This window comes from Copadichromis virginalis, linkage group LG4 (assembly GCF_057382275.1).
Source record: "Copadichromis virginalis isolate Kocher_CV1m ecotype Utaka linkage group LG4, C_Virginalis_male_GT1.1, whole genome shotgun sequence".
NCBI lineage: Eukaryota > Metazoa > Chordata > Actinopteri > Cichliformes > Cichlidae > Copadichromis > Copadichromis virginalis.
The window spans coordinates 1,311,544-1,380,620 of NC_140621.1; the positions used below are offsets into that span (position 1 = coordinate 1,311,544).

Below are 69,077 nucleotides of genomic sequence, written 5' to 3' on the forward strand. Positions count from 1 at the left end.
TGAAATAACGTGTTAAATGGGTGGAAATCCCTAGATCAATGTTTAAATTAACACTCACGCATTGACTCTGTCGGCTATGTTTTGCCATGCATGCTCTCTTTCTTTTGCAGCTGAGGCTGTGTTACTTTTTTTCCGCAAAATTTGCATGTTATCGGCATATGCTGCCATCAGAATTTCGGCCTCAAGCGCTGTAAGATACATTGACCGCGCCTTCTTTCCCTCCGTCTCCATGGTGACTCGCTTAATCTGTGCTCCACTAATCAGGGCTTTATGTATCCTCGTGCGCGCGCTTAATTTGGGGTTAAAGCAACTCCGCGTTGACTGAACTAATTGTTATCAGCCTTTCTGAAACCGAATATTCCGAGTTGGACAGTTCGGGGTTACTCAACCCCGTGTATCATTTTTAACTCTGAGTTTTCTAAACCGGCTTCCTGAAATAGGGCCCAGAAGGCAGGTTTAGCTAACAACGCCAAATTTGTTGACCGTGAGATGTGGGAGAGACCGGTGAGTACACAGCTGAACATAATCTGGCTAATGACACAAGACAAGCTGACACAGGTAAAGCAGGAAGTGAGAACATGGAAGTGGAAAAATAAACTGAACATGAACAAAACTGAAAACACTGGGTCACCGATCCAGGAACCCTGACACATGTATGTATGTATGCATGTATGTATGCATGTATGCACGTATGCACATATGTATGCATGTATGTATGTATGCATGTATGTATGTATGCACGTATGTATGTATGCATGCATGCATGTATGCATGTATGCACGTATGCACATATGTATGCATGTATGTATGTATGCATGCATGCATGCATGCATGTATGCACGTATGCACATATGTATGCATGTATGTATGTATGCATGTATGTATGTATGCATGTATGCATGTATGCATGCATGCGCCTCTTCACCCGATTCCAGCGCTGGGTGAGCCGTTTGAGAGAGTTCTGTTGGACTGTGTGGGCCCGTTGCCAAAAACAAAATCAGGCCACCAGTACATGTTAACGGTAATGTGCGCTTCCACTCGTTTTCCAGAGGCAATTCCATTACGTACATTAAAGGCAAAGAACGTTGTGAAAGCCCTCACAAAATTCTTTTCAACCTTTGGTTACCCAGAGTTGTTCAAACTGATCAGGGAACAAACTTTATGTCAAAGGTGTTTGCCCAGGTTTTGAAGGAGTTAAAAATTAAACATCAAACGTCCAGCCTTTATCACCCAGAGAGTCAAGGTGCACTGGAACGATTTCATCAAACCCTAAACACCATGTTGCGCAAATACTGCCTTGAATCCGGTAAAGAATGGGATGAGGGACTTCCACTTTTGCTTTTTGCTGTTAGAGAAACCACTCAGGAATCCCTTGGATTTAGTCCGGCTGACTTAGTTTTTGGACACACTGTGCGGGGTCCCCTGCGACTACTTAAAGAAAAGTGATTATCCGAGTCGCAGCAAGCCGAACATAACGTGTTAGATTATGTTTGCAGTTTTAGAGAGCGTCTTTTCCGTGCATGTCAGTTGGCCCATGACAATTTGGAACAAACTCAAGGCAACATGAAAGCCCAGTATGACAAAAAGATAAAAAGATGGTGGTCCGACATTTTGCTCCTGGTGAAAAAGTTCTGGTGTTTCTTCCTTTAGTTGGGTCTAACCTCCATGCTCAGTTTTCCGGTCCTTATGAGGTGGACAAAAAGACAAGTGACACTAGCTATGCAATAAAAACTCCTGATGAAAGAGAAAACTGAGGGTTTGCCACGTTAACATGCTTAAACGCTATGTTTCCAGAGAGGATGTGGCAGCTGAAAAAACCTCTCCCATTGCGCCTGTCTCTGTGTGTTCGGCACCACCATTGTATGTTTTGCAAGATGATGACTTGATTGACAAGAGCAGTTGTATGCCGTTGGCCCGTTTGCGAAACTCAGAAGTGTTAGAGAACTTAGAATCGTTTCTGTCGCATCTGTCAGATTCCGCCCGCAAAGATATCCTTGATCTGATTGAAGCTAATTTGCTGCTTTTCTCTGACCATCCTCAGCAGATCATCTGTGCTCTTTCATGATGTCGTTGTGGAAGTTGATAAGCCAATAAAGCAACATGCTTATTGAGTAAATCCAACCAAGCAGATTTTAATGCAACAGGAAGTCGAATACCTGGATAAACATGGGTTAGCTGAGCCCAGTAACAGTGTGTGGAGTTCACCCTGTATTTTGGTGCCTAAACCAGATGACACCCCACGTTTCTGTACCGATTTCAGAAAGGTTAATGCAGTCACAAAACCGGATTCTTTCCCTCTCCCCAGAATGGAGGACTGCATTGATCGTGTCGGCTCAGCTACATACGTCACTACATTAGACCTGTTAAAAGGGTATTGGCAAGTCCCGTTAACCCCCAGAGCTTCTGAAGTCTCCGCGTTTGTAACTCCAGATCATTTCCTCCAATACACTGTAATGCCCTTCGGGTTGTGAAACGCACCTGCAACATTTCAACGTCTGATGCAGAAGGTATTGTTTGGAGTGAAGAACTGTGAGGCATACTTGGATGACATTGTCATTTATTCTCCAACATGGTCAGAACATCTGGAAACGCTCTCTGAGGTGTTCAGATGTTTTTGTGAATCTTCTCTCACATTAAACCTCTCTAAGTGTGAGTTTGGTAAAGCCACCATTATTTATTTAGGGAAACAGGTCGGACAGGGGCAAGTGCGCCCTGTTGCTGCGAAAGTACAGGCCATTGTTGATTTTCCTGTCCCGCAGACAAAAAGAGCTCTGCGTCGTTTTTTAGGAATGGCCGGTTTTTATTGAGGGTTTTGCAGAAATTTTTCTGATGTGGTTAGTCCCCTAACTGATCTTGTTAGCCCCTTAAAGCCTTTTATTTGGTCTCCAGCGTGTCAGGTGGCATTCGAATCTGCCAAAGCATTGTTGTGCAGTGCACCAGTGCTAGCTGCGCCGAATTTTGAGCGCCCTTTTAAACTAGAAGTTGATGCCAGCTCGTGTGGTGCAGGCGCTGTTCTGTTACAGGAAGATGGTCACGGCGTAGATCATCCCGTCTGCTACTTTTCAAAAAAATTTAACAGACACCAGACCCATTATAACACCATTGAAAAAGAGGCTCTTGCCTTACTCCTTGCATTTTGAGGTCTATGTCGGGTCAAGTGTGCTGCCTGTGCAGGTGTTTATCGATCACAACCCACTAGTGTTTCTTTCCCAAATGTGCAACTCCAACCAAAGACTTATGCGCTGGTCCTTGTTATTGCAACATTTTAACTTGGAGATCAATTACAAGAAAGGGAAAGAGAATGTGTTGGCTGATACTCTGTCTAGAGGCTTTCTCCTTGAATGAAACATTTTGGGGGTAATGTTAATTCTTGGGAAAGGGCATGTTACGACTGTGATCATAATCATATGTAAATTTGAGTGTGCAGGTGCTCCTCCGTGGTTGGTGCATCCAGGGTGGATGGCTCGCACCGATTGGCTGAGGACCGGGAGGCAGCGGATAAGAAGAGAGCGCCGGGGACTGCCACTTCATTCATCCTCAGCCCAACCCAACCAGCAGACCCTTCACTGTGTCACTATGTTACCATGTTGGTTAATGTAAGAGCATGTAGGGGTGGGCCGCCTTTTTGTTTGATCAGTTTTCTCCTGTTTTTGTTAGGCAGGGAGGAAAGTGATTGTTGTTTGGTTTAGTTCTTTTGAGAAGGTAAGTTGTGTTTATTCCTGAGATAGGTTACTTTTGTTTGTTGTTTTGGCCTTGGGTTCACCCTGAAGTTATGATGCTCCCTTCTTTTGTTTAACTGCACTTATTGTAAATAAATCACTGTCACAAAATATTAAGTGTGTGACGTGCTGCTTGGGGCTGGACGGGGATGGATCACCCTTTATGTTGTGGTCTGGCCGCACCTAGACGGGCCATAACAGTATGTATGCATGTATGTATGTATGTATGTATGTATGTGTTAGTAATGTTTTAAATCCAGCCTGCAGACAGTCTGTGCTCTAAAGATTTCATCTTAAAATATGTTTGCAGATTGAGGACACATTTGGGATGGTGTCTGAAATTATGTCTTGACATACTTAATTCGACAGCACAAAGACTGAGAGGGGACAATAGAGAGTGAGAGAAATGGAGAGAGCTGTATGAAGACAGCAAACAGAGAGAGATTATAAAGAAACAGGTACCTTTATGGTCACAGTCAACAAACGAGGAAAGACAGTTATTCCAGACCATGAGTTTGCCACAGGGCCTGTTGTTAGTTTGGACGACTAGAAAAAGTTTTCTCCTGTGAGTTGTTGCCTCCTCTGAAAATGGCTGTGTGATCATGTAATGACTGACACTTGAGCTTGAAATGTTCTTTAGATGACAAGTCACGGACTTCAGACTTGCCTTAACTGTCATCTGATAGCAATAAAACTCACTTTGTCAGTTTTATTCTAGATAACAGCAGCAGTGTAATCCAAAGAGCATGCAATAATTATCCTTTTATGAAGAACACAATGAAAATATAGAATATAGAGTATAAAGTAGACCACAAAAACTGACTGGGTCAAATCAAAAACACATTTAAAAACATACCTCCTAAAGCATCAGCAGATAGGCTTATCTGACAGCTGGCTTATCCCACTAAGGTAAACTCATTAGCTCAGTGGAGCTACTCTGTGGAGAATTAACCAATGCCTGTTTGCTTTTTGGGAGCACATTTTTAGTGAAGGTGGACAGGTCTCGTTTAGAAAACTACCATGTGTATTCACATGTGTATTCACATGGTATTATGTGGATTAATTGGTGCCACGATGGGACTCATGGTTTTGAAGAAAGCTGAACATGAAAGCAAACAGAAAAAACAGATAAGCAAGACTTTGTACTACTGTGCATTTAAATCAAGGCCTTAGAGCAGGGGTGTCAAACTCAAATACACAGTGGGCCAAAATTCAAAACTGGAACAAGGTCGCGGGCTAACATTAATATTTATTAAATATATTTATTCCTCCAGATATAAGAATGAATCTTTTCTTATGGACACGTTTTGCTGAAAAACTGAATATGGAACAAGCAAAGCTTAATACTAAACAATAGTAGCTGTATAATACCAGTAGGCCAGCTCTAATAGTAATTTGGTATGGCTTCGTGGGCCAAATGTAATTAGGCCGCGGGCTAAATTTGGCCCGCGGGCCAGAGTTTGACACCTATGCCTTAGAGTCTGGACAAAGAGTGGAATCCAAGATCTTTGAAGTCCAGTGAGACGTTTCTGATGATTTGGAGTCCTATGTCATTTGCTTGTGTTGGTAGTGATTGGTCAGCACTTCCATCTGCTGACAGGATTTATGGAGATGCCAGCAGGATTAGCACCTGCCCATGGTGCCAAAAGTATTTATGAATGTTCTGCCAACTCACCTGGCCTCAATGCCATCAAAGACCTATGAGGTATTGTGAAGAGGAAGATGGGAAGCACAAATGCCAATATACAAAGCCGCGTCATATAACGTCATATAACGTGCGGAGGGCGGTGAAAGAGGCGAAGCAGCGCTACGGGAGGAAACTAGAGTCACAACTCCAACAGAGTGACTCTAGGAGCCTGTGGTGGGGACTAAGGACAATAACGGACTATAAAGCACCAACAACCGGTATGACGAACGCGGCCGTGACTTTGGCAGACGAGCTGAACACTTTCTATGCTCGCTTCGAGGCTGCAGCTAAGGTCTCCAACAATGCTAGTGTTAGCGGCGCTAACGGCTGCAGACAGGAAGATACTGCCAGCACCGGAAACGTGCTCGTCATCTCCGAGCATGAAGTAAGGAGAGCCTTCAAGAGAGTGAACACCAGGAAAGCAGCAGGACCAGACGGCATCCCAGGTCGTATCCTAAGAGACTGCGCATACCAGCTAGCTCCTGTGTTCACTGAGATATTCAACATCTCTTTATCTCAGTCGGTGATCCCCACATGCTTCAAAGAGTCCATCATTGTTCCTGTCCCGAAGAAACCCCACCCTGCTTCTCTCAATGACTATCGCCCTGTAGCCCTCACCTCAGTAGTGATGAAGTGCTTTGAACGCCTGGTCAGAGACTTCATCATTTCTTCACTACCAGACACACTGGACCCACTACAGTTCGCTTACCGTCCAAATCGTTCCACAGACGATGCCATCTCTCATCTCCTCCACACATCACTCACTCACTTGGACACTAGAAGGGGGAATTATGTTAAAATGCTCTTCATAGACTACAGCTCTGCATTTAACACCATAATTCCCTCCACACTCACCACCAAGCTGGAGCATCTGGGACTCAGCTCATCTATGTGTCAGTGGATCTCCAACTTCCTAACTGGCAGACCACAGGCAGTAAGGATGGGCGGACATGTCTCAGCCTCCACCACTCTCAGCACTGGAGCCCCCCAGGGGTGTGTTCTGAGCCCCCTGCTGTACTCTTTGTACACATATGACTGTGTGGCCACTACCAGCTCCACCACCATCATCAAGTTTGCTGACGACACCGTCGTGGTGGGCCTGATCTCTGATAACAACGAGACGGCCTACCTGAAGGAGATTAGGAATCTGGAGAACTGGTGCCAGAGGAACAACCTCCTTCTAAACGTCAGTAAGACAAAGGAGCTGATAGTGGACTTCAGCACTAAGCAGGAGAGGAACTACCAGACCCCCGTCATCAACGAGTGCCCAGTGGAGAGAGTGGACAGCTTCAAATACCTCGGAGTTCACATCACGCAGGACCTGTCATGGTCCTGTCACATCAACACCGTGGTGAAAAAGGCCCGTCAGCGTCTCTACCACCTCAGACGCTTGAGAGACTTCCAACTGCCCTCCAAGGTGCTCAGGAACTTTTACTCCTGCACCATAGAGAGCATCCTGGCGGGAAACATCTTAACCTGGTTCGGGAACAGCACCATGCAGGACAGACGAGCTCTACAGAGGGTTGTGCGGTCAGCTGAGCGCACCATCCGCTCCGAGCTCCCTGACCTGCACTCAATCTACAGCAGGCGGTGCTGGACCAAGGCCAGGAAGATCGTGAAGGACCTCAGCCATCCCAACAACAGACTGTTCTCTCTGCTGAGGTCAGGAAAGCGATTCCGCTCCCTGAAGACCAACACAGAGAGACTGAGGAGGAGCTTCTTCCCGCAGGCGATACGGTCTCTCAATCACACCACCACACAGTACTGACCCACACATATGGTTCTTACACACACACTGGACTTTCTGGACTTTGGTTTTGCACAACACTGGCCACTATATTCTTCATTTCCAGTTAATACTTGTACAGCTGCTGTTATTGTGTATATATTTATTTATATTTAGATTTCTTCATACATTCTTATACAGTTCTATATTGTGTATTTTGTTGTACAGTTATTTTATTTTCAACTTTAATTTATATATTTTATCTTATTCTTCCCAGTTAAATTTACCCTTCATTCTAATTTGTGTTGTACAGTTATTTCATTTTTAACTTTAATTTATATTTTATTCCTTCCTAGTTAAATTTACCCTTTTTAATTTTTCATATTTATTTCCTATCTTATTCATAGCCTTTCCTTTTTTTGTTTTCTTTAGGTCACGAGCAGTTGTCCAAGCATTTCACTACATATCGTACTGTGTATGACTGTGTACGTGACAAATAAAATTTGAATTTGATATACAGACAAGTCAAAGACTGTAATCAATATCAATAACACTCCCACAGTGCCACGAGTTCTTTGCCACACTGCATGGATAAATGAACTATGCCGTGATCCATGACAGTTTACCTTTTGGAGATCCATGCATGTATAAAACAAAACCTAACACACATTTGTGCTTATTTATTTAGCATATAGCAGCATGTTTGTCACGGTGTTCAAGGTGGACTCACACGCTGGACTCTGGGGATTGATGCACACAAGAGAATTTATTAATGAACAATGTCCCATGAGTGTATATACAAAGGTGAGAGGGGCAGGGCTCCGGGGGAAATCCAGGTGAACACTCTCGTCTCTCTTCAAACAATCCAAACACGAATCCACTCGAACACTCGTCACTCAGGGAACACCAGGGGAAACAGTCCAGAGGGTCTGCACACCAAGAAACGCTCGTTCGATTCCAAACACACAACTACATGGAAAAACACTTGCTGGACGCTCGACTTTCACTGACGTGATTCTCGCAACGATCCAGCGAAGAACAGCCGTTGCTTCCTGGCTTAAATGCCATCCACACTGATGAGGCACAGGTGTTTCCTCCTCCGAGGGCGCGAACCCATAATGAGTTCTGCCCTGGCAAGAGAGAGAGCGAGCGAACCAGAGAGAGAGAGAGAAACAGCTGATCAGCGACCAGCTGAACCTCCAGGCCGTGACAATGTTATAGTTTCTGGATTGATTACCGAGTGTTCTGAGTTTTGTGGGTTCATGATTTATTTAGTGTTTCATCCTTTGAGTATAGTATTGTTTCTTAGCACTTGGTGGTTATCCATGTTCTAGTTTTGTCTGAATTTTAATATCTGGATTTTTTTTATCATGTCCTGATAACATTAGAGGTGTACTGTCCTGTTCACATTTCTGTACGCAAAGGTCTGGACTGGGACAAAAAACTAAATCAGCCTCTGCATTTTTTGTACAGCACACTGTGATCAGTCATACACAGTGCAGACGGTCCAGTTCAAAAAACAGGAAGTAAAATAATCACATTATTTTCTCTTTAAAAAAGATGCTTTAGAAGGAATAATGCTCCTAATTTTACTACTTGGTGCTGGTGCAGCAGCCGACAGCTAACGTGTTGGTTAATTTGACACATTTTGCTGCATGTCTTTCTAGCGTCTAGTCAGCTTTTCGTTGTTTATCCATCTTTATCAACCACTTCTTCGACAGTAAACTGCATGAGCACACAGTGAAGGTAGGGGAAGGGCTGGTTGTGTTTGAGTGTCAGTAATGAAAATAAGGACTGCTGCCAGTGCTGCAGCGTCCAGTCAACCTGGCCCACAGCCCGTGCAATTATATTGAAAAAAAAGAGTTGTATTGCCCCATCGGCCCTCGCCAGCTGTGCCAGATGATTACCAGTCCATCCGTGTGGATTGTTCTACAGCAAGTCTACATATTTTCTCAGTACAGCCTTGAAGTTATTCAACCTTAAGCAACTCTAGCTTTAGGATAACCATTCGAACTACCCGTTACCAGTGGGCAAGTCCAAGTAATGTCCAGGCGACTGGACTTCTTCAAGCTTGTTGACATGAACTTAAAGTCCAGTTGCCTTCTTTCTAAGCTGCTTCATTTTGGTTTTAGCTGATGTTTTAGACCCAGTGTGTAGAAACTGTACAACCCAATTTACATTTTCTCAGGATGAATCAAGTTGACTTGAATCTTTAAAAAAGTCACACTTTGAAATATACTAATATAAAATGATCTCTAATCACTGACATCAGTGACGCATGAACAGTTATGCAACTTCTCTAATCAGAAACATAATCACGTTGGACTTCAGGCTTATGTTACGTGATTGCCCCGTTTGGAAGTGAAACGCACACCAGCACAATCCTTTCTGAATATAACGTCACAAATACAGAGGGCACTAAGAGCTTTCAGTTGTTTTCAGTATAGATGATCCTCAGTTTTGAATTAAAGATTATTCCCTGTTTGGTCTTGACAGTTCATGTGGAAGAAAGAAAAAGACATAAATGTAGAAAAATACCAAAGGAGGCAGAGCTAGTTCTGTATACCTGGAAGGATATTTAACATTTGACTGGTTTATTAAGCTAATTAGACGTTTTAACAGACCTACAGTGAACACCACACATAGGACTGCTGCATAGACATGAAAAGTAATTCCAACGTGACATTAGAATTACAGTAGTGACAAACTACACATTGCACACCACAGGTGATAGACCGCAAAATCAATGTTCAGTGTAAGGAGTGTGGGGAAAAAATGCCATAAGAGCAGCTTCAGTATGTCCTGGCATCAGTTTCCCAGGTCTTGAGTTTGACCACCATTCTTCTAAAAGATATCCCCATGTTTGCTGTTTTAATGATAGTAGTTGTCTAACCTGTAAGTGACTGAAGTCCATATCATTTCATTCACATGGCTCCTGATCAAAATATCCATTGAGTGCTTGTGCTTCATGTATGGAACATTGTCATCTTGCAATGAACTGCTTCCATGAAGATCCTTTTATTGTGGCGGGGTATTCATGAGGGACAAATTTTACAGTGGAGGGACAAAGAAACTCAGGAGCCAGTAAGTGATGTGGAAATCAAGAGAGGAAATAAGGCAACGACGGTGTTTTGGAGAAAAACAGACTAAATACACTGTGCCTTTGAGCACTTTCTGTCACTATCACACTACAGTAGGTGCATTTTGGGTTTCAGTATATTGTCCTAGGACATTTCTGTATTATTGTCAGGGCTTTACCTTACAGTATAAAGCGCCTTTAAGCAACTGTGTTAGGAATAGAACTGAATTTACTGAAAATCAATGATCAATCAAGCCACCAACGTTCTGTTTGGTGCTTTGTTGATGGTGAGCGGTAGTGGCCCTCGATAAATGTTTAATAAGGACAACACAACAATATGAGGTAAAACAAAAGGCAGTTAACTCCTGCTCATGTAGACATCTAGATACTCAACCAAGGCCTCATCAGGTAGGCTGTTTTGACAAATTCAACCAAACTGACATAGACAAAAACATTTCCTAATGATATTTGTTCTATTTAGTTTTGTAAGCGCATGTTGTTGGTTTCTTTAGCTGTCATTTCCCCATTTTTTAATTTTTTTTTTTCAGTTTTTTCCCCAGTAAAGATGATTATTTGTAACATTATCACTGTAACATACATTATCAGTGAAGACAAATATTATCTGCTTCTTTCCAAATGTCCTCTTTGTGGTAACAGAGTTTTGGGTGACAACACGTTTCCTTCAAATCCTTCTGTGGGAATCTATTTTTCTTGGAGCAGGGTTGGCTTTGTCTGGGGTGTCCTATCAGATTTTAGGGCTGGACCTTGTCTTTCCACACCTCTGTATCACACATAAAAGTATTTCAGGTCAGGGCACCTCTTTCAAATAAGTCAAAGGATTTGTCACAGCTAAAAGAAAGGTGAGTTGTTCATTATTTATAACAAAAAACCGGCAAAAATAATGCTGATACTCATCAACCATCCTGAAATGTGAGTGGTTAAATCATAACTAAAAATATCTAGTGTATCTTGGAACTGCTTGGCAGTTTTTTCACAGCAGTTTTACTTTTTCATTATTCAAGTTTTACTTGAGTAGTGGAAAAAACCGAATGATTAAAAATATCAGGATGTTCTCTTTGTCTTTTATGCTTCCACCAGTACCAACCACAGTTTGTGGGTCGGTCAGAGGCGTGCAACATTTATGCATTACTAACTAAATGAGGACTATTTATCAAATATCTGCTGAACTAGAAAGCTGCGTCCCTTCTACTGATTAAGAGTCGAACAGGTTTGTAGTTATTGTAGTAATCTATAAATGTTCTAAGCTCGTGGTGCTGAGTTAATGGTGAAGAAACAAACACGTGTGGGAAGAAGCCTTTCGGTCCTCTGATGCTCGTATTTCTTCTATTTGCCTCAGTTTGTTGACCATATACATTATAACACGACTGTCTTATTCGGAAAACCAACACACACACACACACACACACACACACACACACACACACACACACACACACACACACACACACACACACACACACGGACCTCCAGCCCGACTGGTACAAACCTCCTCCCAACTGGAATAAACCTGTTTGTGGCAGCCGCGCGCTTCGTGGGCTTGTAGCGCGCGCCATGATTCGCAGGGATGTGCGATAAAAAGCGTGTGTGTCACACGAGGGAAGCTTTATGTGAGAGTACGCGCCATTTAAAAGCCCTTCATGTGCAGCGCTGTTGATGACTTGCTAGATGTGGAGTGTTAAACCGATAAACACTGACCGTGGGCTCGTGTTTCGTGGTGATTTATTTATGGCTGTGAATCTCAAACGTACCCTCCAACGCACCTCATCCACTAGGAACAATTAGCTCAGTCTGCAGCGTTGTTTTTCACGCTACCGGGCGCGGCGCCGGTCTGCAGGCACTACGCGACGTTCTGTGTCGTCAGTTATGTTGCACGAGGAACCTTGCGCGTTCACGAAGTCCAGACCTGCGCGCCCGCGTTTGAATACCGGCTTGAGCCGGTAAAGAGCTGCCAAAGCAGGCAGGAAATCATCCGCTGAAGACAAAAAGTGCAGCTCCCTGAGCCTGGACGCCTTTGTGTCTAAGCCGGACCACTTTCATCCTTCACATATTGTTTGCAATACGTAGATATTACAGTCTGAGACAGGTTCCGCCCAGTGTTCGTCCAGACAGCCCCACTATAATGATCATGAGATAGGAGAACTTTGCTCCATCACACGGCTGTCCTCCCTCACTGCTCTGGAGGTAAGTCCGACCTACGTTGGTCCGTCCGGCGGTAGGATGCTGTCGAGCCTCGGGTGCTGAGAGGTGCGGTACAGCGGTAGCGCCTAATGTTAACATTTTCTAAGGTTTATTATCTGAACTATACTTTACTGACGTATTTATTATTCTATCAAAGGCGCACAGAAATCACTTCAAGACTCGAATGAAGCGACATTATTAGAAACCTTTCACAGTTAATAGCAGCAGGAGTCAAGAAATAACTTCTGCGCTGTGTTTTAGTGGGTAAGAAAGCCCACGGACGCGATATATTGACATCATCCTTCCTCTGCACTGCGGATATGTCGAACACAGGCAGCCCTAACGGATACCGCGTCAGTATTTAGGCCGTATCTTTTTCATACTGTGTAGCTTTTTACTTTTAAAGTTGGCAGAGGCAGCTTTCATTATTCTACTGTCCATATTTAGTGTGTGTCTAATAATCTGTACACTAATACTTGTTTAAGGTCGGAACCATCCTGTCATTCTCGGTGTTCTGATTATTTTATTAATGATTCAAAGATGGTGAGAAATTCTGATCACATGCTCCCACAGTACTACCATATCATCACAATACTTTATTAATCCCTAAGGAAATGATGTGGGTTACAGTTGCTCCAACACAGTAACAGGTTAAACTATTTAAACAAACAATATGTTACATTGTTGTCAGTTTCCAGCAGATCTGTGATGTGTATGCACCTCAGTGTTGTACTTAAGCATAGTAGTGTTGAACCAGAATGATTTTCTAAGCTGCCATTTCTGTTTTTAGGACATCAAGTGAGACTTTTTTCTTTTTAAATCTGACGTTACAGAAAAAATAATAATGCCTGAAAATCAATGTTGCTACCGATCATTGAAGAAAACTTTTTAGTTTTGTTCTCCATAAAAACCAGTGGTGTTACGTAGATATACTGGAAAGGGTTCAAATATAAAGAATCATAATTCATTTTAGCTATGTATATTTCAGGCTGTGGGAAAGAATATTAATAAATAATATCTTTACATCAGTTTTGGGAAAGGTGGATTTTCAGGCTCATCTAAGGGTTAATTTCATGACTGACACATTCGTTTGTTTGTTACATTGTTAATGGTATTACAGGTGTAGTTGTTCTCAAACCTGGAAAGCTTCGTGTTTTTAAGGAAAAGTTGACTTTACTTTAAATCAAAGTTTGTTGCTTGAAGATTTTCAGGTTAAAGAATAAATGCAGATAGTTTCTGCATCGAGTAGTGTAGACTTGAGTTGCAGTTTTCATGCTAGGACTTAATATATTCACACTGTTAAACAGACCAAACATTGTTAAATTGGCAGTTAATTAGAGATAACTATATTTTTAATACCCGTGAACCAAAACATCTGTAGTTGTATAAGAAAATGGTGTATTAAATTTGTGACATTAAAAATCAGTTTTATTAGTTAAAAATGTTTATTTTAACTTTTTAACTTGTGATTTCAGTGTGAGTTTGTTAGATGTGCATCAGAGTTGCACAAAGCAGATGAGGGAGTTAACTTTCAGGGTAAAAGACCTTGTGCAGACAAAATGCTGCCTGAAAACACTCCTGGTTTGATTTTTAAGTGTGCAAAGAATGGAATAAGAGTGTGTCAACATGAAAGACATGCATCGCACAGGCTGTTCTAAACTCAACCCACTCGAGTCTTACCCTGGCTTTTACAGTAAAGAGCCAATTTAAAAATAAGTGACCACCTTAGTTTGTCTTCTAAACAATGCAAAAGCAGAGATTCAGCATTTTTACAAAATTGTAGTTTAATATTTAAATTTCTTTATTCCAGTGAAATCAAGCGGGTAATTAAATTTGTTATCTCTTATTCTCTTTGTGTAGTACATCTGACAAAGGAAGTGGTTTCACTGAGGTATATGGAGTGGGCTTATGTTAAATGGACTAGTTACTTTACGGTCAAAGTATTGGTTCTTCTTTATTAACCAGTGCTATTTCTGTTAAATGTGCCCGACTTGGTGCTCAGCAGCAGCAAAGGGCTGTTTTTATTTAAAACATCTCTGCTTCTGCTGAAGTCCTGCTGCTGCCAAATGGCCCAAAATCAGCAAATTCACCTTTGACCTCCAATTATAACTGTTTTTTCCATCTCTTCCTGCAGGTGACTTGGTTTAGCAATGAAGATACCCAATGTCCAAAGTTGTCTGGGTCCAAACATTTACCCAGAGGTCCCCGATGGTGGTTGGGGCTGGGTTGTGGCTCTGGCTTTTTTCCTAGTGGAGGTCTGCACCTATGGGGTCATCAAGAGCCTGGGTGTCTTCCTCCAGGATCTGATGGAAGAGTTTGGGGAGAGCAACAGCCGTGTGTCGTGGGTCATTTCCATCTGTGTCTTCGTTTTCGCCTTCTCTGGTCAGTCTCTTCTCCTGCACTCTTTAAGTTTTTAAGAGACTTTGTGCATGCAGACAAATTGAATGTAAGACAAAGCCAGGAGGTAGTGTCAGGGCCCATTTCCTAACCTTCCTGTTTCTTAAACCTTTACAAAGCGTGTCCCAGCAAACACAGGGCAAGAGGCAGGGCACACCCTGGCCAGCCAGTTGCAGAACTAACGAATGCTTTAATACTATTATACAAATAATATCTAGATAGATCGGAAAAATGGCCCTTGTGTTGTTCAGATTATAGATGATGGAGATATGGACTCAGGGCTGGACTGGCCATCGGGCATACATTTGCCCGATGGGCCGCTCTTGATTTGTCGTTTTTATGGGCCGATGGGGTTTTATTTCTTTTTCTCATTTTTTACGGTATAAATGAACGGTGGTGGATTGGCCAGTTGGTCATGATCAACTCTGGGCTGGACCAATTACAGCCGAGGAGGTCGAACTAAAGTTGAGGTGAAAAGGAACGCGATTTGTCCCGTACTACTTCAGCTAGAAAGTTGCTAATTCAATCATGAAACTGATCAATGATCAGCTGATCGTCTCTCTCGTTTGTTTATCGCCCACTTTGTGCCAGAAAGAGGAAACCAGCGGATGTCGCGCTAAACAACAGCAGCACGTTTAAGCTTGATCAGCTGTTGTTAGAATTTATTTAATATTAATTTCTAGTATCAGCTGATGTTTGCTGGAGCCACAGCTGTAAAGCTGCTGGTCATGATGTCAGTTTGGATATGTGGTGAGAGGGAAACATGAAGATGAAACCAGGAGATGTCCTTACTGAATCATCAGAGCTGTGATGAAGAAACAGGTTTACCTTTTAGGTGACATGGATGAGTTGAAGTTATGAACTGTTTCTGAGAGACAAATAACACCAGGATCCTTTTCTAAGTAGCTGACAGCTGGTAACTGTGCAGGGGCGGGTCTAGCAAAGTGTTGCCAGAGCTCATGTATTGGTCCAACATGTCTTTCTCAGTAACAGACTTTCAGTAGATATAATTTCTGAGAAAGGCCCAGAGCTCTTTGGAAAGCTTTCTATGGGGCACTACGAGCAAAGATTAATATAAACTCTTTCCATTTCCATTTCACCACAATCCAGGTATATGTAATTATAAATTAGGTTGTTTTATATTTTTGCTAACTACTGTTTAGAATACCAGAATAAGGAGGATGGTGTAGGTTTAAGTTTATTATAAAGGCTTTATGGCTTTTCCTATAATACCATGGTGGGCCGGTCATTAGTCAAAATGCCCGGGCTGATTTTTTGTCCCAGTCCAGCCCTGTATGGACTCCATATCAGGAAGGATCAATTCTTGGCCCCCTCCTGGTATTAGACTTTGCCTATGATGCGTATCACAATACATAACAATACATTGCTGTTGTGATTTTCATCCTCAGCTCCGCTGTCGACAATGCTGAGCAACCGCTTTGGCTATCGACCTGTGGTCATGACGGGAGGCTTCCTTATTAGCCTGGGAACTATCACCTCTGCCTTTACCAGCTCCGTCACTGAGATGTACATTACCACTGGGATTGTAGCAGGTACTAAAAAGACACAAGCTTTTCCACACCTCTGTGTCTGTTTTTGTCACCACAGTGTGCCGTTTACTGAGCTTTACTTTTGCAGATGTGTTTGTCTTATTTAACACCCTGTGAATTCTTTGACTTGATCTAAAGGGACTCCTAGCAGTGTGAGCAACAAAATCTGCTACAATGTATTTCTTCCACAACTGTGCAATGAGTGAGAGGTGAACGGCCTCTCCCAAACACCATCCAGTCAGGTCTACTCTGATGTCTTAGCTGTCCAGGACTGACAGAACAGAGCAGAACAGGAAAGTAAAATAGTTCCCAAAACACAAATTGTACTTTGGGATCAGGTGTAATAAAACTGAAGCAAGTGAAGACAGAGCAGTAAATTGACTTAACCAAAGTGACAGATTGAATGACGAACCAGTTGGTGGAGTGAAATGTCATCAAGGCACATTAACTTGCTTTTTTCTTGGACAGAAAGCACTGCTAGCTCTCCCACCCTAATGACCATGTCGGCCTGTGAAGTGGACTCCAGCTAACTTGGCAACTCCTTCTCTCTCCCCCATCTCTCTTTTTTTTGTCTTTACATGCCTTTTGTCTTTCAGCAGCAGCTGTAGCAAACCCGAGTCATCACAAGCAGCCTACCATCTTTGACAAAGGAGTGGCCTGACACCCTGAATCTTTGACCCACCCCCCTAGCAGTGTTCTACCATGCGGACCAGTGGCTGTCATGTCCCCTTTTTCTCTTCTCCTTTCTTTACAGGCCTTGGCTACTGCCTCAGCTTCCTCCCCACTATCACCATCCTAGCCCAGTACTTTTCTGGACGGCGAGCGCTCGTCACCTCGATGGCTTCTTCAGGAGAATCTGTTGCTATGTTTGTATTTGCCCCAGGTAAGTGATAAAAGAGCCTTTACATCAGAAATGGCTTGTGACCTATATTCTGATTGTTCTTCTCCTCGTACCTCCCATTTTTCCACAGCTTTCACTACACTGAAGGAGCATATTGGCTGGCGCTTCTGTCTAGTGATTCTAGGTATAATTCAAGCATCTGTGATTGGCTGTGGGGTTCTCCTTCGTCCAATCGTCATCGAGGAAGAACCTTTAAAGAAACATGATGACGAGACGCTCTCCGTGAAAGAGATGCAGGCTGTTTACGAGCTGGAAAATGAACAAACCAGAACCTCCATCAGTTCGGACATCTCCCAAGGTTCACAGGACTCTGGTGTCACCTCCCTGTCTGCCTCAAATGTAGACCTGAGAAATGCAGAAGGAGAAACCAAAGCTCTGATGGAGTGGAAGGACAAAGTGCCGGACAAAGACGGTGAGGACATATCACTGTCCATTCCTTCTGCTCAAGTCAGTGAGGACAAGGGGGAACTGGCAGAGCTAGATAGGGGCCCTGTAAGTTCCACAGGTTCCAAACTTCTGGACTTCTCAGTCCTTAAAGACCCTGGCTTCATCTGTTACTCCCTTTTCGGTCTATTCGCCACTCTTGGCTTCTTTGCGCCACAGCTCTACATCATTGAACTGAGCAAAAGCAGGGGTGTGGAATCCACCATGGCCTCCTATATGCTGTCTGTGATGGCTGTGGCTGACATCTTCGGCCGCTTGCTCATCGGAGTGGTGCTAAACAAAGTCCGATTCAGAAAGACCTTGGTGTTGTTGGGGTGTGTGGTTCTGATGAGCTTGGTTCTGGTGGCCTTCACTATCGCGTGGGAGTTCTGGGGTTTGGCAATCTGCTCCGGCTTCTTTGGCTTCATCATGGGCACTGTGGGCTCCACGCACATTCCCATGCTGGCTGAAGAAGATGTCGTGGGCATCGAGAAGATGCCGTCATCTGTGGGAGTGTATGTTTTCATTCAGAGCTTTGCTGCACTTGCTGGACCACCGCTGGGAGGTATGAGCGCCTACTTCTTCGGTTTGATTTAACACATCTCTGGGTATAAAGTCTTAACAGCTGTCTAATTTTTCCCCAGGTATGCTGGTGGACATCACTGACAACTATGGTGCTGCTTTCTACTCCTGTGCAGCAGGCACAGGTCTTAGTGCCATCTGTCTGGCTCTGGTTGGCCCTGCCAAGTCTAGAACGTGCCAAAGAGGGAGCAGAGTCCAAGAGAATGCAGAAGAGGTGAAAATATCTCAGAATAGTGACCAAGCCGACTTTTTGGAGGTGGACTTGGCTCCAGAAGACAGTCCAGTTGGACAGGGTGGGGATCAGGACAGCTGCGTTATTTGAGCCCAACCACAGCGTGGCATCACAATGGACAGAAGTGTCAACCAAACAAGTGCAGATGTACTGCAGGAGGCGTCATTGCCACAAACACCAGTGACGGCTGGAAAATCTCAGGTGTCGCATTTCCACTTTTCAGCAAACTTGAAATTCACTTCTTCCAGTGAAGAAAACAATCTTACATGAGACCAATGAAACATCCGTGAGCACATGTCCACACTTTTCTGTCTGTTTAGGGTAAAACCTTTCTTTTGCAATGTGTGACTTGTATAGAGAACTGCTATCATGATGTAACTCCGGGTTTAGCCTCTGTTCTGTGAGCTTTAGCAATGCAACCATCCAGCAACGTTTCATGAAAAGAGAGCGCATCGACTCTTAACACTTCAAGAAACCTTCATGTTGATCACTTTGTGAATATAGTAAAAACTACAGGTTCCATTTGGTAAAACCGGCCTGGGTACATCTTTGTAGCTGTGTCCCAAAACCTATGTCGCATCCTTCGGAGGCCGCATTTGAAGGCTGAATATGTCCAAATGCAGCCGGAAATGGGTCCTTCATTTCCCCGGATTTGAAGGGCGTGTCCTTCATGCCCCAACCTATCCCAGAATTCATAGCCCAGCCAATTCCAGTTTTCAACAATGGCAGCCGCTACTAAGTTTTAATATTACTCTTATTATTCTTTTTGGGTCACAAAATAAACTTTGAGCATATTTTCAGGCGAGAAAGCAGCCTTTTAAACTTCAAATATCAGTTCGGTTTATCAAGACACCACATATTTGCAAATGCGCTCCGACGTTTTCAGAGATGTCTGTTACCCACCAGCTCGATAGCTGACCGGGAGGTCAAGGGTCACTAGAGCCGGTGAGAACACCGGACTCCCGGCACATTGTTTTCAAAAACGACTACTCAGGTTAAACATGATATATATGTCGCTTAGATAACTTAAAATGTTATTGTTTGGCTTTGTGTTTTATTTGTTCCTGAGTAAATCGGTTTGGCTGAGATTAAATTTGTAGTTGTCACACAGCTGAATAAACGTCAAACGTCAAAGTGTGAGACAGTCGAGAGTTTACTCCAGTGTCCTGTCATATTTTAGATAGCAAGGAGCAGATGGCCGAGTTTATTAAACTCCACCGAGACCGCGGCGACGTAAAACTAAAGGCTAGACCGTCCAATTTCACAGCCTCGCACTTACGGCCTTCTCGGTCTTTGGAGGACCCGGCCCACGTAGACTGCAAAGGACGGGTCCTTTGAAGGATGCAGCCTAGGAATTGGGACACAGCTCATATCATTGGTTTTGTCTGTGTTTCGAAACCTCACTAGATTAGCTTACATTTAATAATTACTACTTAAAATTTTTTCCAAGCCACATGACCAGTGGTTGTTCCAAAGCTTAGAACCAGACCAAACGTTCTCCTTCTTACTTGAGCTCTGTATTAAGGGCCAGTACATCCGCCGCAGTGGTCGCTTCACTCGCCGCCACAGCCTTGTCTCACAGTCAGTTGTATTTCAAAACCAGAAGCCAAGACTTCATCGAGTGTTTTATTGCAAAGTTTTTTTCCACACTTGTTTTTTTTCTACCTGATCCAACATCTCAGCTTCTGTACTGGAATATGATTCAAATGGCGGTTCAAAGCGACCCGATCCCAGCTGCAGCAGGCGCAGTGCACAAAGTTACAAAAAGCAAGAGGTGCACGGCTGGCCAAAGTGCCGCAAAGATTCTGTCACGTGACACGTGATGTCATAATTGGTGCGTGACACAGCGAGGATAACGGGGGCATTCGTTTCTGCTAACGTTGGCTCGATGTGCCTGTCTCGGGAAAGGAGCTGCGTTGTTAACTTTCCCATGTTCACACAAACTGTTCTCATGATCATTCCTGCTGAGCACAGGTTTTTGGACCCATTCTTGATGCCCACATGATAGGGTCACTTCAGAAAGTTGGAACTTGCTCCTCGTGGCTTTAAACATCACTGATGTGTCTGTATGAAGGACGATTTCCAGAAATGCAGTTCTGCAGTCTCAACACAACGCCCGGCTCCTCTCTGATGGTTTTATGCACATTCATTTAACTTATTTTTAATCGACTGCTTTCTCACATGATGTTATCCATAGCAACACTGCAAATACAGCAGCAGTGTTCCCTGATAGGTTGGCTGAACTGAAGCACCAGCTGGTCTGTGCATCTGGAGCCTTGAATGATGGAAAAGCTGCAGATTGTGGGATTAAGTTATGATGAGAATCAGCACCACTTCACATCCCTAATTGTGCTTTGTGTAAACGTGTTGTCCTTATATTATCATGTTATGATCCTATTGATGTACTGTAGAATTACACATGAGGCCAGTGGTGATACAGCAGAAGTGAAGGTTTACAGTGTTTTTTGTTTGTTTGTTTTTGGCCAGTGTCACGGTTGATGAAATGCAAAGTGCACAGTGTATGTATGCAAAGCTGTGACTGACAGATTTGATTGGAGACAGACGTTCGTTGAAGCGCCTCTCCCTTCGTTGTGCAGGCTCACATTGTCTCTACACCCATCGCAGCCTGACTTGAATACTTTAATCACTGTATCCTTTTTATTTAAAGTGTTTTGGATGTTGATTGAATCTATTTTTTACCTTTCTTCTGTTTAGGTCATTTTTTTAATCTGAGTACAAAGCAGGGTCCTGCCTATTCAGTGCTGTATCGCTCTCATGATATATTTTCCAAATAAAGCCTGAAACATCTGTGTGTAGGGTTTGCATTTTTTAAATAATTATATGTTAATCATCTTTTCATTGATCAAAAAGAACAATTAACAGAAACTGATAGTTGTGATCATAACACACACAAAAAACAGCAAAATCAATTACACGTCATATCCAGGTTAATATTTTCTTCCTCATTTCTCCAGCAGCATCTTCATCAGCTGCCTCGTTTTTGGCCACGTCCTCATCAGAGAAGTTCATACTCCTGATAAAGTCCATAAATATCTCCATGTACATTTAAGAGTGTGTTTGCTCACCCTTCTAAACAGAAGTAATGTTTCTAATGGTGAGTTGGAGATATGTTCAGATTTGCGTCTTAGCTCTGCTCACCTGTGGACCCTGGTGTGTATTTAAGCCTGTTTTATTCCATCACTTGTTGCGATCCCTCAGTGTTGTGTGTTTGATCAGTTCCTTACGCTCTAGTTCCTCCTTAGTTTACACACAAGCTCAGCAATAAGCCGTGAGTTTAATTCTGTTCTACATTTAGATTTCCTGAGGCGTCAGATTTCAGCTATGACTACAGTTGTGTCTCCCAAACACACTGAAGCTAAACTGCACACCAAAACCACTTACCAACAAACAACTTGCGTCATGGTTGGAAATGTGCTTCTACTGTTGCGCTGCACCATCCATCAGAAGGAGGAATGCTGGCTATAGGATCATCTACCCATGAAGATAAGTGTTGTTGTTCTTGCATGATTTGTGTTACTAACCCAGGAAACACAACCTGAAAACCCTTTGGCCATGTCATGATGGACTTCACTGAAATCAACGCTTCTGAGTTTCCCTGATGGTCAGAGATACCGTCGTCTCCCACCATATGTGTGATGTAAAACCCGGTGATTGGGGCTAAACTGCTCAGGAGGAAGCACTGGCAGCGACCCTCCTAAGGGCTACTCATCATGAATACCACGGTCAGAATTGGTGAGAGGGCCAACTGGATCCATGGCAGCTCCTGCAGGAGAATCCCATCAGCACCAGCTGTTCCCTACAGAACAGCACCTGATACCTTTGAGTGTGCACTTATGCTGCTCAGGTGCTGGTGTACCACAGGTCCCTGAGAATACACGTGCATGAGCCACATCCACACCAGAGATGACATGAGTGACAGGCTTGTCTGACATAGAATAGAATAGAATTCAACTTTATTGTCATTGCACATGCACAGGTACAGGGCAACGAAATGCAGTTTGCATCCATCCAGAAGTGCTTTAGTGATATAGATATATTACAATATATATTAGCAATAATATAGATATTAGGGGTGCAACGATACACAAAATTCACGGTTCGGTTCGGTTCGATACTTTGGTGTCACGGTTCGATATTTTTTCGATACAAAAAAAATGTTCATGCCTTTTTAATTTGTCATTTATTAAAATTATAAATATATATTTTAACTCAAAAATACAGTTTTTAAATTTAACCCTAACCCTTGTGCGTGTTTTTTATTTTGACAGCGAATGCGCACCTGCGGACCACTTATGTGCAGCCCTGGTTATTTAGCTCATCATTTAGCTTGCTGCGGGAGATTTCACTTGTCATGTTTGCATAGTAAGCTAACGATTAATAAGATGATGTCAGAGGAATTGGTGCGCAAATTATCATCACTCACAGATCAGTGCTGTCGCTCTCTATACACAGTTTGCACGATTGCAAAGTGAAAGCAAAAAAACAAGCGCAAATTCAAACGCGACTTCAATATGTCACATATTGACAGTGGCTCACCGATGCCAATGACATAATTGCCCAGCTACATTTCTGAAAGAATGCAAAAGCATTGACATATATTTTTCCTTCCTACAATAGCCCGACGGGCAGGGAAGAGATAGATTTTGGTAGCCCGACTGAAAAAAATCGCTAGCCCCAGGACGTCAGGCTAGCGATATTGCAAGCCCTGTATCTGATTGAGGAATCATGCATCTTTGGAAAAGAGAGTTTATTACAGAGAAATGTCTCTTTCCAAAATAAAAGCTATACTATCCGCTTCTTCTGGGCTATATTCTCAGCAGCATAAGGAGAATCATGTGCTAACAGCTGTCTAAATGACTCGGCTAAAGTTAGTAGCATGCTTGTTGTTTTTGTCTTTGCACTAGGATGATGTCGGTGTAAATGTGCAGTCATATTCGTTGTGTTCCCACTAGTGCTTTCAGGTTAATCTCGTTGAAATGACCTTAACGCCACAACACGGAAAATCTCCGTTAACGAGCTACCGCCGATCGCCCCGTGCATGGGGCTAGACGGCCAACACGTTAACGAGCTAACTGCGCTAACACACTAGTTCCCACCCATGTAATTGAGCATTGCATGGCACATCCAACATACTGTTTTACTTTAGTCCATGACTCGCTTACCTTCAGGGTCATACGTCACATGAAAACCAAAATAATTCCAAACGCCAGATCTGAATGAGGGTGGGGGAGGTGCCCTGCGCTCTTCCTTCTGACTATGCTGTCTGTGTTGAGCGCTCAGTGGATCTGCGCTCGACAGTGCAGCCTAGGCGGAGTAGTCGAACGCAGATTCACTGAGCGCTCAACACAGACAGCATCGTCAGAAGGAAAGTTGATAAAATAAATTACAAATGTTGTATTGTTCGATACATATGCGTACCGAACCGAAAGCACTGTATCGAACGGTTCAATATCGATACGAATATCGTTGCACCCCTAATAGATATGTGAGTATATTACAGAAATGGGTCTATTATGGTATGTTATAATGTACACGGTATGAAGTATATTGTGAATATTCTATAACTATAAGTATGTACAGGCTGTAGTGAGTACAAGCTATGTACAGGCTATGAACAGGATATAAATATGAAAAACTATACAGAATATGAAATAAATAACTTTACAGAATCTGAGATATACAGCTATACAGAAATGGGAACTATGCAAGTTGTAAACAGTTGTAGGATTAAAAATTATCGTATGTACAGAATGATTATTTACACAGAGCTATACAGCAGTGCAGTTAAGATAAGTGAGGGTGTGGATAATTCTACAGAGGCTATATAAAGTGCTGGTGGTTGTGAGTGGTGGTTCAGTCCATGTTATTATTGTGTGTTTGAGGGTACAGTTGTCCATTGTGGGTGTGTGTATGTTCAGTCCATGAGTTTAATGTGGGTCAGATGTCAGGAGGCAGAGTTCAGGAGTCTGACAGCTGTGGGGAAGAAGCTGTTCCGGTACCTGGAGGTCTTAGTCCGGAGGCTCCTGTAGCGCCTCCCAGAGGGCAGGAGGGTGAAGAGTCCATGTGATGGGTGACTGGGGTCTTTGATGACTTTCCCAGCTCTTTTCAGACACCGCTTCCTGTAGATGTCTTTTATGGCAGGAAGTGGTGCTCCGGCGATGCGCTGGGCAGTTTTCACGACCCTCTGCAACGCCTTCCGGTCCGAGGCAGAGCAGTTCCCGTACCAGACTGTTATACAGTTGGTCAGGATGCTCTCGATGGTGCAGCGATAGAAGTTCACCAGGATGTCTTAGGACAGGTGGTTCTTCCTCAGAGTCCTCAAGAAGAAGAGGCGCTGGTGAGCCTTCTTGACCAGCTTGGAGCAGTTGGTCGTCCAGGTGAGATCCTCGGAGATGTGGACTCCCAGGAACTTGAAGCTGCTCACACGCTCCACAGCCGTCCCCTTAATGTGGATGGGTGGATGTGGGTCAGCATTCCTCCTGTAGTCCACGATGAGCTCCTTGGTCTTCTCGGTGTTAAGCAGCAGGTTGTTTGTGTCGCACCACTCAGCCAGACGATCCACCTCCTCCCTGTAGGCGGCCTCATCGTTGTCACTGATGAGGCCATCAGTCCTCTGATGTGTTTTGTTATTGTTGTCATTCTTATGTGTGCTTGGTTCGACCTGTCTCCTGTGTCCATCCCTACATTGCTTTAAAAAACAAACAAAAACAAAACAAAACATGGCAAACTGTTTGGTTGTGCACACGTGTGTGACTGAATTCCTTCTTGCAAAAATAAAACTCTCAAAAGATAACTATCAGTTGACTTCTTTTATTTAATGCTCTAAATTTCCTCAACGATTCCTGTTACATGAATGAAGCTCAGCTTTACTTTTACAGCCTGCAGGTGTTTTTGGCTAAGATGAGTTTGTTCACGGCTTCAGGGTTTTTTTTTTTTTTTAGCAGGTAACAGTTTTACCTTCTGGGCTGCGGGGTAGCTGTAGCTCAGGAGGTCGAGGCATGATACTGACCCCATGTTGCATCGATTGGAATGTGAATACGTGTGAATGTTGACTAGTCATGATTACGTCAACTATCAAAATCGTCGACGACTGATTTAACAGTCGACGCATCGTTTGAAGCTTTGCAAGATCCCAAAAGACGCAGAAATAAGTAGTAGGATTTAAGAGTGTAATAACGGACAAACAGAAGATGGCAGCACTGCATGTACAAGGATGCCAGCTGGCGTTAAACCCCGAAGAAGAAGCAGCTGTGTCCGGTATCGTAGCTGTGTCCAAATTCAGGAACTGCATCCTCCTGTGCCCGCATTAGTAGGCCGATTACGTTACAGCGACACGACGAAGACTGTCCAAATTTGAAGACTCCAACAAATGCGCCCTTCATGTCCCCAGATTTGAAAGAGGGGTCCGGTGTATACTTCGTGGCCCAACCTATCCCAGAATTCATAGCGCGGCTCAGGCAATTCCAGTTTCCAACAATGGCGGCAGCTAGTTAGTTTTAATATTACTCTTATTATAGGGGTCGGGTGCATTGTGTGCCGGGTGGCGGCCAGGAGCGGAGGCCCTGGCGGACTGACCCCCGGCTGCCAAGACTGGCAATAGGGACATGGAATGTCACCTCTCTGGTGGGGAAGGAGCCTGAGTTAGTGCGTGAGGTTGAGAGGTACCGGCTAGATATAGTCGGGCTCACCTCTACACATGGCTTGGGCTCTGGAACCAGTCTCCTGGAGAGGGGCTGGACTCTGTCTCAGTCTGGAGTTGCCCTTGGTGAGAGGCGGCGGGCTGGGGTGGGTATCCTAATATCCCCTCGGCTTGCTGCCGGTACGTTGGGGTTTTTCCCGGTGGACGAGAGGGTTTGTTCCCTGCGCCTTAGGGTCGGGGAACGGGTCCTGACTGTCATCTGCGCTTATGCGCCGAGTGGCAGTTCAGAGTACCCAGCCTTCTTAGAGTCCCTGGGGGGGGGTGCTGGAAGGTGCTCCACCTGGAGACTCTGTTGTCCTGCTGGGAGACTTCAATGCTCACGTGGGTAACGACAGCGAGACCTGGAGGGGCGTGATTGGGAGGAACGGCCTCCCTGATCTGAACCCGAGCGGTGCTCTGTTATTGGACTTCTGTGCTAATCACAGTTTGGCCATAACGAACACCATGTTCGAACATAACAGTGTCCATAAGTGCACGTGGCACCAGGATGCTCTAGGCCGTAGGTCGATGATCGATTTTGTAATCGTATCAGCAGACCTGCGACCATATGTTCTGGACACTCGGGTAAAGAGAGGGGCTGAGCTGTCAACTGATCACCACCTGGTGGTGAGTTGGATCAGGTGGCGGGGGAGGACGCTGGACAGACCTGGTGCACCTAAACACGTAGTGAGGGTGTGCTGGGAACGTCTAGCAGAGGCCCCAGTCCGCGAGATCTTCAACGCACACCTCCGGCAGAGCTTCAACAGCATTCCGAGGGAGACTGGGGACATTGAGTCCGAATGGACCATGTTCAGCGTCTCCATTGCCGAAGCTGCTGCATTGAGCTGCGGCCGCAAGGTGGTTGGTGCCTGCCGTGGTGGTAATCCCCAAACCAAATGGTGGACACCAGAGGTGAAGGGAGCCACTAGGCTGAAGAAGGAGTCCTATCGGGCTTGGTTAGCCTGTGGGACTCCGGAGGCAGCCGACAGGTATCGACAGGCCAAGCGGAATGCGGCTCGGGCAGTGGCTGAAGCAAAAACTCGGGTGTGGGAGGAGTTCGGAGAGGCCATGGAAAAAGACTTTCGGACTGCCTCGAAGAGATTCTGGCAAACCGTCAGACGTCTCAGGAGGGGAAAGCGGTGCTCTACCTGCACTGTGTATAGTGCTGGCGGAGTGCTGCTGATGTCGACTGAGAAAATTGTCAGGCGGTGGAAGGAATACTTCGAGGACCTCCTTAATCCCACTGACACGTCTTCCGAGGAGGAAGCAGAGTCTGGGGATGAGGGGAATGACCCGCCAATTTCCGGGGGCGAGGTCACTGAGGCAGTTAAACAACTCCTTGGTGGCAGAGCCCCTGGTGTTGATGAGGTCTGCCCCGAGTTCCTGAAGGCTCTGGACGTTGTAGGGCTGTCCTGGTTGACACGCCTCTGCAATGTTGCGTGGAGATCAGGGGCAGTACCTGTGGACTGGCAGAGCGGGGTGGTGGTCCCCATCTTTAAGAAAGGGGACCGGAGGATGTGTTCCAACTACAGGGGGATCACACTCCTCAGCCTCCCTGGGAAAGTCTATGCCAGGGTGCTGGAAAGGAGAGTTCGTCCGTTAGTCGAACCTCGGATACAGGAGGAACAATGCAGTTTTCGTCCTGGTCGCGGAACACTGGACCAGCTCTTTATCCTCTCCAGGTACTTGAGGGTGCATGGGAGTTTGCCCAACCAGTCTACATGTGTTTTGTGGACTTGGAGAAGGCATTCGACCGTGTCCCTCGGGGTGTCCTGTGGGAGGTGTTGCGGGAATATGGGGTGTCTGGCCCATTGCTACGGGCCATTCGATCACTATACAACCATTGCAAGAGCTTGGTTCGCATTGCCGGCAATAAGTCGGACTCGTTCCCGGTGGGTGATGGGCTCCGCCAGGGCTGCCCTTTGTCTCCGGTTCTGTTCATAATTTTTATGGACAGGATTTCTAGGCGCAGCCAAGTGGCGGAGGGCTTTCGCTTTGGTGGCCTCAGAATCTCATCTCTGATTTTTGCAGATGATGTGGTTCTGTTGGCTTCATCGGGTGAGGGCCTCCAGCTCGCACTGGAACGGTTCGCAGCCGAGTGTGAAGCAGCGGGAATGAGGATCAGCACCTCCAAATCTGAGGCTATGGTTCTCAGCCGGAAAAGGGTGGAGTGCCCACTCCGGGTTGGGGATGAGTTCCTGCCCCAAGTGGAGGAGTTCAAGTATCTCGGGGTCTTGTTCGCGAGTGATGGGAGAAGGGAGCCGGAGATCGACAGACGGATTGGGGCTGCAGCTGCAGTAATGCGGACGCTGCACCGGTCCGTCGTGGTGAAGAGGGAGCTGAGTGTAAAAGCGAAGCTCTCAATTTACCGGTCGATCTACGTCCCAACCCTCACCTATGGCCACGAGCTGTGGGTAGTGACCGAAAGAACGACATCGCGGATACAAGTGGCAGAAATGAGCTTCCTCCGAAGGGTGGCTGGCCTCTCCCTTAGAGATAGGGTGAGAAGTTCGGCCATCCGGGAGGGGCTCAGAGTAGAGCAGCTGCTGCTCCACATCGAAAGGAGCCAGCTGAGGTGGTTCGGGCATCTGACAAGGATGCCCCCTGGGCGCCTCCTGGGTGAGGTGTTCCAGGCATGTCCCACCGGGAGGAGGCCCCGGGGCAGACCCAGGACACGCTGGAGAGATTATATCTCTCGGCTGGCCTGGGAACGCCTTGGTATTCCCCCGGACAAGCTGGAGGAGGTGGCTGGGGAGAGGGAGGTCTGGGCCTCTTTGCTTAGGCTGCTGCCCCCGCGACCCGGCCCCGGACAAAGCGGATGAGGATGGATGGATGGATGGATCTTATTATTCTTTCTGGGTCACAAAATAAACGTTTAACATATTTTCAGGCGGGAATGTAGCTGTGTAAACCTCAAATATCTGCTCAGTTTATCAAGACACCGCATATTTTCAAAAGCGCTCCGACGTTTTCGGAGACGTCTGTTACCCACTAGCTTGATAGCTAGCCGGGGGCAAGGCTCAGTAGAGCCGTGAGAACACCGGACTCCCGGCCAATCGTTTTCAAACCCACCGCCGTCTTTCGCTACTCAGGTTAAACATGATATATGAGTCACTTAGATAACTTAAAATGTTATTGTTTGGCTTTGTTCAGTATTTTATTTGTTCCTGAGTAAATCTGTTTGGCTGAGATTAAAGTTATAGTTTTTACACAGCTGAATAAACGTCAAGCAGACAGCTGATCATCAGAAGTGTGAGATGCTGGAGAATTTACTCCGGTGTCCTGTTATATTTTAGATAGCAAGGAGTTTATTAAACTCCACCGAAACAATCTGCAGATTTCATTTAAATTCAATAATAAGGTGGGGCCAGGTTTCACAATGAACACACCCGAAACTCTGGCTGATTGGGACCCACACCCAGTTTCACACCTTGGCTCAGGCGATTAGAGGATCATCAGGGGGTCCTTTTGTCCCTCTGTGGGGGGAAACTCCCACTAGGTTTATATCTGGGACTCTCCACCATTTGACCTTAGAACTGAAGAAGCTTCTCGGATGAGAGGTGAAACGTCTTCAAGCAACTTAAAGAAGTCCAGACGCTTTTCTTTGCAAGCTCCTTTGACTACGATGACCTGGATGACTGAGAACCTTCACAGACATAAATTCAATAAACTATCATCTTGTCTTTATTGTTAGTTAGCACCTTAAACACTTAAAGCTGTAAGCTAATGATAGTTATATAAGAGCAGATGCTGCTGGTGCAATAAGCTGTACTTTTACGTCCAATGGATGATGATCTGATTAGTCGACTAATCGCAAAAATAATCGGTGACTAGTCGACTATCAAAATAACCGTTTGTGGCAGCCCTAGTTATCACCCATCACTACTCACCAGTCACAAACTATGAGGCCCTGAGCACAAAGAGAAATTTTAGGTTGTGTTTGGACACTTCAGGCCTCAACATGCTTTAAACAGAATCATTCTAAGGCTGGAACCCTCTTTTAAACCATCACAAGCACCACATCCTAAGCACCACATCCTGCGTCTTTAAAGCACAGACTTTAACATGTTAACAGCGACAACAACAGGAGACAGTCGGAAACAAAATAAATGAATTCATTAAAAATAAAACCAGAACTAAACAAAAACATTTCAAAAATGGTTTAAAAATGAGGATTTCTTTCAGGCCAGAGTTAACCTGGAGTGAACACTTTGTGAGATGTTCTTTGCTCAGGAGTCAGCAGGTGGTATCTGAATGAATCCAAAGCACTGATAAACACATGGGAGCCTACAGACTTCTACAGAGACCCCGTCTACCACACATCAACCTGGTCTAGAAACCTTCAGAAAATTCAGATCCTCACTGAATTTCCTTTTTAACAGAGGACTTCAATTTGTTATGATCCAGTGATGTGTTTGTTTTGTGTTACTCCTCCCACCAGAGGATGGCTGTGGGTATCTTTCCCCTTTTCTCTCCTAGGAGGTGGACACCTGGGCGTGGCTGCTAGGTATCTGGGTGGAATCTCTGCCTATCCTCGGATTGGATAATTGACGGATCACCTCCAGTACTTAACTACCGGATGACAGCCACCTGGCCCCTCTCCCCGAACCTCCACCACTTAACCAAGAACCTGTGTGTTGATTTACTGCAGTGTAGAGTTTTCGTGTGTATGTCTGGCGTTATTATGTCCATTTTGTAAATAGCTGTAAATAGATTTGTCAAGTAGCGATCGTACGTTTTGTTCACTTTGTATATATCCTTCACTGCAGCAGCGTAGTAGGCGTGAGAAGCCATTTTTGTTGAATAAGTTTTCTCCTGTTTTTTCATTAGAAAGCTAGGTAAGTGAATTGTCTTTTGTTTGGTTTTTTTTTTCATTTTTGTGTAGGGAAGCGTAGGGACCACGAGGGAGTTTTGTTTGTTATTTTTGGCATTGCTCACTGCTGAAGTAAATAAATGGCTGCTTAGCACTTTAAAAGGTATCATTGTTGGTGTTCTTGCTTGGGTGGGGTGTGAATGGGCAAACTTCTTGTTGCGTTTAATTACTTGCCTAGACTAAAAACGTAACAAATTGCAGTAAACTCAAAGTGAAATCGACTAAGCTTGGTCCATGTCCTGGAAACCAATCATTGTGGGGCCTTGAGGCAACCGTTGTGTGATTTGGCGCTATACAAATAAATCTGAATCTTCACTTCTAATCCTTGTGTTTGATCAGTTTTGAATGTGTAGGTCAGCATCCATGCTGATTGGTACGACCAACAGCAGCTCCTTGTGTTGCGGCTGCAGCAGGTGGAGCTCAGACCCAAACTCAGGTCAGTGCTTAGAAAGTGTTTCCAGTTCCAGGTTAGAGCTGCCACCTGTGACACACTGAGCCACAGTTTCACTGCACTGTGTCTCGTGTCTCTGTCGTTTAGGCCAAATTAAACTAATTTTTTACTGTAACTTACCTGTTTGGTTGTAAACATATTTTGTGTCTTTAGATCTTTAGCTCTCAGCGAAGGCGGTCGCACTTTTCTCCTCTCCTCCTCACCCTTATCTTCCCTGCTTAGCCTCTATGTCCTTGTCTTGTGTGCATTACTTTCCCTGGAACAGTCTCCCACTGTCGTTCTCTAAAACCTAAAAGAGAATTATGGATTTGATCAACTGGTCTCTGAATGCTATTGACACCCTTTTCTCAACGAGAAGTCTGGGCTCGGGAGAGCCTGAGTGCCCTGGAGGGACTTTCCCTGCCGGATACACGATAGACGGGTGGCAGAACTGGAGGGTCGTGTGCCTGGCGGGACTGTCGATCGAGGACGCTGAAGATATCTATCTATTCGGAACCGTGATAACAGGGTTCATGCTGATCGGCGTTGGCTTAGCCCTGGTTTATCGGAGAAATAAGAGAGCGGAACCGGCTGTTCAAACCCCCCCTCCAAGGCTGCCCGCTGGAATCGAAATGGAACGAGGCGCAACCTCTCACAACGAACGTAATATGATCAACACCTTGGAGACGCTTGCAGCTGCTGTGAAGGCTCAAAACAACACCATTGAGCGTATGAGGGGAAACATCAGAGAGAGGCCTGCTCAAAATGAGACCCTTGAGCGACAGTTGGAAAACATCGCGGAACGGATCACTGCAGCTGTGAGGTCTCAGAATCAAAAGAACGACAACACCATGGAACAGAAGTTTGATACCATCATGGGGAGGCTCGCGACTCTCCAACGGGAGATCGAGAGGCCAGTGTCGGAGTGTTAAAGAGCAGCCTGAAAATTCTCCTGGGCTGCTCGCATGAAATTAACAAAACCAACATAAACATTGCGGATCCCCATAACGGCGCCAGCTGCAGGCCCAAGGCTGGAGCCGAACAATCACTCCCTGATAACGACTGTGTTACGGCTATTCTTCCCATCCCATGCAAGGACACCTGGATTGGCTGGAGGACTGTTTACTTAGCCTGATAGGGCGAAGGACACTGTCTCAGCTAAACTATGGACACGCACACACACACACACACACACACACACACTTACACTGATAAGCACTCACTCATCCCCCTCCCTTTCCAACGCCTTCGATGCTTGTGCCCTACCGGGGAAGATGGCAGTCAACTGGACCAGCGCAGATGCTGCAGGACCGGATGCGCTGCCTACACCGGCTCTCTCTTACCCTTTACCCGCCCCTGTTGCTTGTCTTGTGTTTCTATGGTGTATTGATAGTCATGTGCTTTTGTGCTGAGGTGTTTTTTCTGTTATCAAACTGTTCTCCCACTAGGAGCTCAGTCTGAGTGGAGTTTTTTTTCTCCTCCTCTTACCTCATGTTATGTATTTTCGTTGTTTTTTCCTATCAGCCTACCTTTCTGACATGTCTGCCCAATGTGATGTTTGTGTAAAGTTGGTCAGAAGGTTCCTTTGTAAGTGTGCATGCGCCATTAGCGTGCTGCCTGCTGTAACCCTAATTTCCCTCGGGATGAATAAAGTATTCTGATTCTGATAAAGACAGTGATCAGGACAAGCACTGCAAATCTAACAATGGTACGTTTCAATTATGTCTAAAGTAAAGCAGCCAAAGCTCCTGGCCTGCCAGTGTGCATCCAGCCTTCACGCTGCCATCTTGTGGCCTCAGTTGGTCATTGTTGGTGCATCATTCTGTCACCTCCCAGCCCATTGTTCCTTCACTGGGCTGGTTTCAGTCATTATGTCCTGTTTATAAGGTTGAAACCTGCAGTCAGCTGAGACTGAAGACGTCACCTGGATGACGACGAAACGTTTCTCCCACTGAAAACGTCCAGATGAACAGAATCAACTTTTGGAGATTTCCTTACCTGGATGATTGAGCATGCATCAAGACGTAAGGCAGAGTAAGTCGATTTGTTGATCAGTTATTAAGTCATGTACTAACAGACTTGGAGCAGAGAGACCTAATATTTAATAATCCACATTTCACTGTGTTACTCTTTGGTTCAGATGTGGATACTGTATTGTTCTTTCTTTGTGATTGTTTATGTTCAAGTTGTTTGTTGCTGGTTTTTAGTTTGTTTTTTGTCTGTTTTGGGAGCTGACACAGTCTCTATGGAGATGGGCTTTTGGGGGGGTAGCAGGAGGAGAGAAGCTGCAGAGAGCAAGATGGCAGTAAAGTAAAGAATGGATGCAAACAGGCACAAAGCGATAAATGATGGAGAGAGCTCAGTTTGCTTGGCTTAATGTGTCTTTGTACACATGGCACGTATCCTGATGGAGCACAACTTCTAACGAAAAGTGTCATCAGACTGTGACCTCACAAACACACTCATGCTTCTGTGTGACAACAATCACAATCAGGGTGGTGTCAGGGTGCAGGCCTGTCCTGATAACACTTCAACAACAAGCTTCAGTGACATGAGACGCTCAGACGACACACACACACACACACACACACACACACACACACACACACACACACACACACACACACACACACACACACACAGTTGGTTCTGTTTTGTCACAGCATCAGTGAGCTGAACATGACACGCCCACAAATCAAACTCTGACCGCCTCATTTAGTGATGGGTCACTCAGTCATTGACAGTGATTATCTATCATCCTGATGGGAGTGGTCTCTTCCAAGCCCCCCCCCCCCTGCACAGTGTGAAATCGCTCTGGCAGCCCACACAGGTTTTTGTCACCTGTTGTATTTGAGGAAACTTTATTTGAGTTGAGTCAACACTGCAGGTGCAGATCTGATAAGACAAAGAAGTTAATGATAGTATTTGTAAATGCACAGTTCTGTGGTCACATCAGACAAACCTTTTCAGCCAGTTTCTCAGTTGCCTTGTGTCCCTTTGAAGCTTTGCAGCTCAGTTACAAGTCTGTGCACAACACTTATTAACAGTGATTAACATTAAGTATTCTTTACTTATTCAACATTAGCAATTATCACAATTAGAAAGTACAAAAAAAATACCCATGCTGACGCACACAGAATGTTCCCATTGTTCAAAAGTCTACAGTGTGGAACTGCTCACCCCCAAAAAGACAACAAGACTACTTTTACAACTGGTTAGCGTGGACCAGCGGAGCCTGTTATTTGCAGGGACACGTACAGGATTGTGGCATTCGTGTTGTAAAGACACAGGAAGCCCCTTAAACAACACAAGACAGTCTAATAGATGCCTGCTTCTGCTTAAAAACCCCAAACCAAAAACACCACGTAGCAAAATAACACTTACCATTATACTGTGTGGAAAGTTAGAGCGGTTGCAACAAGCTTTAGGTCGATGTGAGGGACACATGTGTTAGAATGGACACGTGAACTTTATACAAAACGAGAGCAGCCAGCAGAAACTAGCTGCACAGACTGCAGTGGGAATATGTCCCTGTGGTGAGGGGCGGCCTGCAACATGAAGAGCTGATTAAGACAAAAGGCAAGATGGCCACCTCATCGCCTGCAGTGCAATACGCAACACTTAAGGCGATAATTCTATTGAGGAGAAAAATCCCTCTCTCTGTACCACTGAAGAAAACCCAGGGGCTCAACCCGCGCTGCAACATCTGCCATCCGTCTGAGAAAAGCCGCTTTACATTTGTCCCTTAGTGTTATCTTTAACCACTGTCAATGAGGCAGCATCCACAAATCACATGTTAGCATATGTGCAAGCACACGGGTCAAATCACTCGCAGTAAAATAAGGCTGAGGTCGACGGCCAGAGTACTTCTGAAGTACAACTCCGGCCGGTTTTGTGGCAAATAAAGGGGAAACCCGTTTGACTGGTGCAAGGGTAAGGTACACATGCTCTGCACTGTATCAAATCACAGTAGTGGTTTAGAAATGGTGCCCTGAGAAACAGCACCAGTACTGTGGGTCACCCCAAACCCCGACCGGCTTTCAACAAGCGGCGTGTTTGTGTCTGCAGCACCCCGACATCTTTGAATAACTGTAACAGTCCAAATGTCAAAGTGTAAACCCCTATGAGATAGAAAAATGCATAGGTTAAAACAGTATGTTCATACAATAGAAAACAAAATGATTAGAAAAGTATAAATCCACACCAAGGCACAGTGAAGAGCACATTTACAACAACACCTCGGTAACAGTCACTGATAGCGGCCTGCATCACCCCCTCCTCTCCAGCAGGATACAGGGACACTATAAAGGATGCTCAGGAGTGTGGGCGTGGCCTGAGAGAGTGAGGACTACAGGTCAGTTACATGGGTCTAAGGGCAGGAAGAACTCAGCCACAGTGGGCTGTTATAAGTTACAGTGAACACGCTTGTTAAGCAAAGAAGCACAGGGGGGAGTGGCCATAGTAGTGGTTGCTTTAATACACAGTCAAGTTCAACAGTGAGGGGCAGAGCCAAATCCTGGGTGGGTGAAAGCAGTGGCGCTGTCCGCTCCTCCTATGGCTGCTGAAAGAGACACTGCAAGCCATGTTCCCTTTGCCTCCGCCCTTCCCTGCCGCGCTCCCTCACTGCAGCATCAGCTGCTTGAGGTTGTCGTGCAGGATGGTGTCCTTGACATCACGGAACACCAGCCGGATGTTTTCAGTGTTGATGGCTGTGGTGAAGTGGTGGTACAGAGGCTTCAGTTGCTGCGGAGGCTTCTGTTGCTGCTCGCGACGCTTTTTGCGAAAGCATTCCACCAGGAAGCACTGGACATCCGCCAAACTCATGGGGTCACCAGAGAACTCGGGGAAGTAGTCTTTGATGGACACTTGCTTCACCTTCTCCCCCAGCAGGTCCGTCTTGTTGAGGAAGAGGATGATGGAGACATTGCTGAAGACCCGGTTGTTGACTATGGTCTCAAAGATGTTTAGTGACTCGCTCAGTCGGTTAGTCTGCCGGTCTTCCATGAGCACCTGGATGTGTTAGAACGCAGACATGTGGTATGAAAAGCAGCTCGACTCAACCAGCAGAAGTAAAATAGCAGGATTTCTAGTAGCTTTCACCATCGCAGCAGCGTGCACTGTGACGGAGCCATGCTGGATGGTGGTATCATGGGCATCGATCACTAAGCCTCTAAAACTTCTAGGAAAATCAACTTTGATGTGGTTTTGGAAAGTTGAAGTCTAAAATATGATGTCCTGTTCTCAAACATTTTAATGATGGTAAGCACACCCACCAAATCTGAGCACAGACTGAGGTTAAGGCCGACTGTGGAGTCCAGCCAGAGCGCTGCAGGTTAGCTGAGATCTACAGATGGATCAGTCTCTACGTTTGTCCAGCTGTTGGCTCAGTCGGTTCCTTCATGCATATCCTACTGGGGCACGCTATCTAACTGCATCACCCTGCATGGAGCTGCTGCTGCCCTGCAAGCTGCTTTGCAACCCCCCTCTCCCAAACGCCTCCATTTATTGTTATACATACTCGTTATGTAATCAGCATCACTGCACACCACTGTTAGACTCAAAGCTGCTTCACCACTGGACAAAAACATCCCTAAATGACATTAACCAAAGTAAACAAAGCAGGATACTTAGTGAAGGTTTCCATGAAAAACACCAGTAGACAGAACATCAGAGGGTTCGAGACAGGCTTTCCAATCAATCTGAACTCAGTAAGAAGACAAAGACCCAACTAACTGCTGTTAGCTGAATCTTTAGCCAGGTTAGCATACTGAGCAACACTCTGCTTCCACATAACTCACCTGGTCGTACTCAGAGGAGGACACAAGGAAGAGGATGGATGTGACCGACTCAAAACATTCAAACCAGCGCCGTCTCTCAGAGCGCTGCCCACCCACGTCCACCATTTTGAAAGGCACATTCTTAATCTCAAAATCATACTCGTGGATGCCCTTGGTGGGTTTTCTGGCCAGAAGGATGTCCTGCTGGCTGGGAAGGTAGTCCTGCAAGCAGATAAGTGTTGCAGTGTGATATGCTTTTGTCAAGATTTACACCAAAACACTTTACACTGGTAAAGTTGCACTGATCTACTTAAGAGTTACTTAAAAAACACAACAAACAAAACAAACAACTGTTTTTAAAAGAAACTCAGAGATCAGCTACCAAAAGAAAAGATGACCTCCCAATGTGCCAATCCTACAGTCCTAAGGCACTGGCTTTAAATTCCATGCATTGCTGTGGAGGCGCATCAACCAGGACAACCCACAGCGTGCAGAGCCGTGCAGAGCCTGCCCAGCAGTGTGGTTTGATTATAGTGAACTCAATCCCTACTGATGGACAAATCACCCCCATCCCCAGACTGTTGTTGCCCTGTGACATGCCAATAGGACTGAGGAGCTCCTCAAAGTACTCGCACCACTGTCCACACCCTCAGCACTCAGCGTCTCCCTTCAAAGTCGTCTGACGTTTCGCTGTCAGACACAAAAGGCTGCTCTGTGGTCCTTAAAGAACTTTTACTTTTATTTATGCTCTTTATCTAAAAGATTAAAAAAGTACTTTTGATCTTTACACGGCTCTGAATTGCAGGAATATCCAAAGAAAGTGGCTAAATAAACACACTAACTAATGCCACACACCGAACCAGACCTGGAAAACACAACGTTCTGGGATTCACAGTTAATCTCTGAAAGCTAACGCAAAGAAAATATCACCAATAACCTCCCAGATGAGACCAGACATGTGTTGTCATAGTGCGGGAAAATCCCACTGCCTTCTGATGTGCTTAGATGTTGTCAGTGTTTGTTTTTCCACATTTGAAAATCCAATTATGGCACATCAAAACTTTGGAAGTATAATCTGGTGTTCTGCATTTCATTTACAGGTTTACTGATATCAGCATATTCGATGCAGAATTACAGTGCATGAAAAACTCTTATGATTTATGTGTGCATGTTCGGCTCTTGGACACAGATGACACAAAACGCAGTTTTTAAATAATGATTTCATTTTTTACAGGGAAAAACTATCAAACCGACCTCGCCACGTGTGGGAAACAAAATCCAAAAAACAATCCACTCCCTTATTAAATCACGAATAGACTGTAATGATGGATTGGTGGCAGGGTCGATGGATTAGTGGATGCATGGGTGCGTGGAGGGATGGATGGATGGGTGGCTAGATGGGTGGATGGCTAGATGGATGGGTGGATGGATGAGGGATGGAGGGATGGGTGGATGGATGGCTAGATGGCTGGATGGATGGGTGGATGAAGGGAGGGATGGGTGGAGGGATGGATGATCTAGTTTCTGGGAAGCCCAGTTCAGTTTCAGTGCCAGGCCTCGTGAACTGAGCTAAACATGTCAAAGAGTAACTCACGGTCCAGTGAAACAGCTGAAAAACAAACTCATTCGTCTCCTCGTCACAGCTGGATAGTTTGAAACTGCTGAGTTAAGCTCTTAGCAGTTTTCAGTTTTTGGCTAAAATCGTCCACATGTCTGAGACTTTGTCCCTAAATGTGTAAAATAACACACAAAGTTGTGTTACTACACTTTTATTCTGTTAGTGTGTGTTTGGGACTTACCGACTGTCCGAGTTTTTCCAAATTGTCCAGGAAATACTTGACCGACTCCCCCTGAAAGAGAAAGAGTGGAGATCCATGTCAGATGTGACACATGAGACCCTCCTCTGCATGGGAGGTGTTCGCATTAATGTCATTTACTTAATGGGATACCACCCATCCTTTTTCTTTTAGAAAAATACATTTAGCTGCTTTTAGACTGATGCATCCACAACACAATCCTACAAGGTTTTTAGAGCCAAGCTCATGGATTAGCTCGAGCAGCTGAACAGTAGAAACTGTCCATGTAATGGGACTGCCTGGGAGTCAGAGCCAAATAATAAAACAGTACCTGTATGACCCAGTTCAGCCAGTGATGCTAAACCCAAACCATCACAGCTTTGTTGGTGTCTACGAAGCCCTGTTGTATCCTGCAGGTACGCAGCACTCAGACTGCATCTTTGTAGGTTTCCTCTCTCATTACTGTCTCAAGCCATGGATCCATATTACTAAGCACTGGAGTAGGGCTGGGCCATATTATACCGTTCACAGTAATACCGGTATAATTTTGGGCAACAATAAGAAAATAAAATATCACGATAGAATATGGGTAAAACACACATGCGCAGTGGCTTTGTTTTCATACGCACATGGTGGAAAAACCATGGCGGCGACGGAGAATGAGAAGGGGGAACGCGGATCGTTGAGTGAAACGGATGAACCAGAATTGGTTTGTAAAAATGGTGCAACTTCAGTGATGTGGAACTGGTTTGGTGTTTGTCCGTCAGATACACACCAAAGCACAGTTTTTTTGCAGAACATGCAGGCGGGCCGTCGTTATTGCCGTATTTGTCGCACTAAGGTGCTCATAAATCTGGGAGTAATCTGGGTCCGAAACTCCGTCTTTAGGTCCCAAAGTCAAACGAACATCACTGAGAGTTAAAAACTGTCTAAATTCTTTCATCTTTAATAAAACAATCAGCATTGCTGCTTTACCAGGTATAACTATGAAGTTTAAATTCCAGGCATCCATGAAAACAGAATTTATTACATTTAAGTTAGAAGTTAGCAGGAGGTTAGCTCGCTAGTTTCCATGATATAGCATGTTCTGACTGAGAGATTTCTGAAAACATTCAAACGTACAGCTCTGCTGTCACTTCCAACATAAATGAAGACAGGAAACTAAACAGCAGTGACGTTTGTAGGGTTACTGAAGTTGGGCTAGCTGGTATATAATGATGTGCTACGTGATCGCTAGCGACACAGCTATGTTAGCATAACATAAACAGTGAAGCTGGAGGACGAACACTAACACTTTTCCACTTATAAAAGTTAACGTGAAGGTTCTTCATGGTTAGAGACAAATGCAATCGCATGGCAGGATGCTGTAAACGGACCAAACTTCAGTCAGGAGAACAACTGAGATAATCCATCCACAATACGAGGTTAGTCATTAATATACTGCAACAACATGGGAATAGAGCCGCTGTGATAGAATACAGCATTAATGAATCGATGGGACAGAAGTGGAGGAAGCAAGAAGAATGAGTTGAATAAAGTTTGATTTATCTGACTGCTTTGTTTCGCTTAATGTGCCTTATAATCCCGTGCACCTTATGGTCCGAAAAATACATATTTGACTTTTTTATTTGGCACACTGCAGTTTAATGTTGCAAAGCTCCTCTTTTTAACTTCAGTGGATATTATACATGGTTATGCTCAGGATATGTCAGCCCATTTCCACTGGAAATGCCTTTTGGTTAAACTTTCAGCAAGGAATTTGCATTTGCACTGTTACATTTTTATAAAGCTTTAATGTACATAAAAACCAGCTTCTTGTTTAAGTGACAATAAATGGATGGGTTTTTTTTTGTGCTAGTAATGTTGTGGAGTTGTATTTTGTCTCGCATCAATTATATCGTCAGTTATATCGTTATCACAAATTTTCAAATATATATCGTGATAAATATTTTTGGCCATATCGCCCTGCTCTACACTGAAGCCCATCCCCTCTGACCCTGGGCGGGGGCACACTCAGGTCTCCTTCATCTATTCTCCCCGTCTTTATCTAAAAGCAAAGATGAACCATAGAGCATGCTCAGACAGCAGGCAGTGGTTTCATCTGAGGTTGTGGGTGGCATCAGAAGAAGATGGCGGCTTTTGATTACTAGTGAAACTCCCATGAATAAGGGTTCAGCTGTGTTTGTGTCATCCAGGGTAGATATGCAACAGTCAGCCTCACTGCAGAGACCGTGGCATGTGGAAACCTGAAAAACTGGAACTACCTGTTTCTTCCAACTGTATCGTGGGTTTGGTGGGTTGTAGGGCCGCCACAAACGGTTATTTTGATAGTTGACTAGTCACGGATTAATTTTGCGATTAGTCGACTAATCAGATCATCATCCATTGGACGTAAAAGTACAGCTTATTGCACCAGCAGCATCTGCTCTTATATAACTATCATTAGCTTACAGCTTTAAGTGTTTAAGGTGCTAACTAAAAATAAAGACAAGATGATAGTTTATTACATTTTATTGAAATTTGCAGATTGTTTCGGTGAAGTTTAATAAACTCCTTGCTTTCTAAAATATAACAGGACACCGGAGTAAATTCTGGAGCATCTCACACTTCTGATAATCAGCTGTCTGCTTGATGTTTATTCAGCTGTGTAAGAACTTTAACTTTAATCTCAGCCAAACATTTACTCAGGAACAAATAAAATACTAAAAAAAAAGCCAAACAACAACATTTTTAAGTTATCTAAGTGACTCATATATCATGTTTAACCTGAGTAGTGAAAGACGGCGGTGGGTTTGAAGACGATTTGCCGGGAGTCCGGTGTTCTCACCGCGCTAGTGACCTAGCCCCCGGCTAACTATCGAGCTAGTGGGTAACAGCCGTCTCCGAAAACGTCGGAGCGCTTTTGAAAATATGTGGTGTCTTGATAAACTGAGCAGATATTTGAGGTTTACACAGCTACATTCTCCCTGAAAATATGTTAAACGTTTATTTTGTGACCCAGAAAGAATAATAAGAGTAATATTAAAACTAACTAGCTGCCGCCATTGTTGGAAACTGAGCTGGGCCGCGCTATGAATTCTGGGACACAGCTTCTTCTTCTTCGGGGTTTAACGGCAGCTGGCATCCTTGTACATGCAGTGCTGCCATCTTCTGTTTCAGTCCGTTATTACACTCTTAAATCCTACTACTTATTCCTGCGTCTTTTGGGATCTTACAAAGCTTCAAACGACGCGTCGACTATTAAATCAGTCGTCGACGATTTTGATAGTCGACGTAATCGTGACTAGTCGACCAATCGTGGCAGCCCTAGTGGGTTGTTTGATTCAGTGAATGCAAACATCCTCTAACCCACATGTGTCAAAGTCAAGGCCACTTCCGGCCCGCCAGATCATTTTATATAGATTTTTTATTACTGTTATGCATGGCCCGGCGATATGAGACGCTAATAACACACAGACAACAGATCCCATAATGCAGCGCTGCAGCCTCCTTGCTGAACGCTAGGCTACCTGGGAACATTCCCGCGTCAATCAAGCCAAACTTCTGTTATTGTGAAGCTCGCCGCTCACAATGGTGGCGAGAAACGATTCTGAAAGCAGAGCCTTTCAGCGCCGGTGGGAGACTGAATATATGTTTACAGACATGCTGGTAAACCCGTGCGTCTTATTAGTGGAGCTAATGTGGCTGTAATGAAGGAATTTAATTTAAGACGGCACTACGAGACAAAACGTCAGGATAAGCCGAAAAACCGAAACGCAGAAACTACAGGAAGTAGAAGAGCTGAAGAAGAATCTGACGTTTCAGCAGACGTTTGTCACCAGAGCAAAACCACAAAGTGAAGCTGTTGTGAAAGCAAGTTTTATTGTAGCAGAGGAGCCAAATCAGCCCGGTACCGCTCTGAAGAGCTGCAGGATGAAGCTGTGCGACGTCTTGTGTCCAGACAAAACACAGAGTTTGGCAAATGTGAGCCTGAGCAGAAATACGATTGCTGATCGGTTTGTGAGATGGTCACTGATTTAAGAACACAGTTGTGTGAAAGAAGCAAAAACTTTATTGCATAGTCGGCTGTGGATGAAAGGACAGACATGATGGACATTGCACAGCTGACCATCTTCATCCGTGGAGAGGAAATATTGGACATTAAATCGATGCACGGGACAACGACAGGAAAAGACATTTTTTAAAACGTATGTCAAAGTGTAACGACATGAAAATGCCCTGGGACAAACTTTTTGGACTTACAACAGATGGAGCGCCGGTGCTGTGCGGTGAAAAAAGTAGTCAGCAGGATGCGAGTAAAGATGCAGGAGAAATGTACCGGTGAGTTAACAGCACATCACTGCATCACACACCAGGAAAGGCTGTGTGGTAAAGTCCTAAAAATGGAGCATGTAATGGTCACCGTGATGCAGACCGTACATTTTACCTGAGCTAAAAGTTTAAATCACCGTCAGTTTCAGTCTTTTATGTGGGAAATAGATTCAGAGTTTGCCCACATTCCTTCATGCAGAGCTCCGCTGGCTGAGTTGGGATAAAAGTTCAACAGAGTTTTTGAGCTCAGCAAGGAAACCTGTCAGTTCATGGACATGTGTGATGCAGTGAAGGCGTTTCAAGTGAAGCTGTCACTAATGCACCAGTGCAGCCTGCCTCACTTTCCCTGTAACGTTGAACCAAGTCAGCGCACTTTGCTGAGCTGCACCTGTGCAGATTCAGATGCAGCTGCAGTGTAACGATGCACTCAGGGAAAGACACTGAATGGCCCGCACAGTTTATTAGCTCCACTCCTGCAGCAGCGCCCAGCTCGTCTACATGCGGCTCCAACCTTGTGTTTGCTCTCATTTACTTTTTCTGGGGGTTTGGCAGCATGTTCATATTTCTAACTTGCATCATTTTGACAGGATATTTAAAGTTAAAGTTTCTTTTTTTAAGTTTATTTAAACTGGAATAATATTCCTGTCGGTTTTTCTTCACATTTATGTTTAAAAAACATTGTTTGAGTGTTCAATAAATGTTTATCTTGTTTGGCCCCTGCTGTCACCCTTTCACCATACTGGTCACTACAGTGGACAGCTATTCAAAGGCTGTTGTGTTTGTGTCAGTGTTGATGGTGTACCTGCACATAAACCACTACACTCTGATGTGTCGCCCCACACTCTGCCACCCACTGGTCCTTTAATGTTACTACAGATGTATGACCTGTATCATTGTAGTTATTGTCATTTAACCCTGTCATGCATTATGACGACCTCAATCAGGATTGTTATTCATCTTTTCATGACTGAAGATGGATAAAAATACTAAAGAATAAAATCCAGACTGAGGTTGTCACAATTCCTGCATGACAGGGTTAAATAACGATTTCAGCTGAGCGTTTGGTGAGAATACCAGTTAAGGTTTTTTAGGTGTCACCTGACAGCCGACTGGACTTGAGCAGATTCACTCACCAGCTGGAACTCCCTGCGCCGATCGTAGGCATTCTGGATGCCCTGGTCCGCCCACAGGGCCTTGATTGACGGCAGGTAGTGCTGAAAAACTTTGGGCTCCACCATGCCGTGACCGTGAGCCATCGCCGACCGAGTGTCAAATGCCATCATAGTGTTTCCATGCCGCTGGTTGGACGTGTTACCCCATGGGATGTGCAGCTTCTCTCTAGCATCCACTAACACTCGAATGCCTGCAGACAGTGACAAAAACACATGAGCGATCTGTGTGCTGGGCCAGATGTGGGCTCCAAGTTACAGCTTCATAACTGACTCATCTGCATATCACTTTTACAATTTGACTTATAAGATCACTAAACAGTGCAAATAGTGAAAAATACCACAAAGACATACATGTATGAAAACATGTAAATGTATTTGTATACTTCATGACACAGGAACACAGGGAGTCATGGAGACAGGATGTGACTGTCTCTTTAGAACATCTCATGGTCTGTGAGATTACAACGAGCAACATCTGCAAAGCTACACAAAAGTCATGGAGCTCACAGCTGCCAGTGACTGTATGAGAAAAGCATCTGGAAGCAACCATGACACAGGTGCTGGGGAGGAAAGCAAACCAGCAGCTCTGTGTAATAACCCCAGATTACTGACATAAGATCGACTCTGACCTTTGTTTGAAAAACAAGACCAAAACAGCAGAGGGGGAATTGAGACGCTACTAACACGCGTGTCTGCATTTACAAAGTTACACAACAACAACAACACAGCAGCAGTCCTAACTATCCTCCTGTGTTTCCTCATTTGATGAGGATGAGTCAGGAACACCACTCCCTGTGCAGGCCCACACATGTCTGTGCTGCCCACACATGTCTGTGCTGCCCACACATGTCTGTGCTGCCCACACATGTCTGTGCTGCCAGTGTGCAACATGAAAGTACAGCGAGGCCGACGCCGTCTATTTGGAATCAGACAATGATGATAAACTTGATTGGTGCAGCTACCAGCGCTCTGACCATCGCTGAGCCAGGCTGATTATTACTAATGAACTGTGATACTTTGGTAACCGTGGTTTCAGAAGCTGCCCTGACAATGAAGCACATTTCTGTATTTGGGAAAACAACATAGGAGAGAGATGAATAAGATTAGAGGAAGTTACACTGTTTAAGCTTCTGCATTGCTGAGCTCCACGTCTTTATCATTGTTCTGTTTTATTCTTCCGTACGTTTTGTGTGCTTAACTACTTCTGCATATCAGGACTGTGCTCTTACTTTCATTTTTGTAACGTTTGATGGTTTCTCTTCAAACGAGGAGAGAAACTCCTCTTCAAAGCCTCCAAAGACTTGGAGCAAGAGGAGAACTTAAAACCGCTCCTCGATCTATTAAGGTGTTCTCTTAATATATTATGTTTAATGTTTTCAAACAGTTTAAGTTTAATGAAGAATTTTGCGTGATGACATCACCTGCTCTAAAATCTGAGGGTGGACGATAAGCTGACAAAAACACCTCTCTCTCTTTCACAGCCAAACATACATGTGTAATACATGCAGCTGTGGCTGTCCTCACTAAGAAACGACCTTTCCTCTCCCCAGGAGCTCTCTACAGGAGGGGGAGATACAGGAGAGGTGGAGGAAGATCTCAGCCTGGGTGTTTATTGTCTTATGTAGTCTGGAAGATGAGTGGATGGTGGGGTGGGTGCAGTTTTCTCTGTGGTGGGGTTGGGTGGACTGTCCTGGGCTCTGTGGGGCCGGGGGGCGCTGCTGCACTGGGCCCCGGTCTGGATGGGCCTGGGCCCCCTTTCCCTGGCGGGTCGCGGAGTATGGGAGTGCCTACTGGGGTCAGCGGGGGAGCTGGCCCCAGGGAGGGGTCACTTGCCCCTCCCTTCCTTCCCTCCCCATCTCCAGCTGCCTCCCTCTTCCCGCTCCACCACAACCACCCACACATACAGGGCCTTGGAGTAGGGGTATGTCACCAGGGTGCAGAGGAGGCTACCCCCCCCCCGTCCCCTTCTGGCTGCCTCTGCCTCAATTTTATCCCACAACTTAGACATTCACATTACTCACACTCTCATTACACATACATATAGGATCTTGGGGGTGGGCACGATACACGGAGTCCAAAGTACCATCAGGGTGTACACCCCACCCCTGGCGTCGTTGCCCACCTCTCAATTTTAAATACACGTAGACATTGAGGGCTAGCAGGAGGGGCTATGTGCTTACCTGCTGCTCTCTGGCAGGTAGCTCCATGCCCTCCTGGGTTTTAAATGCACCTTAGAACACACATGCATCAACACTACAATGAGCGGGTGGAGGGAGGTTTGGAGTCTTCTCCCACCCCCGTTCTCTGCGACCTGCTGGAGCAGGGGGGCTAGGAGGAGGAGTTGGCCGTCCGACTGCGGTCTGGAGTGTGGGGCCTCCCTGCTGCTGCGGAGTCGGGGCGGTCTGCCTCCCCCCACCGCAGGGAAAAGGGTAACACCACCTGGGTCTGGGTGCAGTTCCCCCTCCAGGGGCAAGGGTACCTAGACCCGGTTCGTAGAGTACGCTTGGGGAGTGTGATCGTGTGTACAGCGTCTTTTTATGTCTGTCTCCACGTTGGTTGAGTGTGGAGTAAGTGCATATGAGAGCATGAGGGTGGGAATGGATGTTTGTGTCTGTGTGTGCCTGTATGTCTGTGTCTATATGTCAGGTTGGGTGTCAGGCGCCACCTCTCTGGGGACACCTCAGGCCCTCCAAGGTTTGGAGGCCTATCTCCACCCACCACCACTTCCCCTGCCAGTGGCGGACTCCCTCAGACATCGGTGCGTTGGTGGTTCTTTGTGTCCGGGGATGGGCGTCCAGGTACACACCGGCTCACTCCTTGGTGGCTGCTTATCGGGGCCTGGAGCCTGGGGCTCGCTCGGGCCACTTCGGAGGTGGGGTGCCCCCGGCCTCTCGGCCTGGGGCTCGGTCACTCAGGCACAGCTGGCTGCCAGCGGAGCTCACGGGCGCGTCACTGCAACCCCCCCTGGCTTCTGCTCCGCGGCTGCTGAGTGACCCCTCATCTGGGACTCTCCTCAGCTCTTTCTGGGACAGTGGCGCGGCTGCCCCTCTGTTGGTCTTCCTTGGTCTCTTGTGTTCTGGGGGCCTCTGGATGTCTGGGGCCTGGATCTCCTCCATACCTGCTTCATGCCCTGGAGGACGGGGCTGTGCCCCCCCCCCACACCCTCTAGCAGATCATTACATGAAGGAACCTTTTAAAAACAAGCGTCCATGTTCACAGGTGCACACACGGGTATTCACAGACGTGGACTACAGCTTTCTTGGCTGCTGCCTCAAAGCACACTTTGCGCTGTCTATCTTGCGTGCTGCACAATATCGTTTATTATTTAGTATCTACTGATATCTACTGCTAGCTAGTTTATTGTGATGGTGCTGTTTTTATTATGTTGCTCTTTGTTGTTTGCTTTCTCTTCTGTTTTTTTCTCCATACAGGTGACCCAGGTGTTTTTTTTGTTTGTGTTTTTTTTTTCTTTCTTCCCCCCCTTCTCACCGTCTCTTCTCCCCTTTGGTTTTCTTTCTCTCCCTCTCTTCCTTTCATTCTTTCTCCCTGTCCTATCCCCCAGTCACGTCTGTCCCGTTTGTAGCAACTGAAAATAAAATAAATTCATAATTATAATAAAGGTCAAACAAATGGACCAATATGGCAAGGTCCTGATGATCCACTTGGTAAAATAAATCTGCTTGGCATCTTTCTTGGCCTTAAGACAACAATTCTGATGCTAAAGATCCAAACGGGACACAAAAAAAAAGAAAGAAAGAAAAAAAGAAAAAGAAACGACCTTTACACAAACACAGTGAACCACACGATTTCAACGAGGACACAGTCTGCATCCACAACAACGCCAGCTGCTCCGGGGCCATTGTTTCAGTGCTGCAGACTCACACACGTGTCGTCGTGCTCACGCTGTCACAGGTTTCTCAGTGGGACCCACACTGTGTTTGTATCTCAGCAGGGATTTCCTGCCCAGGGATCACACACAGGCTGCTGCTGATTGGTTGATTCAAATTCAGCACCTTCAGCCCAATGAGCGTATGAAAGAGACTGATTGAGACTGCTCGCCTGGCATAGAAACACAGAGCTGCACGTGTGTGTCAGACGGGTGTTTACAAACTGCCACCAATCAGAAACCCTTCCACGATGAACTGTGTGTTTGCAGATCAGCTTTGACATGCAGCAATATTTTTGTCTTACTCTGTATTCTGGCAGTTTTGTAGTAACAGGCGTCACTACCTCATGTCAATAATGAGTTTTTCACTTCCCTGAGTTTCTGATCTCAGGCTGACAGATCAGGCTTTTTGTTGCTTTCTCTTTTTCTGATCTCATTTACTTTTTGAACTTTAACATCCAGACTCTGTGTGACAGCGAGCCACAGTCACTGTCCCTTTGGCCTTTCTGACTTCCTCCTCAGACATGATTGATTCATGTATTTAACATCGTCACTACTTTCTACACTTCAGCTCAACAGACTGCAGGCAGCATGCACGAGCCCGGGGTTCACAATACGTAAGCTGGTAACAACAAGATCAGCAAGTACGCACGTTTCATATATCTGACTGTGACTCTGCATTAGCACAAGGGCAGGAACATTTCTAGGCAGGATATGATGACTAGGGCCAACACTTCATGTGGTAACAATGGTAGAAAACTAAACTGGATGAACAATCATGGTGGATATGTATTCTTCTATGCACTGGGTATGTGCTACAAATGACACGATCGGGGCATCACTCAGGTCCATCCTGGTGCCGTTAAACGGCCTGAAGCAACCCTGAAAAGGATAAGCCGAAGCGAATGGATGGATATTAAAACTAACTAGCTGCCGCCATTGTTGGAAACTGAGCTGGGGCGCTATGAATTCTGGGACACAGCTTCTTCTTCTTCGGGGTTTAACAGCAGCTGGCATCCTTGTACATGCAGTGCTGCCATCTTCTGTTTCAGTCCGTTATTACACTCTTAAATCCTGCTACTTATTCCTGCGTCTTTTGTGATCTTACAAAGCTTCAAACGACGCGTCGACTATTAAATCAGTCGTGATGATTTTGATAGTCGACGTAATCGTGAGTAGTCGACTAATCGTGGCAGCCCTATTGCACACTGTCTCCAAGCACCACCTACAAAATTTCAAAAAGCAGCCGCTGCACTACGTTTCATCTATGAGTCTGACATTTGGCAGCCTGTAAGACAACAGGGCGTAAAAAGTCTCAACAAAAAGAACCAACAACATGAAGTCAGCCATTTTTAACTCAATGTATAATTTTGGTGATATTTTCAGATCTTGTATTTTTAGCAACTCCTCTGAGGGATTTGGTCAGATCAGTTATCTTCGTTCAGTGTAAAGACAGCGGTGACGTTAAATTGCAAAGCGAGTTTTCGTGAAATCATGGTGGGATTGACAAATTTCGGTATTTCGCCATCCAGGATGAAATTGCTCATCTCTGTTATAAGAAAGTTGCTCTAAGAAATCTAAAGGAATCACTCCCAAACTTCATGGTGAGAGTCCCACCCTGAAAAGATTTATATGCCATCTGTCAGCAATTGTTAGAGTGACGGTAGAAAGAGGAAATGTGCTGCAGGTCATAAGAATCCTTCAATGTTGACGAAACGTTAAGGAAGTAGGACGGTATCATTCTTTAACGTAGGCCTAGTTAGTTAGTTGATGCTGTTTTTTTCTGGAAAAACCCTGAAATCAACGTATGATCTGTATCAACGTGAAACACGTGTGAAACCACAGGTTCGGAGCACTCGGAGCTCCAGTGCCTGCAACTGTGTCTCAAGTTTGACAAGTTTAAAGACGTCACTGAATAAAACTAGAAAACCTCCTCGTGTACGGGGCAGAATTATGTCAGCTCAGCTAACAGTAACCTAGATGATTTAAGTATGGTGCTGTGATGAGCATAGCGCCACAGACGTGCCTCACTCTACCAGATGCCTTTGACGATTGTTTGCTGTGTAACTGTCGGTCACGGTTTGCTGTGCTTCTCCACAAACAGCTGGTTTTTCCTTTCCTGTTAGGTTGCAGGTTGTGAGATTTCAGTTATTCAACAATGTTTAAAGAGACATGAATGGTCCTTTATAGATTAGTCTTATCTAATATGTTTTAATTTATTCATCAATTATCTATAGAAAGTCCCAATGAATAACTTTGCATCTGTAAACTGCTGATTATTTTGGCCAACAATTAGAATCTGGACATCGGTTTACTTCAATATTTGATTACAAAAAAATGACTTAATATTTATATTCAAATTCAACAACAAAAACAAAACGTCCATTTTCACCTATAAAATGTCATAAATATGATTATTCTGCGACTAGAAATATCTGTTTAGACCAGTTGAAATGTTGGCGAACATCCCCAGAAAGCATGAAAACCAGTTAAGCTGGAACAAAACGGCAGCTCTCGCATGGGTGGCCCTGCACTTCCTACAAAAACTTTCATGACAAACCACACAAGGCAACACTTCCCATAATACAGCATGCTCGCGTCTGCTCTTTTATCGCAAAGCAATGAAAAACTGGCCTGGTTCGCAAAAAGACATCGCTACAGAGCGATTATGTAACACTTAGAGGCTTAAAAGCAATAAACAACACACCCAGTGCACTCCAAATAAACTGGTTCCCTTTTCCTCAACTTTGTCCATAAAGACGAACCAGTCTGCATGTTTTTGACTGAACAAGAGAGCAGAAATCATACGTAAATATCGGCGAAGCTTTTACTAATCACAGACGATCAAGTGCTGCGTTCAGATCCACCATGCACACACAAGCAGCAGAGGCGTTTCTTGGCTACTCAACAAGCTAACCAGACTAGCTTGGTCGAACACAGAAAATCGGCTGAACAGAAGCTAGCAACTTCCCACTGGCTGCTCCTACAGCCCCATCTCTACACACGTCGGAACAAACCTGTTTCAATATGTGAAAAGCAGTCGGTATAATGTCGGCTTACCTTTAATAACATTACTAAAAATCGTAGCCCTGAATTCTTCTTTGGCCTTCTGATCGAAGTCCTGCCCATGAATAATACGCATTTGCTTGAGGAAAGTGGACTTGCCGCTTTCTCCCGCCCCGAGCAATAAGATCTTTACAAGCCTTTTAACATAAGTCTTGTCTCGATGAATACACTTATCTATCTCTTTGGATTTCCGCAGCTGCTCTGCCTCGCCCCTTGTAAGGAGGCAGTTGGGGAAAAATGCAGATAAAACGGAGCGGGACGGCAGGAAGTCCGCCATCTTTGAAACAACTACATCGATACAGAGGGTGGATGGGAGGGCTGAGTCCAGTGCTGCGTTCACGGTCCGTAGGAATCCTCCGAACGACGTTTCGCTTGTGCGTTTCAGCTGTCACAACACAGTCCGTATCGTGACACTCAGTTTTGATTTCAAATGGACGTTTTCTGCAAATGATGCCCTTATTGGCACATTTTTCATGGAGACTAATTTACAACACAGCGCAAAACTCTTGAACAGTATTGTAATATAATTTCCAGAGGTTAGTGGTAAAGAAATACAAATACTTTGTTACTGTATTTAAGAGCCTTGCAGCTGTAAGCAAACTCAGAGACGTGGCAAGAATGAACTCAGAACTTACTCGTTAAACTTAAATCATCCTAATAATATCAAAAAAGTACAAAATTAAATAAATAACTAAATAAAGTTGATTCATGTGTGGGTCATTGAGTCATAGGTTGTCGTGTAGTCGAGTCATTCCATGAAAATGGCACAATTTGAGTCCCTCTCACCTCTTATGGTGTATTTCATCTATTGGGTCACCAAACTTTCTGTTTAAACAGCTTTACATATATATTGAAATGTACCATTTAATACAGTGTAAAAAACTGAACTAATTTTGATCTTTTTATGGGAAATAATACAGTTTTTTCATTTGACACCACCTATTTTGTCATGTCCCTCATGGCCTTGATGAAAGTTTACTTTGAAAATACCAAATAAAACTATTTAAAAAGTCAATAAATTTTGGTATCAACCTAAACATCTGTTTGTGCTCTTTTGCTGTTAATATTTCTTTTTTTCAAATTTAATTGTTAATTATTCAATAAAATCACAATTATTCCTGTACCTGACTAACCCTTCAACCCCGTCACATGAATGATCCCACCCCCATAAATACAATGGTGTGATCCAGAATTCGTATACATCAGGAAGTGACATCACTGAAGTCTTTTGGACAACAGGACCAGAGACAGGCAAGTTGCTCCATTCTTTTCCTTTATTTTAGTCATTTATCTTGTGATATTGTGGTCATCAACCTCAATGACTCAACACCGTAACATGAAAAAAAGAAAACTATTACTTATGAAAAGTTTTTTGTTAGTTCCTGAATATATGGTGATTTTGAATTTCATGCATGCCATGTGTTCTCTGTCTGGTATTCACTATATTGAACAGCGGCCCGTTTGTGCAAAAATCTCAACCCTGTTATGTTTTTGATTGTAACGCGGTTGTGAGATTGTTATGGGGTTGAGAGTTTAATACTTTGGTTGTTAAGTTATCCAATTATTTAAATCAATTATTATTATATTCAATCACCATTCTTATACTGCATGCATGCTGAATGTGATTTATGTTCCATGTTAAGGATGCGAGTAAGATGGCACCAACAACAGCAGCAGAAAGGCAAAGGAAGTATCGGGAACGCCTTAAAGCTGATCCTGAAAGAAGGGAGAGAAACCTGCAGAGTGAGCGTGAGAGATGAAGGACACTGTCAAGGTGACAGTCAAGAAATCTGTGGAGGGCACACAAGAGGACCTCATTGAGCTCTTCCACAGCTTTGTAAAGAAATTTCAAATGCATCACTTCAAGCAGCAGTATGCCTTCTGCCGTGAGCTGAAGAACAACATGTCAGGGGAGGAGACTTTTACATGTTGACTTCTCAGAAAACTACAGCTGTAAATACAGTTCTCAAGTACAGGCGGTCCACTTTGGGGCTTCACATCAGCAGGCTGCCCTTCATACTGGTGTGTTGTATGTTGGTGGATTCTCAGGCTGTGTCCCAATTCAGAGACTGCACGCTTGAAGTACGCATTTTAAGTGCGATTACGTCACCGCCATGCGACGACGGCTGTCCCAATTCGAAGTGTGCTTCAAATGCACCGTCGATTTCCCCAAATATCAAGCGTGGTCCGGTGCACACTTCGTGGTCCCATATATCACACAATTCATAGCGCAGCGGTGGGTGTGGATAATTTTGCCGCAATTTTGCGGCAGAAGGGAGCAGCTGAAGAGTGAACTGTCAAAAGTAAGTACTGAATACGATGTCACTTATTTATGTGCAAATGTTTAATAACGAAGAACATTAAAACATGACTGTTGGCCACATGTTGGCAAAGTCATGTGACATTAGTGATGTTTGTACATTCAGCGTTAACTTGGATATATATATATATATATATTGGGACACAGCCACCGCATGTGTCATTTTGCACCATCTCCCCCAGTAGACATAAAGGCCCTCCAGCAATATGGCAGCACCTAAATCCTGGGCTAGATTACCTTCAAGGCCAACATCCACAAGTGTCTTTGCTGCACTTTTTAAGCCTGTACGCGATACAAACAACGAGGAAACTTCTACCTTTTCACTACAGAACTGGACAGAAGAGGATTCAAGGCTGGTTCTTGGAATTTTTCGAGGCCAGTCATGGAAAAGGAGCACCAGATGGTGTCGGGGGAGCCTTAAAAAGAGCAGCTGACATGATGGTAGCAAAGGGGCATGACATCCCAGATGCAGAAGAGTTATTCAGGGCCTTTTCTGAAACAAACACAAGTGTGAAACTGTTCTTTGTGAAAAGTGAAGATGTTGAGGAAGCTATGGAGAAAATGCCGAAGCAGATACCAGCTGTTCCTGGAACCATGAGAATTCACCAGGTCGTTACTGCAGCTCCAGGAAAACTGATGGTTCGTGATGCAAGCTGCATGTGCACAACACAGAAGCAGTTTAACTGCAAGAGCTGCAACACCCAGTGTTTCACTGTTGGCCAGAAGATAGAAACAGCTGTATCACAGACAGGCAGTGGGAGGAATCCAGAAAAAGAAATCCAGTGGGAGAGTCCGGAGCTGGTTGGTAAATGGTGTATTCTCAGATATGACGATGATTTGTATCCAGGCATCATTCTAAACATACAAACAACACAAGTCCAGGTCAAATGCATGCATCGTGTTGGGTCAAACCGATTGTTCTGGCCGCATCAGGATGATATCCTCTGGTACCCGTTTGATGATGTCCTTGAACTCATTCCACCCCCACGGGCTGTGACAAGGCGCCATGTGGAAGTCTTGAAACAGGTGTGGAACCGACTCACAAGATGAATTCATGAAACAACCGGCACATTCATGCATATATACAGACACACACACCGAAGCAAGCACACACATGCAAAAACACTCTGACACAGACACAGATACAGACAGACACACTGAAATCGTTAACTGATTATTATTGTTATTACTTCAACCAGTTCAACAAGTTTAATTGTATGTTATCGGAGCAAGGGTGAGGTGACTTTTAGCACCTCATCAGCACTTATGCCTAGACACACACGCACGCACGCACGCACGCACACACACGCACGCACACGCACGCACGCACACACACGCACGCACGCACACACACACATTATGCTACATTTGAGCAATTCACTTTACAATGTTTGTTAGTTGTTAATGTGCTGTTGTGGTTGTTTTTACTTGAGATTAATAAAACTTAACTCTACTGCAGTTTGTATCTGGTGTCCTTGCTATGGTTACAAAGTGAGATATAATGTTAATGGCAGTCCTGTACATTGAATTTAGGAGTAAACAACTGTTTATATGTAACGCTGTATTTGTCTCTTCAACCCTGTTATGCTAGTCTCAACCCCGTCACACCTACATTTTCATATATAATTTTCTTAAAATGTTGAAAAAAATAATTTAATGTTTGGGGATCTCTGTCTAAGATATTGAGCGCTATCATATGATCATTGATTTTTATTACAATTCTTAGTTAAACTAAATTTTTGATTAAAAATGACAAGATTGCTTTCACTCATTAGTTACATTTCAGGATTTAAGAAAGTAAAAATTTGTGATTTTATGTAACTTTTCTATGTAAAATTATTGAATTAGTATGGGGACATCTAATTAATGTAAACATATTGATGTCTTTAGAAATACATTTTATGATAATGTTCAGAGAGCCTCCAAAGTGTCCATAACGGGGTTGAAGAATTACAGTCACTACATCTTGAAAATATGATCAATAATAAAAGAAAACTAATGCCTGAGATGGGAAAATGCATTTTTCTGATAGTTAAATATATCCTTAATGATGTGGGATATACATATAAATAATACATTTTGGTAAAAAATGTGAAAACATCCAAGTCCGATTTTAACCATTCTCGTGGAATGACTCAGTTAGTGATGGTGAGATGAAGCCTCGTGATGAACTGAAGCTTCCATCCACCTGGTCGACTCATGGTTCGAAACATTGTGATGATTCATTTGCTCTACTGCGCCATCAAGTGGACGATTCAAGTGAAACAGGCTCTGTGATTATAATGATGTGTAAACCTCTAAACTGAATAAAAAAATTGTTATTATTGATAAATTGTGGTTATTTATCCCGAATATTGTCTCAGTATGTTTGATACAAAAGAGAAAGTGGAAACTATCAGAACAGAGTTTTGGTATGATTGTGTAACTGTTAGGGCTGTGTGTCGTCACTGATTTCTAGAATTGATTTGATCCACGATTCGATTCAATTCGGGGAAATTTTGCAAAACAGCAAAAGTCAGAGAAAATTCATGACGATGTTTACGTGAAGCGTAGTTTGGATCTTCTTTTGCTGCTGGTTTACCCAATATTGTTTGAAGAGAGATCAAACTAACAGCTTCAGAATCAGCGCAAAAAAGACGTAAACACAAAGCGCGGACCCGCCGAAACATCAGCGAGCTGTCGGCTTTCAGCCCGGACCGTGAGAAAGGCGACATCTCACTCAGTGGCGGTCCTAGCCTGTTTGGTGCCCCGGGCAAACACACACACACACACACACACACACACACACACACACACACAAAACATATTAAGGATTGTACATTAACATAAAACTGTTGTCGGAACCACACTGAATTTCGCCAGAGAAACACACACACACATATATGAAGAGAGAGAGAGAGCAAACAGCTACCAGACAGCCATCATCATTCGTCATACAATGAGAACAGGACAAATCAACACTTGACACTGACTCATTAATATTAAAATCTGTAACCTAATGTATTATTTGGAGTTTAGTCTGTTACTGTTACTATTTTTACCATTTCTTTTTTTTTTTCCCAGATAAACTATTCAATTTATTGATTTTCTTACATAAATTCAGTACAGATCACACCCCAGACATTAATCCGCTAAAAATCACTTATTGCCTTGGCTTGATTTGCATCAACTGCATCTATGACAATCATCTAAGTCTTCTCTATCTTTAACTTTGTAAGTAAATGCGCATTCCAGAAAGAGCTTTGTACATGTATACATGCCATTACTGTACAACCTCACCTTGTAGGTGTATACCTGGATTTGCCTTAACCTTTCACAATGAATCAGTGCGCACCGTTGAGATAATCTAAAAAGCAGAAGAGATACGTTTACAGAAACAGAGACGTGATTGTCGGAGAAAATGAAGCTGAACAAGTCGCCTTTCTTCGGGAATCTTATTTTTACCATTTCTTCTTGGAGCAACTGTAACCCACATTATTTCCTTCAGGATTAATAAACTAATCTGATTCTGATTGTTTCAGGATGAGCTGCCATCATCCAATCACACATCTGCTTACCTGCATCTTTGCTCGTTTCTCCTCCTCTTCTTTTCTATTTTTTCTAAACTGAGCACCTGATGGCTTTGAATGTTTCTTGTCCATCTTACATTGGTTTTAATTTTGCACTCCAGTATGAACACCCATCCCCCAACCCGAGGATCACCACAACATGACCTAACAGACCTACACCCTAGTTCACTTTGTCTAAGGTGTATTTCTGGGATTTCACACAACCCAGGATTCAAATCCTGGGTTGTTTGGCTCTCGGCGAAGGCAGTCACACTTTTCTCCTCCTTCCCCTTATCTTCCCTGCTTAGCCTCTTGTGTCCTTGTCTTGTCTCGTGTGCATTACTTTCCCTGGAACACTCTCTCACAGTCTGTTCTCTAAACCTAAAAGAGAATTATGGATTTGATCAACTGGTCTCTGAATGCTATTTACACCCTTTTCTCAACAAGAAGTCTGGGCTCAGGAGAGCCCGAGTGCCCCGGAGAGACTTTCGTGTACACGATGGACGGGTGGCAGAAATGGAGGATCGTGTGCCTGGCAGGACTGTGGATCGAGGACGCTGAAGATATCTACCTATTTGGAACCATGATAACAGGGTTCTTGCTGATCGGAGCTGGCTTGGCCCTGGCTTATCGGAGAATTAAGGAAGCGGAACCGGCTGTTCAAACCCCCACAAGGCTGTCCGCTGGGATTGAAACGATGGGACGAGGTGCGGCTTCTCAGAAAGGACTCACTGAAGGCAGCATGGTTAAGAGCTTGGAGACACTTACGGCTGCAGTGAAGGCTCAGAATAACACCTCTGAGCGTATGTATGTTGGATTACATCAGAGAAGAAACCACTCGGAACAACTCTGGGCGGAAGCTGGATTGAAATTCTCATGAGTCTTTGCAAAAGAAAAATCACCATCATAATGCGGATACCCCTTCGGCGCCAGCTGTGGGCCCAAGGCTGGAGCCGATCAACAACTCCCTGATAACGACTGTGTTGAGTCTGTTCCTTCCCACTCTATGCAAGGCCACCTGGGTTGGCTGGTAGACTGTTTACTTAGCCTGGCAGGGCGGAGGACACTGTCTCAGCTGAACTCTGGACACGCACACACATACATTTACACTGATAAGCACTCACACATCCCCCTCCCCTTCCAATGCCTTCGATGCTTGTTGCCTCCTGGGAACACGAGGCAGGTCTGGGCCCCCGCTGGAGAGACGGCGCAGTGGCAGGATGGCTGCTGTGTTGCCTGGGATTACTCATCACCCCCTACCCAACCCTGATGCTGGTCACGTGCTCCATAATGTTGTACTGTGGACATTTTCTGTGCTTTCTGTGCAGAGGAGTTTTTTGTTTCCTGTTCTCATGCTTGTCCTCCTGTAGCCCAGCATGAGTAGAGGTCTCTTTTTTTCCTCTTGTACTTTCCCATTGTAGTGTACATTTCAGTAATGCAATCGTTCTCTGACTTGTATCCCCATGATGTCTGTGTCGTGTGTGTATGGTCGGGGGGCGGGTTCATTCCACTGCAGGGCAACCTGCATGTGGCGAATAAAATTTGAACTTGAACTTGAAATCACGAGTACATAATGGGCTTGGATTTACAACATTATGAATGAAATGTGCTTTATTTGGAAGCTGCCGGCCCCGCCCCTTTTGACAGGTTGTGTGTGAGACTTTAAATCATCAAACTGTAAATTATAAAATTTAAATTGTTATTGATCCTTTACCCCGAGTCCTAAAGTTATATTTATTTTCTTACTCTTCTTATATTTGTTGTTTGTTTACTTGCACCGCTGTAACTGCAGCCTCGTCGTCTCGTCTCTATATGCTGGACTGTCTGTAGCGGAGATGACAATAAAGTTTACTTTGACTTCAGCAGCGCGCAGGCGCACCGAGGGCTCTCGCGCTCACTTTATAGAATTTCGAAAAAACATGGGTGCAAATTATAAGTCTGTATGATGTCTGGTGTTTTCGTGTTTGTTGGTTTGTTTTTATTTTGCGAGTTGGTTATTAGATGCCGCTCCAGCCAGCCAGAGAATCCCCCGCCGCCCCGCGCTCTCCTCCCTGCGCCGCAAGCAGCAGGCGCACCTCGCAAACGGAGGGCGCCCTTACTCGCAGCAAATGGGCGATAGAAAACCGATCGGTGCCTGTGACATTCCCAATACGCGGTGGCTGATGTCGGGGCAGCATGAGTACGAGCATTTTTTTGCCGATGCCCGTGATGCCGCCCCCCCACCACGATGCCGCTCTGGGGAACCTGATCTCACTGATTCTGATCCGTCGGCACTTTGTGTTTGGGTCATTCTTACTATTCGGTGCCATTTGAGTCCTAATGACATAATATGGTATATTTAGTGTAAAACTTGTCTAATGCTTATTTCTAAACCATTTTCTTGTATGTTTAACCCCCCTCTACCATAGAACACATTGATATATACACAGGATAAATACATTAAAAGTAAATTACTTTTATTTTAGCACAAGTCACTAAAGTACTATGTCCCCAGTCATGCTCGACTTCAGTTACAAATATAACTTAAAAAAAAAAAAAAATCTAAATTTTTCATCATTTCTGGATTGGCTTATTTCTAATGTTCCTCATCAAATGTTCTTTTTTATTATTAATGCATGTTTAATACTTAAAATCTTTAAAAAATGTTGTGTCCCTGAATCAACTGTCACCCCTGTTACTCTGATAAGAATTCCATAGAACACATCACCTGATTATTCTTTTAGTCACATGACACTCCCGGATGTAACATATTTTGGAGGGAAAACTTTCAAGAAGAAGACGAGTAAGTACCACTCTTTAATCAACCCTTTTTTCAATGTTTTAGCAAGATTTTGTAATGTGGCAAAGCATAACACGTCCAACCTGTTACGCTTATTAATAGTGGAAACAATTTTTTTTTTGTAATTTTTATAATATGGCTAATAAACATGTTAAAAATGGTTCTTAGTGGTCACCATGTACTAGCTTGTTGTTCATCATACTAGTAGTAATGGCTAAGTTTAGCATAAAATCTCCCCCCTGTTACCGTCACCCCTGTTATTGCTATGCACTGTAACATGAAATTTCCTTGCAGATTTTAAAAAGGGACATTGTAGCTTTTAGAAAATGTAAATATTACTATAACTGTGTATTCAAAACAGTTATTAATAGAAAATTGAATGTCCTGTAACAGGGTGGACATTTGGCACGTCATGGGTAAAGACTTTGATTTTAAAAAATATTATAATATAATATCCTTAGCTGGACCAATACATTTTTCTTATAGGTTGAAAATCCCTCTTTTAGATGAAATGTTAAAATAATTCAAAATTTTGTATTTTTTGATGAAGAGTGATCACACTGAAATGGCACCGAATAGTAGGAATGACTCGTTTACGTCTTTGTGCAGAAGCCGTGTTCCTGCTCTCATTTACTGTTCTAGCTGTTTGGTGGTTGTTGAAATTTAGTGAGGTTTAACGTGAGATTCTGGCATTTCAGGGAAAAAAAAAATAAACAATTGATTCAGGATTTTAATGAATCGATATCACGTTATCCAAGCCAGAATCGATTTTAATCGACAATCAAAACCCGCCCCTAGTAACTGTGTAATCATGCTTATGTGCATCTGGATGACACAAACTAGTGTGTGGCGCTTCACTTTTTAATAAACTAAAAGACAGAAATCAGATGATAGGATCTGTAGTGTTGTTTATTTATATTATGGTGCTTATCATTCCTGATATTTATTACTGTGTGCATACTTTATTAGAAGAGAGGAGAAAAAATCTCTTCCTTGCTGGTTCCATCGAAGAAGAAATGCTCAAGAAACTATGTAGGACGTATGTAATCCAATTCCACAACACAATGTGATCGGGGGAATCAGCTGTGTTTTGCTGCCCATTTTATTTCAAATCTGGCGCGAGCCGGCGAGCCACTTCCTGAATCAGTCACGTGGTACGGACTGCCCGCGAGGCCTCGAACGTCACTGCATACGTAATCAAAGCAAGCCTCGATACGCGCTTCACAAAAACTCCCCCGAGATTACTCGACACGGGCATCGAAGCTTCGACACACAGGACACATCAGTGTGGTATTGCAGTCTAGGACGACTGCTCGGTCTACCAGCAGCTCATGTTTGGCCCCTCTGGTGTTTCTGCCTATCCCTTTCTATGCCCCGCTCATGTATTGAGAGCCATGTGCCGGTTCATTAACATATGACGTTTCTTATAGGGACACACGTGGACAAAGAGTACCTTGTCTGTGTGTGTCGTGTGTGGGATTATAGTATTATCTTATGCCATGTTATTCCCCTAATTAAAGATTGTGAAGTTATTATGTAGTTTTAGTTTGCATTATTCTACTGAATACGTGGGATTCTGTGTGTGTGTGTGTGTATGTATGTGTGTGTGTGTGTGTATGTATGTGTGTGTGTGTGTGTGTGTGTGTGGAGGGGGGGTCAAGATGTGACCCCATGAAGACTCCCCAAAGCTGGTGCCAGGAGTCTAGCGGTACATCTGAACAAAAGGCCCTTACACTCAAACAGGTATACGTGTGTTTGCTATACCATATATCAGCAAGAGAAGATACGACCTCTCCTAGCAGGTGTGTGATCTATGCCAGAACACTCTGAAGAGTGAACGCACCCCCCTCTTCATGCTACACAGAGTTGTTATGAGACATTCTTTCAATATGCCATCAACTATATACTTCTAACCACAAATGATTACATGTTTCTCAATACAAATGACAATAATAAAATATAAACCCAACAATTACTGTCTCAAAAAGCTGTTTCGATAAGACGGGCTTTAATTTGGTTAATTGCCTCAAATGAAAAAAGCGAGATCGTACAGCAGCTCTGACCTGGCTTTCAAGTTTAAGATCTGCCTCCATTTTAACTCCCAGATCAGTGATGACTGGTTCAACATACTGTGCCAGCGAACCAAGATCTATAGTAGTGGCCTGCTCATTACACAGATCTGGTCCTGTTGGATCTGCCTTTGATACTGTGGGTCACAGGATCATGATAACCAGACTCAAGAACCTGTTTGGGATTACTGGTGTTGTTTCAAATGGTTCATGCTAGAGCTGGGCGATATGAGATTTTTTCATATCACGATATGTTTTTTTCATTTCAGGCGATAACGATATCTATCACGATATAAGCCAAATAACTATATTTGTAAGATTTAAATGTGCCGTTGCTCACAAGTAAAATGTGAAATAATCAGCAGCTTGTTTTTAAATATTTATTTCCCATAATAAGTTCAACAGGGTAGATGTACTTAAGGAACATGAGACTTTTTCAGATAAATAAAGGCAAATATTGCAAACTACACAAAAGGCAGCCGCTAAAGCGTTTAAGTTTCAAAATAGAACAAATGAAACAGACTAAATTGTCAATTCCACTTAGAAACAAAATATTAATTCTAAAAATAAATCTTAGTTTGTTTTACAGAAGAACAGACAAAACTGACTAACTTTTGTCAATATCAAATAAACTGAGAACTAAAAGGAAATTCTCAATCTCTCCTTGTTGTATAGCTTAGCTTTTCAAACAGTTTTAACAGTTACTTTAGTCTGACAAAAGCCGAATGACGAATTAGCGCTTCCAGTCAGAGACTGAGGCTACGTCCACACGTACACGGGTATTTTTGAAAACTGAGATTTTCTGTTTTCGTTTTAAAAAATAATCCCGTCCACACATAAAGGCAGAAATGAAGGAAAACGCTGCTATGAACATGCCAAAGCAGCAGGTGGCGCTAGATTCCTAACCGTGCAGAAATGTTGGCCAATCAGAAGTCTAGAAGCCTCGGTGGGAAAAAGTAAACAAAGCTGGGGCATAGAAGCAGAACCGAGTCGTATGTGTGGACGGACAGTAACTGTGTGTATATGTAAGCATTTAAACACTGCAGAGAGTAGAATTAACAGTATTGTAGAAATTCATTTCACCGAAACAATAACGTGGCGCACAGTGTGACGCATGCACCAGTTTATTGTATTTCCAGACTTGCTTTCAGCACAATTTACAGTGCACGCTACTCTGTTTTTTGTCAGACTTGAAATAGCCGAAATACCTTCACACTACGGAACTTCTTTGGCTCTTCCGTTCGACAATCTCTCCGGCATTGGAACCATCATCTGTTTTCTCTTCGGTCACGCTCGGTTGATTTTTCTAGTCGGCACACTCATTTCCTCCATTACGCGCTGGCTCCATTACCCGCTGGCTGCTTCCCAAACAAACACACGTGCGGCTTGGCACTTGTGCTGTGCGTAGCAAGTCACGCGACGTGACGCTGCGGCTGTGATTGGTTCAGCTCTGCGCTACTGAATTTGGATCGGCTGACCTTTTTTTTTTTTTTTTTTTTTTTTTTTTTTTTAAGAGGACAAGAGCGGCGAGGTCTATCGCGATAGCTTAATTTCTCTATCGAGTAAAAGTTATATCGCGATACATATCGTTATCGTTCTATCGCCCAGCTCTAGTTCATGCCATATTTATCTGAACGATCTCAAGTGATGATCAACAGTTTTGCCTTGTGAGGTACCTCAGGGATCTGTCCTGGGTCCAATTCTCTTTATGCTTTATATATTCCGCCTAGGCCAAATTATTAGGCGCTACAATGATATCTCCTACCATCTCTATGCTGATGACATTCAGTTATACTGTTCTTTAAAGTCTCTGAGTTTCATAAATTGTTTAGTTTGAGTAACTGCCTGACAGAAATTAAGCAATTGTTAAATGACAGCTTCCTCCAGCTAAACTCTGATAAAACAGAAACTCTAATTGTTGCTCCAGACCATGGTCTCAGAAATCAGGCAGCATATCAGCTTCTTAGAGCCTTCTGTTAAATCGAGCCTCAGAAACCTCGGTGTCATGTTTGACAGCTCGATGTGGCCAAGGCTGGACTGGGACAAAAAATCGGCCCGGGCATTTTGACTAGAGACCGGCCCACCAGGATAAAGATTGAAAATGTGACGTCATTCAGGGGTAAAACCGCAAAGGATTCTGGGAACTTCTGGCAAGAGGTACTAGCGCACGCAGGCTTTCAATTGAACTCAGTTACACAGCAATAAAAAGAAACACAAAAAATGGCAAGAAGCTGTTGTATTATCAACTGCAACAGCCGGTCGCATGACAGCCACGGGAAGCCGATCGTTTTTTTTTTTAATCGGATTACGTCGTTGAAGAGAAATGTTTTAAGCCATGTTTCCAAAGTAAGAGCCGACGGATGGTCTGGATATACCAAATATAACGTCTCAGAACACTCCAGCTCACAGGTTAGTCTGCTCCAAGCATTCCCACAAAGGTCAGAGTTTTTAGTCGTTAATACGTCATTTTTCTTAACATAATTGGTGATATAGGTTACAAGCAAGTCTGGCGCTGAACAGAAATTGTTGCGCTATGCTCCTTTATTTATTGTGCATAAATAGTAAATTGTCCTGACACAATATTGCGTTTCACTTCTGTTATTACCATGGTACATTGACAAAAACATATACTTTTATTCACAGGATAAAACAGTTGTTTTGTATCACTAATTGTCCAGTACGATTACAGCATACAGTATTATTGTCACTGCTACATTTCTGTAATGAACCAGAAATTATTTCCACTACTAATTAAATACCGTTGAGCTCAAAGGACCTATTAATAAACGGTTAACGAATGTGTATTTATGACGACGATTTGTGAGACTGGTAAACTTACCTTTGTTCGTACGATGGTCTTTCGTTCTACACGGTGCGTTTCAAGGTCCTGTACCCATCCGTCGGTAAACTGTACCTGGGCTTGTTGCAGTGACCTGAAGTTACTAAACTTCATGAGTGTATGCACTCACTCCAAGAACCGTGTAATTATAAATATGAGCGTGGTGAAAGTTGGGCAGCACGCTGACGTCTTTTGTCCCTCTGTGTGCTCGTAAGGGTCTGACCCTTTCACTCCTTTGATTTTTTCCTCGTATCTTTTCTTTGTCTTTTCGTCGAGTCTGTCTTTGTACGGACCGGCATTGTTCTCCTTTTGTTTTGTACATTCCTTTTTTGTGCGGCAAAGAAAAAACAATAAGGTATTGGAACCAGAGAATGAACGTTTTGCGGTGCTGCAAATGCTTTCATTTGATGCGGTACTTGGATTGTTTTGCCACGAGTTCCCGGCATGCAATGCGCGAAAATCACGTGATTGCTAAACAAGGGGGCGGGTGCATTCGGCCTCCTCGGCTGTAATTGGTCCAGCCCAGAGTCGATCATGACCAATTGGCCAATCCAACACCTTTCATTATATATACCCTTCCTAAAAAAAAAAAAAAAAAAAATCCATCGGCCCATAAAAACAAAAAATCGCCAGCGGCCCACCGGGCAAATGCCCGGTATGCCCGATGGCCAGTCCAGCTATGGATGTGGCTCGATTCTAAGCAGCTGGTCCGAAACGTTTTTTTATCATCTAAGGAATATTTCAAAACTGGGACTAATGGTGTCAAAGTGGAGATGATTATTCATGCTTTTATTTCTTCCCGTCTGGATTATTGCAATGGTCTTTTTATTTGTTTTAACAAATCAGCTTTAAATTGTCTTCAGACTCTGCAGCATGACTTTTAACAGGCACCAACACAAGAGCTCATATCACTCCAGTTTTAGCCTCCCTTCACTGGTTGCCTGTAAGTTTTAGGTTTCATTTTAAAATTTTAGTTCTAACCTTCATGGCCCTACATGGTCAAGTACATATCTGACCTGCTGAAACCGCGTTCATCTTCCCGAGCTCTGAGGTCATCAGGTCAGAGTCTGCTGGCGGCCCCACACACTCTATTTAAACTCGTGGTGGTCGGGCCTTTCAGACAGCAGCACCATGGCTGTGGATTCTCTGACACTGTTTTTACACCGACTCCATCGATTCTTTTAAAAAACAGCTGAAGACATTTTATATAGACAAGCTTTCAACTAATTTGTTGTTTTTATGTTGTATTTTGCTGTTTTACATTGTACATGTTGTATTTTCATTCTTTGCTTTGTGAAGCACTTTGTGAAAAGCACTATATAAATACATTTTACTTACTTACAGCCATTACCACTGTACCCTGAGACACAGCATCGATCTTGACTCTTGTCAGTCTGAGCCAGGCCTTTCTCTGTAATTGCCTTGGGTGAGAGAAAAAGCTTACAGCTGACTGGAGGATTAATCCATCCTTAGCCTCCGGTCTTACAGTCTCCTCACAGACGCTACCTCTGTTCACTGCAGGCATGCATTTGCCTGTCAGCAACTAAACCTGTTCTAACTGGGACATTTCATACCAGGATTTGATTTGATTGCTTTACATCTGATTCGCTCGTCATTCATCTGCAAAAATGACTATCAGAACAGCGCGCCCAAACCGGGCACAACATTTCCAGCCCCGTTTGTATTGCCTCAAAAAGGTGGGTCAATAGCATTTCTGTTATAGCATTATTATGTATTCCTTTTGTAATATATTTTGATTATCCATCATTCTTTAATAATTAAAGGCTTTTTCACGTTAGGTTCTAGATTTCTATATAAACTGCTTTGGTGAAAAAGGAAAAATACAAAGCACGCGAGCTGCAGTAACCTTGTTTTCCTACCCCCTGTTCTTAAGATTATATAAAGATTTTTCTGTTGCATGCAGTATCTAAGGGATACCCATGCATTTGCATGAGATTTAAACATGATTGGTTTGCCAGCATAAGAGGCTTGCTGAAGCTAATCTTTTAGTCCACCTAAAAGCTAATTAATGTTATTGTTTGGCAGCATGGTGTCACTGCAGTCTAAAGCATCTGAACAACCTTATTGTTATGCACTTCAGATAAAAATATTAACTTTCAAACAATTCATTGGCACAATGAAGCAAAGACACAGGAATAAGATAAACAAAGAAGTATTCCAGTATTAACCTAACTAATCAGATTCTTTATAAAGTAGGCCTGGTGTTTTACAGTATGAACGCTATTCTGACCCAGTTTACTACTATTCCAATTTTAAAAAACTCTGAAAGAGAGGGGCTGAGCTGTCAACTGATCAACACTTGGTGGTGAGTTGGATCAGGTGGCGGGGGGCGGTGCTGGACAGACCTGTCACACCTAAACGTATAGTGAGGGTGCGCTGGGAACAGTGGTCCGTGAGATCTTTAACACACACCTCCAGCAAAGCTTCAACAGCATTCTGAGGGAGACTGGGGACATTGAGTCCCAGTCCGGTCTTTAAGTCTAACGTCGTTAGCCATGTCTGGGCCCAAACTCCGCTGCAGGTCCCAAAGTCAAACGATCATTGCAGCATTACTGAGAGTTGAAAAACTCTTTAAATTCTTTCATCTTTCATAAAATGATCAGTGTGGCTGCTCTACCAGGTGTACCAATTAAGTTTAACATCCAGGCATCCATGAAGACGGAATTTATGACATTTAACGGAGTTAGAAGTTAGCAGGAAGTTACAGCTCTGCTATCACTTCCAACATAAATGAAGACAGAAAACTAAACAGCAGTGACGTCTGCAGGGTTACTGAAGTTGGACTAGCTGGTAGATAATGATGTGCTACGTCATCGCTAGCGCGACAAAGCTATGTTAGCATAACATAAATAGTAAAGCTGGAGGACGAATGCTAATGAACGGAGGACTTTTTTCCACTCGATAAAAGTTAATGTGAGCGTTCCCGATAGTTAGGGACAAATGCAATCACATGGCAGGATGCTGTAAACTTCAGTCAGGAGAACAACTGAGATAATCCATCCACAGTACGAGGTTAGTCAGTAATATACTGCTGCATGGACTGTAGTTACATAGGAAGGGTTTAAAAACTGAGCTTTAAAATGATTAGCGGTAATAAAAACCGAGAGAAGCTGACAGTGAACACTGACTGTTTTTAGTGTCTTTTTTAAAAACCGGATAGAGATCGACAGACTACGTGACTTGTGTGCGTTGCATTGTGGGTACAAGTGGCAGCAAAATCAAAACACTGCATCAAGCGCTAGCATTTCCAGCACCGGTAACCATTCATTCTGCTGTTTTAATCCCTACTTGCATTTTATTTGCCCCAAAAACAGTTATGTACAAAACGAAGAAGAACACGGCAGGTCCGTACAAAGACAGACTTGACGAAAAGGCAAAAAAAAAGTACGAGGAAAAACAACAAAGTAATGAAAGGGTTTGGCCCATACGAGCATACAGACTGGACTGAAGACATTAGCGTGCTGCCCCCACCTTCATCACGCTCATATTTATAATTATATGTTCCTAAGTGTGAGTGCATACACTCATGAAGTGTTTGGTAACTTCAGATCCCTGCAACAAGCCCAGTTCCAGTTTACCGATGGATGGGTACAGGACACTGACATGTTCTGAGTAGCCAGATATGTAGGTGGACACCAGGTTTTATTCTAAGTGAAGGGCAACCCTTCAAAAAATGGACAGAGCAGTGGAGTAGCCAAGCGAAAAGAACAATATAAAACTCGATTACTAAAATATCATTTATTTCACTTTTTTTTTTAAACAGTTAAAAACACCCCAGGCCACTTAGAACACACAGTCAAAACAACACTGAAAGTCCACTGGCGTCAGCCACAGCATTAAAATCCACCAAAATTGGACAAAGAAAACCCAGCGACGTCCCCGGCCGTTGTGTCTGTCTCTTTGCATGGAAGAGAGAGGGGGCAGCGATAGTGACCGTTCTTTCCAGTGAAAGGGATTTCTTGTAGCAAGCTAGTACCTACAATCCTTTGTGGTTTT

At 44.0% G+C, this 69,077-nt stretch overlaps 2 protein-coding genes and 1 pseudogene across 5 annotated transcripts; 2 read left to right on the forward strand and 1 right to left on the reverse strand.

Moving 5' to 3' along the window:
• The first annotated feature begins 11,046 nt into the window (after positions 1–11,046).
• slc16a6b (solute carrier family 16 member 6b) lies at positions 11,047–21,303 on the forward strand. Of its 4 annotated transcripts, none has more exons than XM_085453058.1 (6): positions 11,047–11,071; positions 14,545–14,792; positions 16,217–16,360; positions 17,112–17,240; positions 17,329–18,246; positions 18,326–21,303. In XM_085453058.1, exons 2-6 carry the CDS (start codon positions 14,561–14,563, stop codon positions 18,583–18,585), a joined length of 1,683 nt encoding a protein of 560 aa, XP_085309184.1. In that variant the 5' UTR covers positions 11,047–11,071; positions 14,545–14,560; the 3' UTR covers positions 18,586–21,303. The 4 variants fall into 4 exon arrangements, with proteins under 4 accessions (XP_085309184.1, XP_085309183.1, XP_085309187.1 ...); XM_085453057.1 differs by lacking the exon at positions 11,047–11,071 and adding an exon at positions 12,123–12,413; XM_085453061.1 differs by lacking the exons at positions 11,047–11,071; positions 14,545–14,792 and having other exon boundaries at positions 16,296–16,360; positions 16,957–17,240.
• Positions 21,304–34,339: 13,036 nt separating this feature from the next.
• On the reverse strand, positions 34,340–51,810 carry gna13b (guanine nucleotide binding protein (G protein), alpha 13b). The gene is made up of 5 exons (XM_085453062.1): positions 51,500–51,810; positions 44,515–44,744; positions 39,074–39,124; positions 37,296–37,496; positions 34,340–36,507 (listed from the first exon to the last, which is right to left on the reverse strand). The coding sequence occupies exons 1-5, from the start codon at positions 51,780–51,782 to the stop codon at positions 36,118–36,120; spliced, it is 1,155 nt and encodes a 384-aa protein (XP_085309188.1). The 5' UTR covers positions 51,783–51,810; the 3' UTR covers positions 34,340–36,117.
• A 1,451-nt stretch (positions 51,811–53,261) lies between these two features.
• On the forward strand, positions 53,262–54,909 carry LOC146710496 (uncharacterized; annotated as a pseudogene).
• The last annotated feature ends 14,168 nt before the right edge of the window (positions 54,910–69,077 follow it).

Excerpts from the sequence above, each read along its gene's own strand:
- slc16a6b (XM_085453058.1), top strand. The coding sequence starts at position 14,561 with ATGAAGATACCCAATGTCCAAAGTTGTCTGGGTCCAAACATTTACCCA. Across the intron at positions 17,241-17,328 it reads TATGTTTGTATTTGCCCCAG|CTTTCACTACACTGAAGGAG; the intron begins GTAAGTGATAAA and ends ATTTTTCCACAG. Across the intron at positions 18,247-18,325 it reads TGCTGGACCACCGCTGGGAG|GTATGCTGGTGGACATCACT; the intron begins GTATGAGCGCCT and ends ATTTTTCCCCAG.
- gna13b (XM_085453062.1), bottom strand. The coding sequence starts at position 51,782 with ATGGCGGACTTCCTGCCGTCCCGCTCCGTTTTATCTGCATTTTTCCCC. Across the intron at positions 44,745-51,499 it reads TTTTAGTAATGTTATTAAAG|GCATTCGAGTGTTAGTGGAT; the intron begins GTAAGCCGACAT and ends CACTGTCTGCAG. Across the intron at positions 39,125-44,514 it reads GGCGCAGGGAGTTCCAGCTG|GGGGAGTCGGTCAAGTATTT; the intron begins GTGAGTGAATCT and ends TTTCTCTTTCAG.